This window comes from Dermochelys coriacea, chromosome 1 (assembly GCF_009764565.3).
Source record: "Dermochelys coriacea isolate rDerCor1 chromosome 1, rDerCor1.pri.v4, whole genome shotgun sequence".
NCBI classification, from domain to species: domain Eukaryota; kingdom Metazoa; phylum Chordata; order Testudines; family Dermochelyidae; genus Dermochelys; species Dermochelys coriacea.
Genome location: NC_050068.2, coordinates 75,045,120 through 75,117,208, shown reverse-complemented (window position 1 = coordinate 75,117,208; position 72,089 = coordinate 75,045,120).

Here is a 72,089-nt window from a genome sequence, read left to right as displayed (position 1 = left end):
ATTCGGTGGAGTTTAGCTCTCCAAGATTTTGATTTCAACATCCAACACATCTCAGGAGCTTCTAACAAAGTGGCTGATGCACTCTCCCATGAAAGTTTCCCAGAATCAACTGGTTAAAATCGTCCTTGAGATGTGGAAAATATTGTTAGTCTTTATATACTTGGTAGTATATTTAGAGGTGCATGTGTCGTCTTATTAACTCTGTTTTTTTCCCTAGAGCTCCAGGAATAAATCCCAGCCAGTGTTTCACCCTTTCTGTGATTTGGGGGGCATGTCATAAATATAAAAGGAAGGGTAAATGCCTTTAAAATCCCTCCTGGCCAAAGGAAATATCCTTTCACCTGTAAAGAGTTAAGAAGCTAGGATAACCTTGCTGGCATCTGACCACAATGACCAATGAGGAGACAAGATACTTTCAAAGCTGGAGGGAGGGAAAAACAAAGGGTCTGCCTGTGTGATGCTTTTGCCAGGGACAGAATGGGAATGGAGACTTAGAATTTAGTAAGTAATCTAGCTAGATATGCGTTAGATTTTGATTTATTTAAATGGCTGAGAAATTAGACTGTGCTGAATAGAATGACTATTCTTGTCTTTGTGTCTTTCTTGTAACTTAAGGTTTTGCCTAGAGGGATTCTTTTTTTTGAATCTAATTACCCTCTAACGTATTTACCATCCTGATTTTACAGAGGTGATTCTTTTTACCTTTTCGTATATTATAATTCTTCTTGTAAGAAATTGAATGCTTTTTTCATTGTTCTTAAGATCCAAGGGTTTGGGTCTGTGGTCACCTATGGAAATTGGTGAAGATTTTTATCAAATCTTGCCCAGGAAAGGGGATGTAAGATTTGGGATGATTTTGCGGGGGAAAGACGTTTCCAAACGGACTTGTTCCCAGTAACCTATGTTAGATGTTTGGTGGTGGCAGCGAAGTCCCAGGGCAAAAGGTAAAATAGTTTATACTCTGGGGAAGTTTTAACCTAAGCTGGTAAAAGTAAGCTTAGGAGGTTTTCATGCAGGTCCCCACATCTGTACCCTGGACTTCAGAGTGGGGAAGAAACCTTGACACCAAGTGTAGAGCCAATACTTATAACTTCAAATCAAAAAATGATACATGATGCAGATAGCATAATCATAACCAGAAAAGTATAACCTTTACATAGATCCCTCACTCTACAACCTTCGTACAATATGTAACAGTGGTTGCAACAATGATCTATGTGGCCATACTTTAATCAGATAATGTCACAGGGGCCTCCCAATGAGAGAGAAGCTCGTATCGGGTAGTATTTGACAGTATGGGGGAACAGCAAATAAATGCCAAGGCTTCAACTATATCAGTTTGGCAGGTATTTATTTACTTTTCATTGTTTAATATTTTCTTTGAAGAAATTGGTTTCCATATCTACCCCACACACCCTTAATATAGATGATCTCATATTGATACTTATAAAATAGCTTAACTTTATAATAGTTCTGCTTTATGCCAAAGTGTCTTTGAGTACCAGCATCATTTGGTGTTGTCAGCACCATGGTAGGAATGATGTGTGGGTGTTTACAGTTGCTACAGAATGGGCAGAAGTACAATGTGCACTTTATTTGTAGGTCCTTCACAAATAGTGGCCACTAACTTTTTTTTATTTAATTTTATTTTTAACACATTTATAGGATACAGAATGGCAGAGCTGCATTTTTAAATTGTAACATCATATCATCTATCTGTATTTTGGTATGTAAGGGCTGAGAGGAATGAAAACTCCACTCAAATGGCAAGGACTCTGTCAGAGTGGGGAAAGAGGAAGCTAAGCAGAATTGTTATCCCTTCTCTTCAACTTCCTGAGATCACCTATGTCGGCTTGGAGAAAGAATGACCGGGTGAGGAACAAGGGCAAAAAACCACACTCAACACGATCACCCTCTGATTGTCCCTCCAATTGGACCTGAAGGGCTTTTTTACACTAGAAACACAACAGCAATGCTGCAGCTTCACCACTGAAGGGCTTCAGGGTAGAAGTTACCTATGCCAGTGGGAGGGGTTCTCCAGTCAGCACAGGTCATCCACTTCCCCGAGAGGAGGTAGCTAGATTGACAGAATAACTTCAACCTAGCACTATCTTCACTGGGAGTTAAGTTGGCTTAACTACTGGGGATATTTCACATCCCTGAGGTATGTAGCCAATGTAAGTTCCCAGTGTAGATCAGCCATAAGTTAGCTCTGAGTATGGCCATATTAACCATGAGGAAAAACCTGTGCCCATCTGGTTCAGAATGCAGGTGGAAGCCTATTTTAGATTTGAGAGTATTTTACTCCCTGTTCATACTACGTAATTACACAAGGGATGTGATTTTCATCAACACTCAGCATTGTTCTAATTTTGCTCCCATCATACTTAACAGTAAAACTCCCATTTACTTATAGCAGCAGAGTTAGGTCAATGCTGAGCACTTCTGAAAAATCACTCAATATGCAGGGCATGGCAGAACTGTGTGCCCTTTGTTTCCACACTGCTTCAAACACCATCTGCATACAGAGAGCAATGACTGTATTTTCCTTGCAGTAGCTAGTAAGTGATGTGAATATTTTACGTTACCATTTGTCTGTCTCCAACTTTCACAAAATCAGAAGATGAATTCACATCAGAAGATATTTATATTTTCATATCAGAAGATGTGTCAGTATAACTGTAACTAATTGGAGGGGAGTTAAACTGTTTGGGATGTGCTTAGTGACTTATGCACCTTTTATAAATTATTCAAAATAATGTCGCTTTTTGAAAGGGGTTGTGGATTTTAAAGATAATTTAAGACATGTCATATATGAGTTGTTGAAGGGCTGATGAGAAGCAAGGATACATATTGTCCCCTGATTCCTTTCACCTGACACATTGAAATAGAACTCTTGACTCCTCTCAAGGCTGCATACAATCAACTAAGCTGAAGGAAACTTGAGTTGTTTATTGCATTATAGAACTCTCACATGGCTTCTTTCACTAGAGAAACCTTCATCTGTTTTTTTTTTTTTTTAGAATGAATGAATTTATCAGTTAGATGTCGCTCAGTACTGACAGGGAACATGAAAATAAATAGAGAATTACAAAAACAGGAAACTGTAGTAAGCAACTAGAAATTTACAGGACTCTATTTTTAAAAGACAACATTTTAAAGTTAAATATTTACTTCCAGTCTTTAAGCATGTGTATTTTTTCTGTACAGCTTTAAAATTCTCTCTGAAAAGCCAAGTTTAAAAACTATGCAAATAATTAAGTAGATTTTTAACGCTATCTCTTAATAGGAAATACTGTATATGAACATTTTTTTCCAGTTTAACATGGTTGCAAAGAGATCTCCTGATTGATATTTTTTTTTGTCAAGTGCTAAGTCAGTTGAACACAGATACCTGCCCTTTGCATTTTCTTCCTTGTTTAACTAAGATCTGTAGTTGAGGGTAATTTTCTGAACCAGAAGCACTGCTAGCCATATCTATGATGAAGCATGATCAGATTCCTTTGGCAATAGATGATGGGTGAAAAACTAATTAACAAAAAATAGTGTGGCAAGGAAGTAAATTCAGTGTTTGAATGTAGCTTTTTGTCACCATGTAGGGTAAATATAATCATAATAAACAGTGTCATAGCTGAGATTTATGGATGTATTTTGTTAACAGCTAGGAGATGCAGACAGTACTCTCAAAAGTCTGAAATACTGGCAGTGGTCCCTATACAAAAAGAAAATTGGAAGCTTTCCTTATCAATTCACTAACTAGTGGAATATTCTTGGCTTTTTTTAAAGCCAATCCACCCAGCTGCTAGTAGTAGCTGCTACTAATATTCCTTTTCAGATTTTTGCTTTAATTTAGGATAAAAATTCAAATCTATGATTCGTGTGCATGCCTTTTTTTCTCTCTACTTCCACTTTTTCTCTCCAACCTGCATATTAATCATTTTAAAAGGAAGATGGGTAGGGGACAAACCTAGTATGCTTGAAACATTTGGTTACACAAAATCATATATAAACAAAATTCTGTGCCTTTATCTTCTAGAATATTAATCCTTGTCCCCAACCCTGAAATTTCTGTGAATAAGGTGCATCAAAATTTCACTGAAGTTTTACCCCCCAAAAAGGGGGTTGTGAGGTTTGTCAAAATCAAGCTTTTTTGCCCCCCCCCCCAAAGCCTCTGTCAGCAAAGCCCTAAAAAGCCAAGGCCTCCAATGATGTGTTTGTTGGGTGGAAACACACTTTGTCATGGTGAAACAAAACCTTGCTGCTTCATAGTTGGAGCAGCTTAAATTTAGAAAGCCATGTACATAAATAACTGTATTCAAATGAGTCTTAAAGTGAATACTGGAGACTGGTGAATAGAAACTGATTGATACACAAGTCATGAAAAGGAAGGATAATCCAGTAGTTACTACACAAGTTTAGGGCTTGAAAGACATGAGTTCAAGGTCCTTCTCTACCACAGACTTCCTGAGTTAGACTGGATAAATCACTTAGCTTCTCTGTGCCCAGTTCCCCCTCTATAAAATGGGGATAAAAGTATTTTGTTGCCTCAAAGTGTTGAGAGGATAAATACATTAAAGGTTGTGAAGTGCTGAGATGCTATAGTAATGGGGGGACACTGTAAGAGCTAAATTTTATAATTGTACTATAAGAATTGATGTAAACTTTATTTCATTCTGCCAGCCACCCTTTTTGAATAACAGAAAGGAATGACCATCTGAGACTGGGATCTTGTTTCCTATATGCATTATAAACTTCCCTCGAGTCATTTCTTTGGTTTAAGGTTTAGTGAGTAAAAGACAGGATCTTGTATTGTCTATTTTAATTAGATTAAAGGAATGTTAAAGACCTGAGCCACAATGTAAACTGTTTTGACCACAAGATTTAGTGAAGTTTATTCATTCATGTATTCTGCTGAATATAAAATACTGCTGTCTTCTCTGTAAGAAATTGTTTGTGTGAATGAGGAATGCATGCATCAGGAAAAGATAAGATGTGAAAGCCATCACAAGTGTCCAGATGGTTAAGGAAAAGTGAGAGACTTGGAAACACCAGGAGACAATCAGAAAACATCCATTGTATCCAATGCTAAACATGTTAGCAGCACTGACGGCCTCAGAGGTGAGGCAACCACCCCGGAAGGCAAGACGACAAACAGGAGATAACGATGGGAAGCCCAACAATAACCATCAAATGATAACAGCTGAAAACCCCAAGATTAAGGACTAATGATTACAGGATGACATTTCAAAATGCATGGACTCAAATGGGAATTTACAAGTATAAAGCTGGGGTTTTTTGCCATGAAACTCTGGATTCACTCCTGCCAAAACCTCAGAGCATCGGATTGCAACCGACAAAGCCCAGCTCCTCACTCGTGTTCAATCTAACTGGACATTAGATTTACTCGAGGTACAACAGACTGGTAACTATAAAAACATCAACTGGCAGGAGTGTGAATGTGAGACTAAAAAGCATATGCTAACTGTTGTATTTTCAATAAATATGGCATATTTGCCTTCTCTCTTATAAAAGATCCTGTGTGCTTTGTATAGCATAACAATAACTTAAGGAGAAATTCTCTTCTGACACTAGATTTATATCTATGCATTCCATCTTTCACTGGAGTTACTCCTGATCTCATTTTTTAGTAAGGTAGGAGAATCAAATACACAACATGTGGGTCAAATTTTGCCATAGTTTGATCACCTACAAGGTGCAGAGCACTCTCAATTCCCACTTACTTCAATAGGCAATTAGGGTGCTTATTATCTTTCAGGAGTGGGCCTTGAAAGTAGAATAAAGCTAAAGAAACTCCATTGTATTCAATGGAGTTATCAGGGATTTGCACTGGTGTGAGAGTATAATTGCCCCCTATTGCATAGGTATATGGGGGGGATGGGGAAGAGGAAGCAAGATATCCTTATAAACATCTCCTGAATATTTACAATCATCTTGTCCAACAAAGTGAATATTTGAAAATAAGCATTTTAAATTTGTTACGCCAACCTAGAACTCCAGTCTCATTCCTGTAAACCTTATTTTGTATACAAATGTCCAGTCACTCTAAAACAGTAATGCTTGATGAAAAACTGCCACCAGGACTAGAACCCTCTTTGGCAGGAAATAAAAATCTGTTTTGCTACACACGTAGATGAAGGCCTACCAAATAGAACGAGTATTAAATAACTAAGCTTGTGGTACTCAGAACCCATGATGAAAAATAAGGACCCAGACTTGCTTCACAAAAAGACAGAATTAAGGAACATATGTGTTCGCTACAAAATGATGACCATATTACATGGGGCTAATTGTTCCTTTAAGGCACAGCCCCGCCAGTTGGGTGGTGTATAGACTCACAACCCAAGGAAAGTACGAGGAAGCCGTGAGCTTCTGAGATGCCCTCAGAGGCACAGTTCCTCCTTGGATCTCCTTTTTGTGCTGGCAGGGCGTCATTTCTGTCATCACTGTGTGTTTCAGCATGTCTACCCTGCTCCTCCTATGCCCCTACCATTTCTTGTCCCTCCATGTCCACTTGCTTCCTAGGGATTAAAGAGAAAAACACATTTTGTGAATCCCCTGCATTTGCTGTTTGGGGGTGGGGGTGCGGGGCAGGAAGGGAAGGGATGCTTTACCATTGGGCCTCATTATTCTTTTTATATTATTAACCTAGTAACCTCATTGCAGGACCTGGGCACCACTATGCTAGGCACTGTGCAGACAAGTGAAGAAGAACATCCTGATCCCAGAGAGTGCTCAGTTAGAGCTGGTGGGAAAAGCTTTACTTAAACAGTTTTTTTTCTGTAAAGAAATGCAGTCTGAAATTCTGAAGTCTCAAAATCCTCCACAAAATGGAATTTCTGTTCTCTACACAGCTTTATATACAATCTTGGTATTGGACTGGCTGAACTGATGTGGTATCGGGTAAGTTAGGAGGATGAGGTAATAAAATTAACACTTTGGCATGAAAGAAGAAACAAATTATTTTCCCCTGGTATGTGACTTCAGAATTGGACTGTTAGTCAGTATACTAATCTGAACTATTTTCATCAGCCTCCAGAAATTTCTCCACGAGGCCTGAATAAAGACTGGGAGTGGATGTGTCACTAGAAAAACTAGATTTTGTTGCGGTCAGTTAAACCTTTTCTATAGACTTTGATGGGTACGGGAGTGGGCCCTTAAATATGCAGCATTTCCCTTTTAAGTAATAGTTGCAGATGGATTATTCTCACATCCCTACTAATTTTCCACTGTCTTTGCACTACTGTTGCCATCTTGGTTACTCTATTGAATAGCCTATAAAACTTTGCAGTAAAATCAGTTATCTCATTGGCAGGTTGTATTTTGTGCTCTAAGCTCTCATTTCTTTTTTTTTCTTTAGTATACCCAAATGTGGTGGACTGTCTTCTTATTCTTCATTACTATCCCTTTGCTCATGTAACAAACTATTAATTTCAAAGAGAAAAACAATAAAAGGATAGATATTGCTACTCATAGTATTTACATCTGTCTGATGAATTCTAGTAAAATATTTATTTTAGCTATTATAATATTATCCAGGCCTCATTTTACACGAATAGTTTTTGATTGATGAGTTAGTTCAGATACTAATGTTCTACAGTTTAATGGATTTTTTGGCTATGCTTAACAAAATACACCATCTTCTACTTTGAGTATTAACTAAAACCAACATTGTTCCATCCTTTTTTAGTGTTAACTGAATAGGAGAATATAAATTAGTTTTCCCTTTGTCTAAATTGCTATGTGGATAAGTGCCCTTTTTTCAAGATATCTAAAATTTGTGGCCAAATAACTAGTTACATATATTATTTCCTTTAATAATTATCAGGGGATTTTAGTGTGCTGCTACAGTGAAACTTGCATATGATACATGTACAAAAACAAAATTTCAAGGCTCAAAGAAATCAGAAAATATAATTGTTTGTTCTTAGTCATCTGTACATATTTTGGAAATAAAGATTGCTCTGAGACAAACTGTGTGGGATTTGGACAGCTCTTGTCCAGGAGGATCTAAATTAACACCAGGCACATACTTAGCTTAATTCCTAGAGAAGATTTAAACTCAGATCTCTAGAACTGAAAAGATCAACACATTCATTCTCTCTGCTGCCTAATAATTTATTTCTTGGTTTCCGGCTCTCCTTGAGCTATTAAAACACAACTTCAATACATTCTTGTTCTGTCATAATCAATATTGACTTCTGTCTAGTTTTTCCAGCTGCTTCATTGTAGAACTCTATTGAAAGGTTTTTTCTTAGCTGATTTAAAGGGTATTTTTGATCTTTCAACTATCAAAGTCGGAAGTGAACATGACTAAAATAATGTAATATTACTTGCTTATTGTTACTTATGAGACATCTTGTAGATGTCTGGGATGGTTCAAGAATTATTCATTTAATTAGAAATTACACCTAATTAGGACTCCTTCAGTGATTGTGGGTTTAAAGGAAGAATGACTGACGTGACATTGCTTTTACGCCTGAAGTTTGTAGGTTCAATGGAATTATACCAATTAATATCTTCTGAGGCTCTAACCCCATGCAATCAAATTCAGCCTGGGGTAAGGTCAATTTAGTTAAGTGGAATTGCATCAGCACCATAATATAACATCTTAAAAGTAAATTATACTATAAAAATGGTTAACAAATCTTTTTTTAAAAAAATCAAATGAAACTGGTCGTTAATTGGTGTCCTATCCCCAGTTCAGAGCTTAAATGTTTGGATAGATCAACCAATATTTATCCATTTAAACAGCTTACTCTTTTAAAGCAAAAGTTAATCACAATAATTAGGGTTTTTTTGTACAGCACTGTTATAAATAGGGGGTTTTCTAAGTATTGTTGTTAGAATTTAGTTACTATTGTCATTATTTATATGGATATTAGATAGAAAGTGACACTTGGGTTTTCATGCCATCTGGAGGTCTGGACATGCACCTTTTTATTTTGTTTTAACCATGTGTAATGGCTTTCAATAAGATATATTTCCCTTTGTAATTTTATGATGGTGTGAAAATTCACTAAAAGATGCTAAATTTGGAACATTCAAATAGTACGGAATCTTTTTTAAAAGGTAACATTTTGAGAAAATCTCCAGTTTCATCACAGTATGCTCATAAAGCCAAAATGAGAACAGGAACCATATAGGCTATTTGTAACTAAAAGTGATGAACTGATGATTTTGTGATATGGTACAAAGATCTCCATGTTTAACACGCAAACACAGAAAAAGCAAGTGAAAAGTAGCTTATCTGATGAGCAGAACTACACAAGAAAAGACCATACACAACAAAGGGGCATGTCTTTATATCTTGGCATGATCTGAAGATCACTGAAGTGGTAGGTCAGTTCTAATAAAGAATTATTTTGGAGTCCTTTCATAAGACTTTTGGGAGCTTTCACATTTCTGGTTCAAACCCTGGATAATGTACTTAAAAGCAGTAGGTTGTACATGCCCTTGTTAATATAAGTGCATTTCAGGATAAGTTCATTGGCTTACAGGATGTGTCTTATGAAGTCTCTAAGGTGCCACAAGTACTCCTTTTCTTTTTGCGAATACAGACTAACACGGCTGCTACTCTGAAACATGAATAAAATCAGCACTGTATTCGTGGTATATAGTAGTATTCTGAAAACTTAAGGTGCACTTAGCACCTGATCCTTCAAAGTCTGATGCACATGCCTATCTTTATGTACTGTAAGTAATCCTACTGAAGTCAACAGGAGTAATCAGTGCATAAACTTAAGCACATGTGTAAGTGCTTGTACCAGCACAGTCTAAGTTTGTAATTATTTCTCCTTAAAATCTCTGCTGCTACGATGATAGTTCAGTAAAGAATTAAGACTGACTGAATTTTTACCCCCATGTTTTTGGACATTGTTTTTCTTTCTTTTAATAATAATAGTAAAGAACAAAGTCACTTGGGCATTTGGTATCACATAATTAATACTAGTATTGAACTACTTGCACTCTGGTGCTGTGCGTTAAATCAATCTGTTTGTGCCAGCATATGCAGTGCTCTCCTGACAATAGTACTACTGAAACTAGTGATAGGCCACCAACAATTTGGTGAATTTGCTGTGTGTATTTTTACAATATATTTTTCATTTTTTCTACCATTTATTTTGTGCACCCCTTTTCACTTTTTGTCTTAAATAGCTACCTATTTTAATTTTTTCCATTAAACAGCTGCAGTTTTCTACCCCAGAAATAGCTGCATTTTAATGGTAGATTAAGTGATTCTAGTGTGTGTATGTACACACACGGTACATGCAGTTTGTAAGGGGACTGGAGATCTCTGAGTATGAAAGGCAGTATATAAATGTGATTTTTTTAAATGCAATGAAAACTAGTGTCTATATATTCCTTATTCTGGCTTATTTCTTGAATTCAGAAGTATTTTTACACCCCTTCTACAAACACATAGTAAAAAGACATGAAATGGTCTTGTACAGAACAGAGTGCTCTTTGGATAAATTGTAGTTAGAAGTGTGAAACGAGGGAAAGGGTCAGAGCAATAAACTTCAGCATGATACACCCCAATCTCACTCCTTTTCTCCTCTTTCCACAACTGAATTATCAGACAAAGTGCTCCTTTGTATGTAGGACTCTTTATATAACTGACCCTGTGGTCCAATTCCGGAATTCCATCATGAGTTTCTGCTCAGATTTTTTTCCCTTTGTCTTTCAGTTCATTAGGAATCTGTATGCACTTTTTAAAAAAATAGATCTATGTATGCCAGTATTCAGTTTTCTTGTTTAAATGATATTGTTACTATTATAGTCCACACTGCCAAATTCTGTCCTCAATTACATCACTTAAACCCCAGCGAACTACAGATTTCCAATGAATTTGCATGCATGGATCTCAGGGCACAATGTGGCCATTGTATTATAATAGTTCATTAGTTTGTTGTTAAATCTCTAATACTTGTGTTCACCCCCACACAAAGCAGAGCAGATTAAATTAGGCTAATTAACCTGATAGCTCTTGCCCAGGTGCAGCCTAGGAATTGAAAGGTTAAAGATGGAGCCTAGCTGAGAAAATGCAGGGTGGGAAGGGGTGTTTGTAAAGCCAGGAAGTTGGCAGAAGAAAGGGAATGCTGTCAAAGTAGTCTGCAGTCACTCACTGGGAGATGGGAGATGTGACTGCGGCTATGGAGTTACTGTTACTCTCTGGATGGAGGGAGTTTGGGCTGGCAAACCCAGAGAGATGGTGAGCCAGAAGATTTAGGAAGAAGTCCTGTGAACTAGCAACAGGATCTTTTTTGTTGTCAGGAGACAAAAGTTCCCTGGACTGGAACCTGGAATAGAGGGCAGGCCCAGGTTCCCTTACCAGCCACTGGAGAAGTTGTACAGACTAGGCAGGGCTCTGCTCCACTGCCCAAGGACAGTTGTCTAATAGGTCTTTGCTACCTCAGAAATGGAGGACTATAGTGACATTGCCAGAGGCCCAAGCCCACAAAAAGAGACCACTGTGGGTCTCAAAGAGAAAAAGGCAGCAGGGCACATGAAAAAATCATAGAAGGGGGTGTCAGAAGTGGAAGGAGTTAATCCACGAAGCAGCCAGGAGGAAGATCTCTAGGAGTGAGTAGACTCTGTGACAACTTGATCTTGATGGATCATAGAATCATAGAATATCAGGGTTGGAAAGGACCTCAGGGGGTCAACTAGTCCAGCACCCTGCTCAAAGCAGGACCAATCCCCAACTAAATCATCCCAGCCAGGCCTTTGTCAAGCCGGGCCTTAAAAACTTCTAAGGAAGGAGATTCCACCACCTCCCTAGGTACCCATTCCAGTGCTTCACCACCCTCTTAGTGAAAAAGTTTTTCCTAATATCCAAACTAAACCTCCCCCACTGCAACTTGAGACCATTACTCCTTGTTCTGTCATCTGCTACCACTAAGAACAGTCTAGAACCATCCTGTTTGGAACCCCCTTTCAGGTAGTTGAAAGCAGCTATCAAATCCCCCCTCATTCTTTTCTTCTGCAGACTAAATGGATGGAGGGGTGTGTGTGTGTGTGTGTGTGTGTGTGTGTGTATAATTTTGTATCTAGCTTTGTAATGTTTTTATTTGTTTTTAACTCTCAGGAGCTGCAGAATCATGTGCTGGGAAGGTGAAATAAACAATTAATTGAAAATCCTAAATTCATTATCTGTCATAATTTTCAAGCTCATTAAAGTATTTTTGCTGAATATTGTTGTCTTTCCCATCATGAAAGAGTATATGAAGCTTTTTAACTACCTTGAACAGGCAGAATTATTTTCCTTCCTAGATTACAAGGCTGTCTCCTATTTTGTCTGTAAGAATTTCCTTTTCAAGAATAATTTTTTTTTTTTTACTTTTTAAATGATTTACTACTTAAGCAACAGGAACAACTTTATAATTAAATGTTTTAACAGGAAAAAATCTTATATGTTTTCCTGAAGAGAGTGGGTGTAGATCAGCCAGCTATTCAAAAAGCTTTATCATCCCAACTACAGGAATATGAATGCAAGGAAGATTAGAAATACTAAAATATTATAAAAAATACTAAAATATAATTTTAGCTTGATTAATCAAGACAATGTTTTTATATAGTTTTGAAACAGCAAAGGACAATAGAATTTAATATTTCATTACTAGTCACAAAGCTGAGCAGACTTCAAACAGATATCAGTGAACAATATCACATACTCAGTTGCCTGAAACAAAAAAGTTTAAAAGCCCATGTCATAAATATAAAGGGAAGGGTAAACACCTTTAAAATCTCTCCTGGCCAGAAGAAAAGCCCTTTCACCTGTAAAGGGTTAAGAAGCTAGGTTAACCTCGCTGGCACCTGACCACAATGACCAATGAGGAGACAAAATACTTTCAAAGCTGGAGGGGGGAGAAAAAAAGGGTCTGTGTCTGTCTGTGTGATGCTTCTGCTGGGGACAGAACAGGAATGGAGTCTTAGAATTTAGTAAGTAATCTTGCTAGATATGCGTTAGCTTATGATTTCTTTAAATAAGCTGTGCTGAATAGAATGGATATTCCTGTCTTTGTGTCTTTTGGTAACTTAAAGGTTTTGCCTAGAGGGATTCTCTGTTTTGAATCTAATTAGCCTGTAAGGTATTCACCATCCTGATTTTACAGAGGTGATTCTTTTTACCTTTTCTTCTATTAAAATTCTTCTTATAAGAAACTGAATGCTTTTTTTCATTGTTCGTAGGATCCAAGGGTTTGGGTCTGTGGTCACCTATGGAAATTGGTGAGGATTTTTATCAAACCTTCCCCAGGAAGGGAGGTGCAAGGTTTTGGTGGGGAAAAGACATTTCCAAAATACTCTTTCCCAATAATAAACCTGGTTACATGTTTGGTGGTGGCAGCGAAAGTCCAAGGGCAAAAGGTAAAATAGTTTGTACTTTGGGGAAATTTTAACCTAAGCTGGTAAAAGTAAGTTTAGGAGGTTTTCATGCAGGTCCCCACATCTGTACCCTGGAGTTCAGAGTGGGAAAGGGACCTTGACATGGTGACAGAGCAGTGGGATTAACTTGAAATCATTTTGAGATCAATTTGAGATTTTTTGAACAAGAAACAAGGATTTTAAAAGGGATTTTTTTTCCTTTGGGCCCCTGGAAAGCAGGTTTCCAACTGGAAGCAGTTGGAGTCTTTTTTCTGCTTTGGGGCCAGAGCAGAGACAAAAGGGAATTGTCTTTTGTGTGCTGGAGTTTTCTCTACCTAAAGGCAGGGTAAAAAGAAAAGGAGTACTTGTGGCACCTTAGAGACTAACAAATTTATTAGAGCATAAGCTTTCGTGAGCTACAGCTCACTTCATCGGATGCATTTGGTGGAAAAAACAGAGGAGAGATTTATATACACACACACAGAGAACATGAAACAATGGGTTTATCATACACACTGTAAGGAGAGTGATCACTTATGACAAGCCATCACCAACAGCAGGGGGGGGAAAGGAGGAAAACCTTCCATGGTGACAAGCAGGTAGGCTAATTCCAGCAGTTAACAAGAATATCAGAGGAACAGTGGGGGGTGGGGTGGGGGGGAGAAATACCATGGGGAAATAGTTTTACTTTGTGTAATGACTCATCCATTCCCAGTCTCTATTCAAGCCTAAGTTAATTGTATCCAGTTTGCAAATTAATTCCAATTCAGCAGTCTCTCGTTGGAGTCTGTTTTTGAAGCTTTTTTGTTGAAGTATAGCCACTCTTAGGTCTGTGATCGAGTGACCAGAGAGATTGAAGTGTTCTCCAACTGGTTTTTGAATGTTATAATTCTTGACGTCTGATTTGTGTCCATTCAATCTTTTACGTAGAGACTGTCCAGTTTGGCCAATGTACATGGCAGAGGGGCATTGCTGGCACATGATGGCATATATCACATTGGTAGATGCGCAGGTGAACGAGCCTCTGATAGTGTGGCTGATGTGATTAGGCCCTATGATGGTATCCCCTGAATAGATATGTGGACAGAGTTGGCAACGGGCTTTGTTGCAAGGATAGGTTCCTGGGTTAGTGGTTCTGTTGTGTGGTGTGTGGTTGCTGGTGAGTATTTGCTTCAGATTGGGGGGCTGTCTGTAAGCAAGGACTGGTCTGTCTCCCAAGATCTGAGAGAGCGATGGCTCGTCCTTCAGGATAGGTTGTAGATCCTTGATGATGCGTTGGAGAGGTTTTAGTTGGGGGCTGAAGGTGATGGCTAGTGGCGTTCTATCTGCTACCCAAGATCCATAAACCTGGAAATCCTGGATGCCCCATCATCTCAGGCATTGGCACCCTGACAGCAGGATTGTCTGGCTATGTAGACTCCCTCCTCAGGCCCTTCGTTACCAGCACTCCCAGCTATCTTCGAGACACCACCGATTTCCTGAGGAAACTACAGTCCATTGGTGATCTTCCTAAAAACACCATCCTAGCCACTATGGATGTAGAAGCCCTCTACACCAACATTCCACACAAAGATGGACTACAAGCCGTCAGGAACAGTATCCCCGATACTGTCATGGCTAACCTGGTGGCAGAACTTTGTGACTTTGTCCTGACCCATAACTATTTCACATTTGGTGACAATGTATACCTTCAAATCAGCGGCACTGCGATGGGTACCCGCATGGCCCCACAGTATGCCAACATTTTTATGGCTGACTTAGAACAACGCTTCCTCAGCTCTCGTCCCCTAATGCCCCTACTCTACTTGTGCTACATTGATGACATCTTCATCATCTGGACCCATGGAAAAAAAGCTCTTGAGGAATTCCACCATGATTTCAACAATTTCCATCCCACCATCAACCTCAGCCTGGACCAGTCCACACAAGAGATCCACTTCCTGGACACTACGGTGCTAATAAGCGATGGTCACATAAACACCACCCTATATCGGAAACCTACTGACCGCTATTCCCACCTACATGCCTCTAGCTTTCATCCAGATCATACCACTCGATCCATTGTCTACAGCCAAGCGCTACGATATAACCGCATTTGCTCCAACCCCTCAGATAGAGACAAACACCTACAAGATCTCTATCATGCATTCCTACAACTACAATACCCACCTGCTGAAGTGAAGAAACAGAGTGACAGAGCCAGAAGAGTATCCAGAAGTCACCTACTACAGGACAGGCCCAACAAAGAAAACAACAGAACGCCACTAGCCATCACCTTCAGCCCCCAACTAAAACCTCTCCAACGCATCATCAAGGATCTACAACCAATCCTGAAGGACGAGCCATCGCTCTCTCAGATCTTGGGAGATAGACCAGTCCTTGCTTACAGACAGCCCCCCAATCTGAAGCAAATACTCACCAGCAACCACACACCACACAACAGAACCACTAACCCAGGAACCTATCCTTGCAACAAAGCCCGTTGCCAACTCTGTCCACATATCTATTCAGGGGATACCATCATAGGGCCTAATCACATCAGCCACACTATCAGAGGCTCGTTCACCTGCGCATCTACCAATGTGATATATGCCATCATGTGCCAGCAATGCCCCTCTGCCATGTACATTGGCCAAACTGGACAGTCTCTACGTAAAAGATTGAATGGACACAAATCAGACGTCAAGAATTATAACATTCAAAAACCAGTTGGAGAACACTTCAATCTCTCTGGTCACTCGATCACAGACCTAAGAGTGGCTATACTTCAACAAAAAAGCTTCAAAAACAGACTCCAACGAGAGACTGCTGAATTGGAATTAATTTGCAAACTGGATACAATTAACTTAGGCTTGAATAGAGACTGGGAATGGATGAGTCATTACACAAAGTAAAACTATTTCCCCATGGTATTTCTCCCCCCCACCCCACCCCCCACTGTTCCTCTGATATTCTTGTTAACTGCTGGAATTAGCCTACCTGCTTGTCACCATGGAAGGTTTTCCTCCTTTCCCCCCCCTGCTGTTGGTGATGGCTTATCTTAAGTGATCACTCTCCTTACAGTGTGTATGATAAACCCATTGTTTCATGTTCTCTGTGTGTGTGTATATAAATCTCTCCTCTGTTTTTTCCACCAAATGCATCCGATGAAGTGAGCTGTAGCTCACGAAAGCTTATGCTCTAATAAATTTGTTAGTCTCTAAGGTGCCACAAGTACTCCTTTTCTTTTTGCGAATACAGACTAACACGGCTGCTACTCTAAAGGCAGGGTAGTTAACCTCCTGCAGGGAAATTCACAAGTCTTCACAGACCTGACATTTTTTACCTTTTTTTTTCTTCTCCCAAGAGCAATTAGAGGGGTTTTCTGCATATTTGCCTGGAGACAAAGAAGTTAGATTTTCTTTTTTAAGGATTTCTCTGTAGACTGACAATCACTATCAGAGAATATAGGTATCATATTTCAGCACAGCAAAATCTTACAAGCCAAGATTTTTGTTTTGTTTTGTTTTTTATAACTCTCGGGTGTAAAGTTAGTTAAAAACAGAGAAGTTAGGATGACAGATTCCTCGGTTCAACAGAAGCTGGAATTAGCCTGATTTGCAGCTGAGGAAAAACAAAAGGAATATGAAATACAGATAGAAATCATGCGGCTGGAGATGGATGCACATGCAGCCAGGGAAAAAGAAATGGAGGCTGCCCACAAGAGGGAAATGAAGGCAAGGGACAAAGAAATGGAGGAGAAAGAAAAAGAGAGGAAGCATGCACTGGAGATGGAGAAGGCAAAGGCTCAGCAGAATATACCAACAAACCCTAGCAATCCTTCTCCAGGTACCATTTCCCATCCCAGAAAGTTCCCCACCTACAAGGCAGGCGATTATACCAAGGCCTCCTTAGAAAACTTTGAAAGGGCCTGCTTTGGGTACAGCATCTCTACAGACCAATACATGGTAGAGCTGAGGCCGCAGCTCAGTGGACCCTTAGCTGAGGTGGCAGCTGAAATGCCTAAGGAACTCATGAATCAGTATGAATTGTTTAAAACCAAGGTGAGAATGGGGCTAACCCCCGATCATTCCCATCAGCGGTTCAGAGCCCTAAGGTGGAAACCAGATGTGTCATTTATCCGACATGCCTACCACACTGTGAAACATTGGGATGCCTGGATATCAGGAGCAAGTGCTAAATCTCCAGAAGATTTGCATTTCCTAATGCAAATGGAGCAATTCTTAGAGGGTGTTCCTGAGGAAATAGAAAGAGGCATCCTAGATGGGAAGCCCAAAACTGTAATCGAAGCGGGGGAGATTGGAGCCAAATGGGTGGAGATGGCAGAAAAGAAAAAAACTGGTTGCAGTTGGAGCAGATACCAGAAGGGACAACCTCAGACCACACTCTACTACCGGGGCGGCCCAAGGCCCCACCTACCCCCCTAAGGAACCCTCCAGCCACCTTATTGTCCCACCACACCATTCTCCAGCAACTCACCTCACCCTAGTGATGCGTCAGCTAGACGTTGTTTTAAATGTAATGAGCCGGGGCATGTGAAGGCAAACTGCCCCAAGAACCCCAACAGATTACAGTTCATTGCACTGGAATCACCCTAGAATTCCTCAGGCCCAGATACCTACCAGATACCCTAGGAGCAGAGGGAAACTGTGAGTGTGGGTGGGAAGAAAGTCACCGCGTGGAGGGACACCGGAGCACAAGTGTCGGCTATCCATGCTTCCTTAGTAGACCCCAAGTTAATCAACCCAGAGATACAAGTGACGATTCAACCCTTCAAGTCCAACTCTTTCAATTTGCCTACGGCCAAGTAGCTTGTCCAGTACAAGGGCTGGTCAGGAATGTGGACTTTTGCAGTCTATGATGATTATCCCATCCCCATGCTGTTGGGGGAAGACTTGGCCAATCATTTGAAGTCAGCCAAGAGGATGGGAATGGTCAACCGCAGGCAGACTAAACCAGGTGTCATGCCTAGCGCTGTTCTGGAAAATTCTACCAGGACCCAGTCAGAGGTGATGGACCCGGACCCCAGGCCAATGTCTGCAACAGCAGTAGTGGATCCAGTCCGAGAACCGGAACTGGTGGAACAACCAGCAGCAGATCCATTGCCAGCACTGAATCCAGTACTTGCAACCTCAACACCAGAGGGCCCCACCAAACCTGAACCAGCAGTTGCCGATAACCCTGCACAAGAGACTTGGCCGGAGCCTGAACCCCAACATAGTACACCAATAGAGAGCAGTTCACAGTCAATGGAAACATCCCTACATCACTTCCAGAGGGACCAAACCTAGGTCCACAATCCAATGAGGAACTGATGTCTCCAACATCAAAGGGAACTATTCGAGACCGAACAGGAAGCAGATGAAAGCCTCCAGAGAGCTTGGACGGCGGCACGGAGCAACCCACCACCTCTCAGGTCTTCTAATCGATCCAGGTTGGTTGTAGAAAGAGGACTCTTATAGAAGGAAACTCTTTCTGCTGTACACCAGGAAGACTGGCATCCTCAGAGACAGTTGGTAGTTCCAACTAAGTACCGGGTAAAGCTCTTGAGCTTAGCCCATGATCATCCTAGTGGCCATGCTGGGGTGAACAAGACCAAAGACCATTTTGGGGAGGTCATTCCACTGGGAGGGAATGGGCAAGTATGTTTCTACCTATGTCCGGTCTTGTGAGGAATGCCAAAGAGTGGGAAAACCCAAAGACCAGGTCAAAACCCCTCTCCAGCCACTCCCCATCATTGAAGTTCCAGTTCAGCGAGTAGCTGTGGATATTCTGAGTCCTTTTCCAAAAAAGACACCAAGAGGAAAACAGTACATACTGACTTCCATGGATTTTGCCACCCGCTGGCCAGAAGCAGTAACTCTAAGCAACACCAGGTCTAAAAGTATGTGCCAGGCACTAGCAGACATTTTTGTGGGGGTAGGTTGGCCCTCCAACATCCTCACAGATGCAGGAACTAATTTCCTGGCAGGAACTATGGAAAGCCTTTGGGAAGGTCATGGGGTAAATCACTTGGTTGCCACTCCTTACTACCATCAAATAAATGGCATGGTGGAGAAGTTTAATGGAACTTTGGGGTCCATGATATGTAAATTTGTAAATGAGCACTCCAATGATTGGGACGTAGTGTTGCAGCAAGAAGAAAAGGAGTACTTGTGGCACCTTAGAGACTAACAAATTTATTAGAGCATAAGCTTTCGTGAGCTACAGCTCACTTCATCGGATGCATTTGGTGGAAAAAACAGAGGAGAGATTTATATACACACACACAGAGAACATGAAACAATGGGTTTATCATACACACTGTAAGGAGAGTGATCACTTATGATAAGCCATCACCAACAGCAGGGGGGGGAAAGGAGGAAAACCTTCCATGGTGACAAGCAGGTAGGCTAATTCCAGCAGTTAACAAGAATATCAGAGGAACAGTGGGGGGTGGGGTGGGGGGGAGAAATACCATGGGGAAATAGTTTTACTTTGTGTAATGACTCATCCATTCCCAGTCTCTATTCAAGCCTAAGTTAATTGTATCCAGTTTGCAAATTAATTCCAATTCAGCAGTCTCTCGTTGGAGTCTGTTTTTGAAGCTTTTTTGTTGAAGGATAGCCACTCTTAGGTCTGTGATCGAGTGACCAGAGAGTGTTGCAGCAGTTGCTCTTTGCCTAAAGCTGTACCGCATTCCAGTTTAGGGTTTTCACCATTTGAACTTGTATATGGCCGTGAGGTTAAGGGGCCATTACAGCTGGTGAAGCAGCAATTGGAGGGACTTACACCTTCTCCAGGAACTAACATTCTGGACTTTGTAACCAACCTTCAAAATACCCTTCGAACCTCTCTATCCCTTGCTAAAGAAAACCTACAGGATACTCAAAAAGAACAAAAAGCCTGGCATGATAAACATTCCAGAGAGCGTTCCTTCAAAGTAGGGGACCAGGTCATGGTCTTAAAGGCACTCCAGGCCCATAAAATGAAAGCATCATGGGAAGGGCCATTCATGGTCCAGGAGCACCTGGGAGCAGTTAATTATCTCATAGCATTCCCCACCTCCAACCAAAAGCCTAAGGTGTACCATATTAATTCTCTAAAGCCCTTTTATTCCAGAGAATTAAAGGTTTGTCAGTTTACAGCCCAGGGAAGATATGACGCTGAGTGGCCTGAAGGTGTCTACTACGAAGGGAAAAGTGCTGGTGGCGTGGAAGAGATGAACCTCTCCATGACCCTTAGGCATATGCAGTGATAGCAGATCAAGGAGCTCTGCACTAGCTACATGCCGACGTTCTCAGCCACCCCAGGACTGACTGAATGGGCATACCACTCCAATGACACAGGTAATGCTTACCCAATTAAAGTCAAACCTTACTGGGTGTCATCTCAAGCTAAAACTGCTTTAGAATGGGAGATCCAGAGTATGTTACAGATGGGTGTAATCCACCGCTCTGGCAGTGCATGGGCATCTCCAGTGTTTCTTGTTCCCAAACTAGATGAGGAGATACGTTTTTGTGTGGACTACCGTAAGCTAAATGCTGTAACTTGCCCAGACAACTATCCAATGCCATGCACAGATGAACTATTAGAGAAACTGGGATGGGCCCAGTTCATCTCTACCTTGAACTTAACCAAAGGGTACTGGCAGGTACCGCTAGATGAATCCCCAAGGAAAGGTCAGCCTTCACCACACATGTCGGGCTGTCTGAATTTAATGTACTCCCTTTCGGGCTGCGGAATGCACCCGCCAACTTCCAAAGTCTTGTAGATGGTCTCCTAGAGGGATTACGAGAATATGCAGTCGCCTACCTTGACAATGTGGCCATATTTTCGGATTCCTGGGCAGAACACCTGGGACATCTACAAAAAGTCTTTGAGCGCATAAGGGAGGCAGGACTAACGGTTAAGGCTAAGAAGTGTCAAATAGGCCTAAACAGAGTGACTTACCTTGTACACCAGGTGGATCAAGGAACTATCAACCCCCAATAGACCTTGATGATGTGGCCATTTTTTCGGATTCCTGGGCAGAACACCTGGGACATCTACAAAAAGTGTGAGCGCATAAGGGAGGCAGGACTAACTGTTAAGGCTAAGAAGTGTCAAATAGGCCTAAACAGAGTGACTTACCGTGGACACCAGCTGGGTCAAGAAACTATCAGCTACCTACAGGCCAAAATGGATGCTATCCAAAAGTGTCCTGTCCCAAGGTCAAAGAAACAGGTTCAATCCTTCTTAGGCTTGGCCGGTTATTACAGACGATTTGTACCTCAATACAGCCAAATCGCCGCCCCACTGACAAACCTGACCAGAAAGAAACAGCCAAATGCCATTCAGTGGACCGAAGAGTGTCAGAAGGCCTTTAACCAGCTTAAAATGACACTCATGTCTGACCCTGTACTAAGGGCTCCAGACTTTGACAAACTGTTCATAGTAACCACCGATACATCCGAGCGTGGTGTGGGAGCAGTTTTAATGCAGGAAGGACCGATCAAGAATTCCACCCTGTAGTGTTTCTCAGCAAGAAGCTGTCTCAGAGGGAAAGCAACTGGTCAGTCAGTGAAAAAGAATGTTACGCCATTGTCTACGCTCTGGAAAAGCTATGCCCATATGTTTGGGGACGGTGTTTCCACCTGCAAACCGACCATGCTGCACTACAGTGGCTTTATACCGCCACAGGAAATAACAAAAAACTTATTCGGTGGAGTTTAGCTCTCCAAGATTTTGATTTCGACATCCAACACATCTCAGGAGCTTCTAACGAAGTGGCTGATGCACTCCCCGTTGAAAATTTCCCAGAATCAACTGGTTAAAATCATCCTTGAGATGTGGAAAATATTGTTAGTCTTTATATAGTTGCTAGTATATTTAGAGATGCATGCATCTTATTAACTGTTTTTTTTCTAGAGCTCCAGGAATAAATCCCAGCCAGTGTTTCACCCTATCTGTGATTTGGGGGTTGTGTCATAAATATAAAGGGAAGGGTAAACACCTTTAAAATCCCTCCTGGCCAGAAGAAAATGCCTTTCACCTATAAAGGGCTAAGAAGCTAGGTTAACCTCGCTGGCACTTGACCAAAATGACCAATGAGGAGACAAGATACTTTCAAAGCTGAAGTGGGGGAGAAAAAAAGGGTCTGGGACTGTCACTGTGTGATTCTTTTGTCGGGGACAGAATAGGAATGGAGTCTTAGAACTTGGTAAGTAATCTAGCTAGATATGTGTTAGATTATGATTTCTTTAAATGCCTGAGAAAATAATATTCTATGCTGAATAGAATGGATATTCCTGTCTTTGTGTCTTTTTGTAACTTAAGGTTTTCCTAGAGGGAATCCGTATGTTTTGAATCTAATTACCCTGTAAGGTATTTACCATCCTGATTTTACAGAGGTCATGCTTTTTACATTTTCTTTTATTAAAATTCTTCCTGTAAGAAATTGAATGCTTTTTTCATTGTTCTTAAGATCCAAGGGTTTGGGTCTTTGGTTACCTATGGAAATTGGTGAGGATATTTATCCCTAGGAAGGGGGGTGCAAGGTTTTGGTGAGGATTTTGGGGGGAAAAACATATCCAAAGTACTCTTTCCCAATAATAAACCTCGTTAGATGTTTGGTGGTGGCAGCGAAAGTCCAAGGGCAAAAGGTAAAATAGTTTGTACATTGGGGAAGTTTTAACCTAAACTGGTAAAAGTAAGCTTAGGAGGTTTTCATGCAGGTTCCCACATCTGTACCCTAGAGTTCAGAGTGGGGAAGGAACCTTGACAGCCCGTAATCGGCAGGGTCCTCAGCTGTAGACTGTTCCAATTTTGCTTTAACAGTTTTGCCTTTTACCCATTGATATTTATGATATTTTAACATTTTGGTTAAAATTCAGTAACCATGTAAATAGTTGGGCAGAACAAACACCTCTAGGTGGTGCTAATGCCTTCTGATAGCTGGCTAACTGGAATTTTAGCTCCAGACATCCTGAGTCTTATCAGAATTCTGAGGGCTTGCCTACAAGAGCATTGTGAAATAAGCTCTGATATGAATTTAAAGCACAATAGCTATTCTGTGCCATCTCTCCATGTAGATACTCTTCTTCTATACTCAAAGTGCCTTTTTGAGGTTTAGTTTAATCCACTGCGAAAGGCACTGGTAGTGAGGAATAAGAACATCCACATGAGGAGCTATTCTGTAATAGCTATTTTGCACTATTCATTTTCCCATGTAGACAATCCCTGAGTAAGGGAACCTCCCATTAGAGCTGAGTTATATTTTCCAACCAAAGCTTACTGCCATGCAAGTTCATATCCTTGGATCTGGCTGATTTATACCTATAATTGTCGAGGTAGCTGTGTGGGCCAGTTTGGCAACCAGCATGCTACAATTCTGGCTGTTATGACCTACATTGGCAGGAGTGCCATTGTAAGATAGCCATAGATTGCCACAGTATAAGGTGCCACAGACACCCTTCCCAATGTAGCTCCTACATGCGAGACCTGGAAGAAGATGCCCTGGCAGTCTACTGTTAGCTTTTGCCCTTCTCTGTTATCACTAAGGCATCCAGGTATGTGAAGATGCCTCTTTGAAGGCAAAGTGAAGAAAATAGGCTTTCCCACTTGTGGTGCAAGTGGTGGAGCACTTAATGATGGGCTTGGGAAAGGCTGCAGATCCGTTGTGGTCACAGGCAATGGTGTAGTTGTAGAACCACTACCACAGCATTGGCCAGCTTTGATAGAATTCTGATGAGTGGGTGCTATGCCAGGCTGAGGCTACACATTATGATGGCTGACTGCACCTGACTGACTCAGGCTAAAGGTAGTCTTGTGTTCTTGCAGCCTCCCTCAGGGAATCATCAGAGCTAGTCAGGATCAAGAGTGGGTGGGGTGGGGAGAAAGAATTCATTCTATCTCATTTCTTACCCACTCAAATATGGGTTCAGTAGTTCAACCTTTGAATGGGTTTATGGTTTTTGTGTAGGACAGATGGGCTGGGGAGGGGAAGGAAGTACAGAGGAAAAAATGGAAAAAAATAGTGTGGAAAGTAGAACACAGAGCAGGAAGGTGGGGAAAAATCAAATACTGGGGAAAAGAATCAGGAGGGGGAAGGAGAGAAATTTTAATAAAAAGGATAGACCCTACTCAATAGATAAGACCCTATAAATCCCTACTAGATTTATACCAGTCCAGTGTGTGGGAGGGTTCTTCTATCCTTAACATATAGCCCGGGCTTCCTTCTAGCTATGCTTTTTCTTATTATTTAAATAAACAAAAATGAATTTTTACTGCAGAGTTAAAAGTGATTCACTTCTGATGTATAAGTACTTTAATGGGAAGAAAATATTGGGTACTAAAGAGCTCTTGAATCTAGTGGAGAAAAGCATAAAAAGAACCCATGTTTGGATGGTAAAACCAGTCGAACTCAAACTGGAAATAAATCACAGATATTTTTAGTGAGGGTGATCAACAATTGGAACAAACTACCAAAGGAAATGATGAATTATCCATGAATCAAACCCTGGATGCCTTTCTGGAAGGTAAGCTTTAGTCATATACAAGTTGCTGGGTTCAATATGGAGTAATTGGGTGAAATTCTATGGCCTGGGTAATAAAGGAGGACAGGCTACATAGGCTAATGGTCCCTTCTGGCCTTAAAAAAATCTATGAATCTGTGTAAAGCATTGCAAATTTAAACTAGTTTTTTAAACCCAAAATATAGTTTGCAGGACTCATGAAACAGCAAACAATTAAATTTGCAGATTCTTAATGCAAAATAATATAGGACTTCATAGTCTGATATCTTGAATTGCTTCAGAAAACAAAATGATACAGTATTCAGCAGAGTGAAGTTGTCATGTGTTCTGCATGAGACATATCATCAACTGAACAGACGGTGACTTCTGCATTACCTGACGTTTCAAAGAGGTTTTCAGGGAAGCCTCATTGCAAGAAAATTGTAATAATCAAACCTGGAAAGGTAAAGTCATTGATAACTGTGGAGAAATATTGATCTACAGCCCCAATCCAGTAAAGCTCTTAAACACATGAGTAATCCTATTGGCTACAATGCTCATTTGTGAAATATTTGGGATTCCTAACTGGCAATCATTTGAATACTCCCAAACAATAAATATTATGCCCCCTATAAAGGACTATACACAGATTCCTTATGGTTGTGCTGGGCGAAGAGGATCCGCATCATAAATTTCTTTCCAGGTTACCTATATGTTTACCTGTATAATGGGGAAAAGAGGGGCAGTCTCATGGATAGGAAGGGGGGGGGAAGAGGTGCTCTTGAGTAAACAGGATAGTCTATTAGATTTTCAAACTGCGGGTTGGGACCCCAAACTGCGCTGAGACCTCATTTTCATTTTAATGGGATCGCCAGAACTGGCTTAGACTTCCTGAGGTGTAGGGCCGAAGCCGCAGCCCCACTGCCCGGGGCCAAAACCAGAGGACGTTAGCCCTGTGTTGTGGGGCTCAGGTTATAGGACCCTTGCATAAGAATGAAGCCCTTGGGCTTCAGCTTTGCCCCTCCTGGACGGTGGAGTTTGGGTGAGTTCAGGTTTCAGTCCCCCATCCTGGTGTCACGTAGTAATTTTGTTGTCAGAAGGGGGTCACCGTGCAATTAAGTTTGAGAACCCCTGATCTAAACAAGAAAGCACACGCTGCTACTCTTGGCTGTAAGGCTATAGTTTCATGAGTAGGCTAACTCCCTTCTCCACTCAGTGGTAAGAAATAAAGATTGCTCTTTGTACCTCCTTTGTACATGGAGGAGAGTGGAGCAGGATGGGAAATATGTTTGTGTTGTATGATATTAGTATTCCTATTGTCTGGCAAAATATGTTGGGAAATAATAATACCCCTATAAAAAGCATCTTTGCTACAGATAAGGCGAGATTGGGAAAGACATAAGCTATCTGATTGGTTTCCCATATAAAACAGGGGCAGGTAAACTTAGTTTCCTTATTTTATTCTGTAATGATTGCAGCAAACTCATCCACATATTTTAGGGAACATCCTATAGAACTGTGTGTAACCTGTAATCCCTTATGAGGCAGCTGAAAATAAAGTGACCCAGCTAAGGGGAGTTGTCCATTAATGTATTCCAAGAATTTGCTATTTTGTTGAGTAGCTCGCAACAGACCCCATAAATAAGAAGTGAATCATCAAAATATTCACAAATTAATGTTGCGTTATTGAATTTTCTTTCCTATTCACTGCAGATCCAACACCCCCATGTTCAATGATCTGCCTTTCTGTAAATGGACAAAAGTTGAATGTACAGCCCCTCAACTCTCCCACCCAACAAAAATTCTGATCTGTCATAAAGACTGGAATGGGATAGGCAGCCTCCCTTGGAGATTTGTGCTGGATATGAGGAGGTCAGGTCATTGTGCTGTTCTTAAAGAACCCAATATCCCAAGAAAAGAAAGATCTCAGTGACCAGATTATAAAACTTGAGGTTGTGTTAAGGAGTTTCAGGGAAGGCAAAAGTTTGTTACTAAAGAAAATTGTAGATAAAGCCAAGCAACTACAAAGTGCTTGTAGGGAGGAAAATGGGAGAACGTATTGTAAAAGAGTGGAGGCAGCCTCAAAAAACTGATATACTTGATTATCCAGAAAAAAACTCTGAATCATTAGAAACTTGCCCGTCACTTGAGAGTAGGTGGAGTTTGGAATAGATACCTTTGCATGGAGAATGAGACCACAGTAGTGGTGGTTCATGCCTTTCTCTTGTTAGCAGTATTTAATATTTATATTATGGTAACACTCAGAGGCCCCAGTTGAAAGTCAGGCCCCGCTGTGCTAGGCATTGCACAAAAACATATATAGACACAGTCCCTGCCCCAAAACTTAAAATGTGGTATATGTTAAATTCTTCTTTGAAACCTTGCTTTATATATTCCCATTGTTATAGGACAAATGTGAACTTGCACAGGAGAAATGTACAGCATGATTTTAATTGTGTCCTTGATTAGATTTTGAATTGCTTTAACACCTCAAGTCATGGGCATATTTTTGTTATGGTGCAGCCCTTGGCACACCATAGCCAACTTTAAGACCTTAAGAGTCTTAGGCTTGTTCTACACTACAGAGTTAGGTCAATATAAGGCAATTTCGGCCAAACTCTGTAAGCATCTACACTACAATATTGCTCCCACTGACATAACTCATCCACTAAGTCAACCTAATAACTCCATCTCCATGATAGGTGTACTGCTTAGGTCAATATAGTTAGGTCAATGCAGTGGCAGTGTAGAAGCTGTGTAACTTGCATTGACTTTGGCCTCCAGGAGGTGTCCCACAATGACCCATCATGACTGATCTGGTTTCCATTTTGAATTCTGCTGCCTGGTAGCCATGCACACAAGAACAAGCCCCTCCCCTTTTAAAGCCCAGCAAATTTTAAATTCCATTTGCTGTTTGCTCAGTGTGGAGAGCTCACCTGACAGTACAGCTGACCATGCTGGCTCCTGCAGACATGCTCCCGCCTGGCGTACAGAGGTGGTTGTCTATCTCCTGGGTCTGTGGGGAGAAGAAGCTGTAGGCACAGCTTCGATCCAGCTGAAGAAATGATGGCATATATGAGCAAATTGCTCAGGGCATGGGGGAGAAGGGCTACAAGAGGGACATGCAGCAATGCCACATGAAAATCGAGGAGCTGCATATCATTTTTGGTGATGACCCCTTCCACCAAGGGCCCCATGGAGACGGGCCACTGTAGTGAACCCTGAAGACAAGGTGTTAGATGAAGAGGAGGAGGAGGAGAATGGTGAACAGGTGGCCATGTGATCCAATGGCACTGCAAGCCAGAAATTCTTTTTGACTCCTGAGCAATCAAGCCATTCCCAGAAGTCTATCATGGACAAGTCTGATGCAGGGGAAGAAACATTTGGTAAGTATGCAGTTTACTTTGATATTGCAGGGAGACATCTGTTCATTTACTCTTTTTTAAATCATGCTGCAAGAGGTAGTGAAATAACCAATAGAGGTAGAGTTGCTATCTGCTGCTCAACAATTAGGCAGAGGGGACCCTGGAGAATAGTTTGCTTATATTCACTACGGTGGCCTATGAATCCACGATAGAGATCTTAAGGAACCTTTCCTGGAGGTAAGCTGCAATCCTTTGCCAAAAGTTTCTGGGGTGCCTTATTTCTGTTACAATGGTAGGGTGCTTTCCCACCCCATGCAGCAATTACTTCAGCAGGCATCATTGCAGAACACAAGATAGCAGCATACAGACACAGTCTGCAGCTAGATGCATGTAGGAGCTGTTTCCTTTCATCCTCCCTTACCCTCAGGAGTAAGATATCAGCTAAAGTCACCACTGCCTGTGGAAAATGGTGCCAATAGTGAGCTCAATTGTCCTATCAGCATATACTCTTGCCCGTGAGCTCTCCTTCCCCGGGACATACTCACCATGGTTGGGAGTGCCACTGTGCTCAATGAATCCCAAGTAGAAGTGAGAATGTAGTGCTTGTTACTTGTGGTAGATCAAAGAGAGTGAATGCACTCACAATAGTACCTCTATCCATTGCTTCTTTAGCAGCTGCAAAATTTGACCTTGTGGGTCTCTCTATCCACACCAGCGGAGCGGCTCACCCAGATAAGAAAGTAAAAGAAGAGGAGAAAGGAAGACATGTTCCAGGAGATCCTGCCAGCCTCGTGTGCTTCAGATACTGAGAAGAGGACTTGGAGGATGATACTTGAGGACAGGATAAATGGGCAGCAAGAGATGATAGCACTTCTCAGGGAGTAAACAGACATGCTGCCATCTCTGACCTTCAGATTCAACAGATCTGTGCTCGCCTCCCCCTGAAGCCTATAGAGAACAGGAGGTGGAACCATGGCTCTGTCTCCCTCCGCACTATCCAGTTGTGTAGGAGCAAGGGATGTTAATTGCACCACCTGCAATAGGCATGCATTATCTGTACCCCTGGATCTCCAAGAGGTATTCTGAGACACAGTGCCTTCCTTGGCACGGTGTGGGTTTTGCACTATCACTTACTATGATCCATGCCTTCAGTCCCTGAAGACATATATCTCTGAGTTTATTCCAACCCAAATGCAATTATGTCTAGAACATACCAGGAAAGTGTATTTTAGAATGAATTATATTTTGCCCCCTGGCTTGTCATTTAATAAAACCCATAAACATTATATACAAATCTTCATTTTATTCTGCATAGATTTGAAATAATTTGTTTACATATTTTAAAAATCACTTATTACTAGGAAACTGACTGTTTAATTTGAAATTCAGAATTTACTATATTTTTTTCTTTTTTTTAATGTTACTTGGAAACATTCAGAGTCAAAACACAATGGTTTAAAATTACATTCAACCTACGTCTCCACTTCTGGCAAATGCCCCACAGTTGTGAATGCAGCAATTGGCTGAAGGTGATTTAATGGTATATATTTCAGTAAGAATCCCAGAAGACCTCACAGTGTATGAAGCAATAAACATCTCCTATAATTCTGATGAACAAGACATCTTTCTGAATACAACACAAACTGCTCTGAGATTCCTGCCACTAGTACTGAAACTATCAGTTAAAGCTTTAAAAATAAAATTATTCCTTGGCTCAGGAAATGTTTTTTACTGAGCCGTGCTTATAAAGACAATAAAATCTTGTTGTTTGAGTCTGAGAAAAGTTGTCAGCAGCAATATATCAAAAACTAAAATCTGGCAAGAGTTTCAGCTACTGTCCTATGTAGATTTATGTATGATAGAGGTTTATAAGTTGAGGTCTATATTATGGTTTGAAAACTGGACGATTTGTATGACTTTTTAAACCAATTAGTTGAGTAGTTATCCATCCTCTTCTTCCAGTGATGAGAACATAATTAAAAAGTAGACTGTCAGCCGTAATAATGACTGCATTTCTGAAAATTTGCACCTAGAAGACAGTTTACTGCCTTTTCATTTCTTAAACTATGAATTACTTCTTGAAATCTAATTCATATGTTCATCATTCATATTCCCAATTTGCCTTTTCCCTTCTGAAAAAAAAAGTCATAACACTCACATTAATACAAGACTCTTTCTGTGCCTCAGGCAGAACAGTTGTATCATTTTTAGTCAATTTAGATTATTAAGGTCAGTGTCCTTATTACATGTTATCTCCACACATACTTTTGGTTAAATTAATACAATTGGGAATACAACATGTTTTATATTTGATTAGTAGTTTAAAAATAGAACCTAGAATCCCATCTACCAGAGTGATAATATCAAGTTAAATTCTAATTCCACAAAAAAAAAAAACAGAGGAAAAACACTATTAATATGGAGCTTACCTTGTGAATAACTACAATTTACTTAAGAAAAAAACCTCTGAAGTAAATGATAGCTCTTTGTGAAGAACTTAAACATTACTCTGGAAATTAATTTCTTTAAACACACACACACACAAATGCCAACCAACAACAAAACAAATATATTAGGAAATTCTAATATATTTGAAACTTGAGACTTGAAATTTTGCATGGATCCCAGTGAAGATATCTGTTCCCAAGTTTTCCCCACATCCCAATATGTCTGGTACTTCCCTTCCAGCCACCAGTCTGTATCTTTGCCTTCATGTGTTTCCTTGCCTGCTGCTCCCCTCGCACTGGAAATCTGCCCTGGGGACATGTGAAAAGTATAAGTTTTTGTGGTCTCATTAAAGCTGTAAAGTATACTGTTTAACCTTGACTTTGTAAGCATGGCACTGCTGCAGCAATGTGGACTTTAAAGTGCTCCTCAGGCCTGGTAAATTCATACATGTGCAGGAGCTGCTTTTAATAGTTGAGAACGAGATTCTGCCACCCTGACTCCTGTTGGGCACTCTAATGAATTCAGTGGAGCTACTCACAGAATAAGATGGGCCAGATTCACCCCTCTCATCCATTCTGTTTGCACAGGAGGTACAAAGGGTCTAGATAAAAGCCATGTCTGAAAGAGAGAACACATGCTAGTAATGTTTCTCACTGCACTTCTGGAAGGTGCTCAGATTTAAATTTTTTATTAAACTTAATGTTTAAAATTAAATATACATAAGTTAAGAGGGCAGGTACTGTACATCTGGGATCATGCTTGCATTATGAGGGATTACAGGTATTGATTACAAGGTTTACGAGATACATTACTACAATGAAGAATGTGACACAAAAACCTGAATATGATAAAATAGCTGAGCATTCCTCCAGCAGGAGGAGCTCTCAGTTGGCATAAAGTCAGAGAAGTAGACACCTACTCTACATTTTCCTAGTCCCTGTGTTGGCAAAAAAAAAAAAAAAGTCTCAGAAGTAAAACATGTGGCTGTATTTAGCCTATAATATCTGCCAATGCCTTTCTTAAATTTCCCAAAACTTTTCAGAAAAATTCTTCTTTGAGCTAAAAGTATATATGTGAAACTGCAGCTACAGTCATTCATTTATTGGTTACAAAGCCCTGGCTGGGATGATTTAGTTGGGGTTGGTCCTGCTTTGAGCATGGGGTTGGACTAGATGACTGCCTGAGGTCTCTTCCAACCCTAATCTTCTATGATTCTATGAAAGCCGGGGCAGTGATTGAAATTGAGGTTGTAATAATAGTAACTTCAACCTCAGACCATAGCTTAAGTATGGCTCATGGCTGTGGTTCTCCATTGTGTGAACCTTGTTTGAATACTTGTTTGAATCTGTGCAAAGTGGGTGTGAAACCCTACCAATTAGGAACAGTGGTACTTACACTCATTTTGCACTGGAGAATTTGGACCTAATGTCTCCACACACTTTGTTGCTTTCCCTGACTACTAAAATCATCTGGCTGCATAAGATCACAATGCTATATTAATAAAATAATTGTACTAAAGCAGCATATCAATTATACAAAAATCTAATTTATTAGGGAAAAAATCAGGTACTTATTTCATGTTCCAAAAAAGCCTGAGGGCAGATACACCACCTACATCCGATTTTGTTCAATATTGGGTTCTTTTCCTGGTCACACCGAAGAACATTTCAGTCTCTTAATGTATTATTAATCACTTTCATCTAGAATCATCAGCAATTCGTTCCACCCCATCCAGAGCCTCAAAGATGCAGGATATGATGCTTTAGTGAAGATATAAACATGAAGGTAAGTCACTTAAACACATGGCTACCAAGTGGGGAGCTAGCTGTGCAGAGTCTTCCACTCTGTATGAATCAGACCAGCTGAACCCATTGGCTTGCATTGCATCTAGATGTGTTTGAAAAGCATTGTATTTGAAAGGCCAGAGGGAATTAGAGACAATGTAGTTCTCTGTGATTTGTTTGTTAGGTACACAAATAAAAGATCAGACTCTGTTTGCCATCTGACCCTTAATAGTCATGTGCACTATTCCATCAAGGACTCTAAAAAGGAAAATAACTGTTTAACTTTGACCCTGCCCATGCAATAATTTGAAACAAAGAAGAGTGAAAGAGCTAAAGTCTTTATTGTTTAGTATTTTGGGGAAACAGAATGTTAAGTTTATTTAACATTAAGTTGTCTGGCTAACAGGCAAATAATATCTGCACAGAATATTTTGGAAGGACACTGATTTGGTGACAGCAACTTATTTTTCGGTTAATTAACTTAGAAGAAGTTGTTAAGAATTGTGGACACTTTTTTTTCTGAATTGGTTTAATAAGGTCCAGGGTAACAATTTACTGATTTGTAAATTGTTAAATTTCTACCATAGCTTAAGTTAAATCTTGTGTGTCAAATGCTATACAAAATAATCTCTATTTATTTAATAGAACAAGAACATTTGCATACAGTTGTTTTGCATGGTTTAGTTAGACTATTGAAAATGAAGACACTGGTAAAATATAAAAGGATGTTTTATGCTAAGAACTATTATAAGCTGTTCTATTTTTGTTAGAATAGTTTTTTTAAAAAAAGCTCATTTCCTGAAGTGCTCAGCTGTTAAAGTTGTATTTGCATGAGTCGGTCCCACACAGTTACATTCTTTTTTTGTTTTCTAATTAATGACAATTTGATATAAATCATTAAGTCTTATTTAGTGACTTTAATTGGATCACTTTTTATTGTTCAGTGTGTAATCTGATTCCTCAGAAGAGTTATCTTTAAACCATAAAATAGGGATAATGAGAAGTTCAGAATAGAGTCTGGGGAAAGGGTCAGCTACTCTGGAGGCTAATGATAATCCAGATTTCATAAATCTTCGGCTAATTAGTGCGAATGTCTTTCAAGCTAGATTGTATCTTCAATGGGAAGGCTTGCCTCTTCCTTTCCTCCACATGAGGATCATGAAAATGCACCATTATGAAGGATGATGAAGTATAAAGCACCCTTACCTTTACTGAGTTGCTTTGTTGCTGTTTCCACCACCTTCCTGTTGCGCAGAAAGCCCTTGAATTCCCAGCTGCAGTTGGGCCCTCTGCTTCTGTCCTCCTCCACCAATCCTCCTCATAAGAGTCCCTAAGTGTCCCAAGAGCCACTAGCTGACGAGAGAAAATGGGGGAGGAATGAGAGTAGAATAGTTTTGAAGTGGGTGAAATATTTTGGCGAATAGTTTATTTACTATGAGATATTCTTGGGGGGAGGAGGGATTGTCTCAGCACACAGGAGCAGGGGAGTGCCTTATCCATCAGTCTATAGATTAATTCTCTCTCTTTTTATCACGGGGGTTGCAGAAATCATGGAATCCATGACTTCCAGGGACCTCCTTCAGCCCATGGAACTGCAATCGCACAGCTGCCAGAAGCCACAGGGAGCCCCACTGCCTGAGGGAGCAGGGCCCCTCCTGGAGCTCCAAGTCACCGCGGGTGACTGGGACCCCCAGGAGCTCCAAGTCACTGTGGGCAGTGGTGGTACTGTGCAGCTTCTGGTCACCTGGAACCCCCAGGAATTCTGAGGCAGGTGGTGTGAGGTTCCCACAGCTGAGCTCCCCATTTTGTCATGGATATTTTTAGTAAAAGTCACCAACAGGTCGTGAATGTTTCTTTATTGCCCGTGACCTGTCTGTGACTTTTACTAAAAATATCCATGATAAAATCTTAGCTGATTTGCCAAAGAATTTCAGAATTTTCAGTTTGGGTTCAGGTTCCTCCCCCTCTCACCCCAACCAGACTGACAACAAACCATAAAAATCTGTTACTTTCCCAGCTCTAGAACAGCTACGCATTCACAAGATGGGAGGGAAAAGGAATTATCCATGTGCTGCTGCTCCTTTCCCCCTTCCCAACTTGGGAAAAAAGCAGCAACTTAGACACTGCCCTGATCCCAGCTTGCTTTCTGTGGAAACCGTACTGGCTCTACGCATCCATTCCTCCCTCTTTACTCCTTCTCTCTTTCAAAATAGGAAGGATCTATAGATTTTTAAGGCCAGAAGGAAGAATTCTGATCATCTAGTTTGTCTGACACCTGGATAACACAACCCATGGGATTTATGTTTGGGCATTAAGCCCATAACTTCCGGTTAAGCTGGAGCATAGCTATGTGAAGGACACCCAGTTTTCATTTAAAGCATTCAAGTGACAAATAATCCATCACATCCCTAGATAAATTGTTGAAATGGTTAATTACTCTCACTTTTAAAAAAATGCATTTGATCTCGAATCTGGTTTTTGTATAGCTTCACCTCTCAGCCCTTGGATCCCATCGTGCTTTTTGTCTTTTCCTAGGACACTTGGCTCCCTCCCTTTGAGACCTCTGCTTGCTCTTTAAAAAGGGAAGGGAGTCCTGTTACAAAATGTAGTTTCTATTGCTCAATGTCTGAGTCAGAGAAACAGTGGACTAGGCACCACACAATACAAAGTGCTTGACAGGCCTGCACTACTGCTAACCCCAAATGTTAAACAATCATGAGTCAGGATCCCCAAAATCATGAGTTTGTGTTTTTAAAAAATGTTTTTATTTGCCTTTGACTTTCTGAGCCTTTGGGGTGCTGTTGGGTCACAATTACATGGTTTCTTCTACATCTGTCAGAGCTAGAGACCTACTTTTTAAAAATTAAACCTGAGATTTCAATATGCTCACTTGACTCCAGAAGCAGGGGCTTTAAGAAAAATACCAATTATCACAAGACCCTAGAGAACTGGCAAGACTTGGCAACACTATGTTTGTGGAGGTTATTTGTGAATGCAGTGTGCTCTGCGGGTGTTACAGTTTCTAGCTGTTGCCTCTATTTGCACTGACATTTTGTTATTGAAAAAGTCCACTTGTTCTGTATGTTTTTCCTTTGTTACCATTTAACATTGTTGAAGCTTCTTTCCCCTAAAACCAGTTTTTGCTGAATTGTATGTCCTAAGGCTTTCAATAAACTCAGATGGTGAAGGCAGTAATAAGTGCCATTAACCTTTAACATAGAATAAAACTCATCCTAATAAAATGAAATAAAATATACACAGGCGGTCTAATTTGCTATTATGTACGAGTTCATGAAAGTCTATGCTGTATTCTAATTAATAATAGCGTATCTTTGTGTTATGCTATGATTGCTTTTATATAATCATACCATAGTGTTAATGAGTCTTAATTTATTATTTTTTGTATTATACTTTAGTTCTAATAGTTTGCAAGACCTTGAACTCATCTTACTCTAGAAATATTGCAGCTGACAATCCGTGCTGAATTTGTCACTGGCTTGATCCAATGGATTTTAGCTTTACTTTAAATTGGTATTCGAGAGCTTTTCAAGATTTGTGTCAAATAATGAGACCAATGGTTAGAACAAAAGTTGGTTGAACAAGAATTATTTTGAAAAGGTCGTCAAAGTCTGATTAACTTTTAATTTTTATTTGAAAAGTTATAACAGTTTCAGACTGCATGTTAACTCTCCGAGTGCCAAAGACTGTCCAATCAAGCACTGAGCTACTTCAGTGATGCACCACTGATTTAATAAATGTTATTTTCTCTGTTATATAGCCATTTATGATCAGCAATTTTCAGATGCAATACTGTGGCTGCCCATCATTCAATGAGTAGGTCAACTAGGTTTATATTGCTTACTGTCTCCTTTAGATTTTTAAATTATTTTGCTTTCTGCCGTTGTTGTGGTAAGAGATGGTCAGAACTGATCTCTTCAATAATGTGTCAATATTTAAATAAATTGCAAAAAATGTCAATTGAAGAGAGCTTACTTAATAGAATTTACTATAGGGCAAATTCTGCCTCCTACCTCTGTGTGTGCAGAAATGCTTTAGTGTAGCAGGAGCACTATGGTTGAAAACAGGAGATATGAGTAGCATATAGTTGAGGAAGGAGTTAGTAATGCTTAGAGATGGCATATCAGAAGATAAGGATATTAATAAAAATCTACTTGCAGGTGAATTAGGAATGTGAGAAGAGTGAACCTGTCATGATTTGAGTGGAGAATTAATTAAAGTCTATTTCTTTTTCTGTCCCTCAGTCAGGAAATATTTTGAAATTATGGAGTTCACATATAACAAGTAGCTAAAAAAAATATGCTTTTTCTTGTGCACAGCAGTAGTGAATGAAATTGTCCTGATTGACACTTACTTAGGTTTTGCTTATTTCCTGGCAGCTCTCCTCTCCTGCTGAGAATCAAAGTCCCTAGCGAGCTATTTTATGGAATGCTTCTTGTTTTTAACAGGTCATTCAAACCGGACCAGGAAAAAAACAATGTGATTTCACTGACTAATTTTGGATCCTGAACACTATAGGCTGATCTATAAGCTAATAATTTTTAATTTATCCACCTGAATACATTCACATAATTTATTGAACTTGGACTAGTTCGCAAGGATCTGTGAAGCAAACAAACAAAAATAAAGGGCAAAATTTATTGGATTTTGAACATGATGAATACCATTGAACCAGCTCTGTTAAAGCCGTAACTTATTAACTTGTTACTTTTTCAAAAGTGGAGGCAAGGGATGAAAGGGGCTTTCTATTAATTAGGGTCACTCTGGGACAAGGGAGTTGTTCCATAAATGAGGAAAGCCATGAAAAATATGAGGTGGCTGGCAATCCTACTCTGATTCACTATCCAGATTGGGTTTGAGACTCAGTGGCTGCTCAATGATGTGGAAATACCAGCCCATTGCCCTTCCCTTCCCAGGTGGAAGGGTAGGTGCACAGCAGCAGTAAATAAGATGCTGGCACTAAGCTACTTCACAATTCCTCTTTATAAGTATGATTGTTACTTATAAAATCCATACGGATGTTTGCACTTGATCTGCAAGAATGACTTTGGCATAAGTGCTTGAGTCAAGGTATTGTCGTATCTCCGTATTGGAATCTACTGTATACCAACAGGATGAACAATCGTTTTAGGTCTGCTCGCTGACCTATATCTATATATATGTAGGCACAATACTCAGAGCACTTCAATTTTGGTGTTTTAGAAGAATCTTAAAAATTAGCTGGGTAACCAAAATTATGAAGGAAGGGTTGATGAGAGGGATGAATTTAAAAAGAGCACAATTACTTGGGACCCAAGGTAAATGCATGATACTTTTTTTATGGACACAGCTCACTCATTACAGAGCACTTTGCTTCCAGCACTCCTACTAGCAGGCAGGGTCACAGCAAACCAGGAAGAGGAAAACAGAGGGCCAGTTATGTCAGAAATGCTGTCAAAATGGACCAGTATGCAAAGGAAGGCGGAAGTTTTACAAATCTGTCTCAAAAGATAGAATGAGGTGGTTGACAAATTCTGTATCAGAGATGTCACTTGAAGATGATGGAAAACACTATTTAAATAAAAAGTGATGCTTCTCCTTGATAAATTGTTTAATTGATTTTTTTTTATTTTCAAAACACTTTATTTCTTTTATGTGTGGATATAACTCCATCCATTCTGGTAGTTAAAGCATATACATGCTTTGTGTTTGCAATAACTGTTTCATTAAGCTTGTATTGCCTTCAGTACAGGGATATGTTTTATTTCCAAAAAGTGATTATTTCCATGGCTGTTTGCATATTTTTCTATCCTCTGAACAGTATGGAAGGGGGGAATTTATTGATAACTGTTTGCTCCAGAAAATACTGTTTAGTGCTTACAGTATGGAGCCCACTGTTTGCTTAGGAAAAATGAACATTTGTAGGAAGTGTGAGAGGTAACAGGAAGTTTTCAAGATTAACAGCAAGGTGAGTATTGTGCTGGGGCAGAGCATGTGCCTGTCTCTTAGCCTCTTTATCTCCATGTCAGCTGCTTAGCCATTATGGGGACTGCCAATAGGGTAGAGAAAGGATGTGTGTTACATATGTGGATGAATGGGACATTTACAATATGAATGCAAGACTAGAAGTAATGCCTAGAAGCAGCACAAAATGCTCTGGACTAGTCTCAAAGGATAGAGACTCACCCAAAGCAGAACAAAGATGAGGCAATTTACATAAGTAGTAATATTCCAACTGCTTGTTTTATGGCTCAATGTGAATCAAAGATCTGCTTTTACTTAATGGATACTGGGGCTGCTATTTCTATTTGGTGATAACTTTATTGCAACTGTTTTTATGGCTTTTCCTCCTCAATTTGGGGTCAAGAGTTGTCAAAGGTATGACAGGACTGACAGTTTATACTGGAATATCAACATGACAAACACATCTGATATAACTTATTGTTTTGTCATGAGTCTTGAGGGCACATTTACATCTTATAAGCAGATGCCAATCGATGTGAGGAATTGATTACTGATGTGATGTGACTGATTGATTGAACATCTATGGTATGGCTATGGTAGATCTGAATATTCTTTTGTCTTGTTCCAAAGAGATCCCAGTAACAGAAGGTACTACAAAGCTGGAATTAATTTTTAATGGAACACTGCATTGTTTTAGACCCAGAGTGATACATGTCCTATCCAACAGTGATTGTCCGACATTCCTATACGCTTGAATCAGAGGAGGTGCAGGCTCTGGCTATTTTTGGTTGGGCAGAACACACTGCTTTGTAGAAGCAATGACTATCAGATTTTCTCTGAGGAGTTGCTTGGGGCTGTCTGTTAAAGTATTGCCACCTTTCTCCTGAAGATGAAGGGTTGTATCCCACCAAGGCCACACAAAGGCTTTGAGATTTGACATGTGACAAGATAATCACTAGGAATAACTCTGCCATGTACATTGGCCAAACTGCACAGTCTCTACATAAAAGAATAAATGGACACAAATCAGATGTCAAGAATTATAACATTCAAAAACCAGTTGGAGAACACTTCAATCTCTCTGGTCACTTGATTACAGACTTAAAAGTGGCAATTCTTCAACCAAAAAACTTCAAAAACAGACTCCAAGGAGAGACTGCTGAATTGGAATTAATTTGAAAACTGGATACAATTAACGTAGGCTTGAATAAAGACTGGGAATGGATGTGTCATTACACAAAGTAAAACTATTTCCCCATGTTTATCCCCCGCCCCCCTCCATTCCTCACATGTTCTTGTCAACTGCTGGAAAGGCCCACCTTGATTATCACTACAAAAGGTTTCCCCACCCCCCTGCTCTCCTGCTGGTAATAGCTCACCTTACCTGATCACTCTTGTTACAGTGTGTATGATAACACCCATTGTTTCATGATCTCTGTGTATATAAATCTCCCTACTTTATTTTCCACTGAATGAATCCGATGAAGTGAGCTGTAGCTCATGAAAGCTTATGCTCCAATACGTTTGTTAGTCTCTAAGGTGCCACAAGTACTCCTTTTCTTTTTTCATGAGAATTTGGTGACTCAGGAACAAGACATTTTCCTATAATGGACTGTAAACTTTCTGTGAGTAAATCACCCACAGAAAGAGAGACCATTTGCATTTTTTTTGTCTTTTACTCATGGGGGTATGTCTACACTATGAAATTAGGTCGAATTTATAGAAGTCGGTTTTGTAGAAAGCATTTTTATACAGTCGAGTGTGTGTCCCCCCACACAAATGATCTAAGTAAATATAGTCGGCGGACTGTGTCCACAGTACAGAGGCAACAGTCGACTTCCGGAGCTTTGCACTATGGGTAACTATCCCACAGTTCCTGCAGTCTCCACTGCCCATTTGAATTCTGGGTACAAATCCCAGTGCCTGATGGGGCTAAAACATTGTCACGGGTGGTTCTGGGTACATATCGTCAGGCCCCCATTCCCTCCCTCCCTCCGTAAAAGCAAGGGTAGACAATCGTTTTGTGCCTTTTTTCTTGAGTTACCTATGCAGACGCCATACCGCAGCAAGCATGGAGCCCACTCAGCTAACCATCACCGTATGTCTCCTGGGTGCTAGCGGACATGGTACTGCATTGCTACACAGCAGCAGTTTATTGCCTTTTGGCAGCAGACAGTGCAGTATGACTGGTAGCCGTCGTCGACGTAGTCCTGGGTGCTCTTTTAACTGGGTGCCTGGGCAAACATGGGAGTAACTCAGCCAGGTCATTTCCCTTATTTCGTCTCATGGCGATTGAGTCCTACTGGCAGTGCACTGTCTTTTAATCTGCAGCTAGCAGAAGATGATGGCCAGTAGTCATACTGCACCGTCTTCAGCCGAGCACCCAGGAGGTGACGATAGCTAGCAGTCATACTGCACAGTCTGCTGCCAGCATGATATATAAAGATAGATGAAGTGGCTCAAAAGAAGAAATATACCAGCTTTGTTTTGTATTCATTTTCTTCTTTCTCCCTCCCTCCCTCCCTCTGTGAAATCAACGGCCTGCTAAACCCAGTTTTGAGTTCTATCCTTGAGGTTTTGAGTTCTATCCTTGAGGCAGCCATTCAGTTTCTCACAAAGCCACCCCCTTTGTTGATTTTAATTCCCTGTAAGCCAACCCTGTAAACCATGTCATCAGTCGCCCCTCCCTCCGTCAGGGCAACAGCAGACAATTGTTCCGTGCCTTTTTTTCTGTGCAGACGCCATACCACGGAAAGCATGGAGCCCGCTCAGATCACTTTGGCAATTAGGAGCACATTAAATACCACACGCATTATCCAGCAGTATATGCAGCACCAGAACCTGGCAAAGTGAAACCGGGCGAGTAGGCGACGTCAGCGCGGTAACGAGAGTGATGAGACATGGACACAGACTTCTCTAAAAGCACGGGCCCTGCCAATGTGGGCATCTTGGTGCTAATGGGACAGGGTCATGCGGTGGAACGCCGATTCTGGGCTTGGGAAACAAGCACAGACTGGTGGGACCGCATAGTGTTGCAGGTCTGGGACGATTCCCAGTGGCTGTGAAACTTTTGCATGCGTAAGGGCACTTTCATGGAACTTTGTGACTTGCTTTCCCCTGCCCTGAGGCGCAAGAATACCAAGATGAAAGCAGCCCTCACAACTGAGAAGCGAGTGACAATAGCCCTGTGGAAGCTTGCAGTGCCAGATAGCTACCGGTCCGTCGGGAATCAATTTGGAGTGGGCAAATCTACTGTGGAGGCAGCTGTGATGCAAGTAGCCAACGCAATCAAAGATCTTCTGATATCAAGGGTAGTGACCCTGGAAAATGTGCAGGTCATATTGGATGGCTTTGCTGCAATGGGATTCCCTAACTGTGGTGGGGCCATAGACGGAACCCATATCCCTATCTTGGCACCAGAGCACCAACCCAGCGAGTACATAAACCACAAAGGGTACTTTTCAATCATGCTGCAAGCACTGGTGGATCACAAGGGACGTTTCACCAACATCAATGTGGGATGGCCGAGAAAGGTACATGACGCTCGCATCTTCAGGAACTCTGGTCTGTTTCAAAAGCTGCAGGAAAGGACTTTCTTCCCAGACCAGAAAATAACCATTGGGGACGTTGAAATGCCTATAGTTATCCTTGGGGACCCAGCCTACCCCTCAATGCCATAGCTAATGAAGCCATACATAGGCAGCCAGGAGAGTAGTCAGGAGCTGTTCAACTACATGCTGAGCAAGTGCAGAATGGTGGTAGAATGTGCATTTGGACATTTAAAAGCACGCTGGCACAGTTTACTGACTCGTTTAGACCTCAGCGAAACCAATATCCACTGTTATTACCGCTTGCTGTGCGCTCCACAATATCTGTGAGAGTAAGAGGGAGACATTTATGGAGGGGTGGGAGGTTGAGGCAAATCGCCTGGCTGCTGGTTACGCACAGCCAGACACCATGGCGGTTAGAAGAGCACAGGAGGATGCGGTGCGCATCAGAGAAGCTTTGAAAACCAGTTTCATGACTGGCCAGGCTACGGTGTGAAAGTTCTGTCTGTTTCTCCTTGATGAAATCCACCGCCCCTTGGTTCACTCTACTTCCCTGTAAGCTAACCACACTCCCCACCTCCCTTTGATCACCATTATGACCAGTCATTGTTGCTTCACATTCATGCATTCTTTATTAATTCATCACACAAATAGGGAGATAATTACCAAGGTAGCCCAGGAGCGGTGGTGGAGGAGGGAAGGACAAGGCCACACAGCACTTTAGAAGTTTAAAAGTTATTGAATGCCAGACTTCTGTTACTTGGGCAATTCTCTGGGGTGGAGTGGCTGGGTGGCCGGAGGCTATGGAACTTGGGGAGGAGGGCGGTTGGTTACACAGGGGCTGTAGCGGCGATCTGTGCTCCTGCTGCCTTTCCTGCAGCTCAACCATATCCTGGAGCATATTAGTTAGATCCTCCAGCAGCCTCAGCATTGAATCCTGCCTCCTCTCATCATGCTGATGCCACCTTTCAGCTTCAGCCCTTCCTTCAGCCTGCCACTTACTCTTTTCAGCCCGCCACCTCTCCTCCCGGTCATTTTGTGCTTTCCTGCACTCTGACATTGTCTGCCTCCATGCGCATCTGTGCTCTGTCAGTGTGGGAGGACAGCATAAGCTAAGAGAACATTTCATCGCGAGTGCGTTTTTTTTGCCTTCTAATCTTTGCTAGCCTCTGGGAAGGAGAAGATCCTGTGATCCTTGAAACACATGCAGCTGGTGGAGAAAAAAAAAGGGACAGTGATATTTGAAAAGACACATTTTATAGAACAATGGGTACACTCTTTCACAGTAAACCTTGCTGTTAAGATTACACACATAGCGCATGTGCTTTCATTACAAGGTTGCAGTTTGCCTCCTCCCACCGCATGGCTAACAGCGGGGAACATTTCTCGTTCAACCATAGGCAAACAGCCCGGCAGAAATGGGCACCTCTGAATGTCCCTTTAAGAAAAGCACCCTATTTCAACCAGGTGACCATGAATGATATCATTCTCCTGAGGATAATACAGAGAGATAAAGAACGGATGTTGTTTGAACTCCAACAAACATACACTGCAATGCTTTGTTCTACAATGATTCCCGAGTATGTGCTACTGGCCTGGAGTGGTAAAGTGTCCTACCATGGTGGATGGAATAAGGCTGCCCTCCCCAGAAACCTTTTGCAAAGGCTTTGAGAGTATATCCAGGAGAGCCATGAATGCCAGGGCAAATTAATCATTAAACATGCTGGCTTTTAAACCTTGTATAGTATTTGAAAAGGTACACTCACCAGAGGTCCCTTCTCCGCCTGGTGGGTTCAGGAGGCAGCCTTGGGTGGGTTCGGGGGGTACTGGCTCCAGGTCCAGGGTGAGAAACAATTCCTGGCTGTCAGGAAAACCGGTTTCTCCGCTTGTTTGCTGTGACCTATCTACAGCCTCATCATCATCGTCTTCCTCATCCCCAAAACCTGCTTCCATGTTGCCTCCATCTCCATTGAAGGAGTCAAACTACATGGCTGGGGTAGTGGTGGCTGAACCCCCTAAAATGGCATGCAGCTCATCATAGAAGCGGCATGTTTGGGGCTCTGACCCAGAGCAGCCGTTTGCTTCTCTGGTTTTCTGGTAGGCTTGCCTCAGCTCCTTAAGTTTCTCATGGCATTGCTTCGGGTCCCTGTTACGGCCTCCGTCCTTCATGCCCTGGAAGATTTTCACAAATGTTTTGGCATTTCGAAAACTGGAACATAGTTCTGATAGCACAGATTCCTCTCCCCATACAGCGATCAGATCCCGTACCTCCCATTCTGTCCATTCTGGAGCTCTTTTGCGATTCTGGGACTCCATCATGGTCACCTGTGCTGATGAGCTCTGCATAGCCACCTCTGCTGATGAGCTCTGCATGGTCATCTGCAGCTTGCCATACTGGCCAAACAGGAAATTGAAATTCAAAAGTTCGCGGGTCTCTTCCTGTCTACCTGGTCAGTGCATCTGAGTTGAGAGTGCGGTCACAATGGAGCACTCTGGTATAGCTCCCGGAGGCCAATACCATCTAATTGCGTCCACAATACCCCAAATTCGACCCAGCAAAACCAATTTCAGCACTAATCCCCTTGTTGGGGGTGGAGTAAGGAAATCGATTTTAAGAGCCCTTTAAGTCAAAAAAAAGGGCTTTGTCATGTGGATGAGTGCAGGGTTACATCGATTTAACATTGCTAAATTCAACCTCAACACCTAGAGTAGACCAGGGCTCAGAGTATATACCTGGGGAGGAGTGTATGATGATAAAGTTTTTAAGGTAGAATAGTCTGGAGTTAACAAGAAGCTCGGAGGGGATAGGAACCTGCCATGGCTTTTGCTGGGTCAAAGTGTGTGTGCACATGAAAGGGGCATATTTTGTTCAAAGTAAAGTTAGAATTATGTGTGACTGAAATATGTGAATCTGTCTCTCTGTGACAGATCCTACCTATTGCATCATCCTGCCATGCAAGATTTCTTTTGCTGACATCTGATCATAATAACAGACATCTCACTGAGCAGATTTAGTAGTGTAACCATTCTTTTCATGACTCTTGGTCAAGGACATATGAAACCCCAAATTGTATTTGGGCCAGGAGTTAGAAATAAAAAAAACAGAACCTCATAAAAGGCAAAAAGAACTGCAGCCAGTGCTGCTGTTTAAATATTACAAAGCACGCAGTGTGTGACGAGAACAACATGTCATTGTGATCAGATGTTTTGATAAGATAATGTGGAATTGATAAAAGGTTTTGTGAATGCATCTGATGAAGTGAGCTATAGCTCACGGAAGCTTATGCTCAAATAAATTTGTTAGTCTCTAAGGTGCCACAAATCCTTCTTTTCTTTTTGTGGATACAGGCTAACATGGCTGCTACTCTGAAACTTGATAAAAGGTGTGTCACTTTCCACCTCCACCTGCCAATCACACTGCCTGCTGTTAGAGTTCTCTTCTTTTATTGAATTGCTATTTCAATGTTACCTTACTGCATTTTCCTTAATAATCAGTGTATCTGTCCCTGAAGGGTGCTAAACATTTTTGGAAAGCTTGGCCTAAGTTGGTGTCCTCTGCAGTTCACCCTTTTAACTCATAAACTCATGTGTTCAACTCAGCTTATAGCAGCATTCTTGCAATAACAGTAGTCACTAATCTGAATTTCTAGATGGATGAAAGTTATTTTTTCTTGACTTTTATTTTCTGGTCCTTAATATTAACTTTAAAAATTAAATTTTACTCACGAGATTGTTGAGCAACCCTTTCAATATGCCTGGCAACACTAAAATTATTTCTAGTTTTACTTTCATGACATTTAATCTTTACCCTCATTATTTTCTATCCCGCAGGATAGCTTCTAACTCTACCAAACAGAGCAATGAAATGTGCTACAATTACTGCACTAAGCATTAATTAAAATGAAATGTCTCTGCTACAGCACAAGGATTCTTTTCTTCTTCAAACTGAGCATAAGGAGTTAATCTATGCTGATGGGGGAACCTGTCAGGAATATGGTCCTAATCAGTCACTAGTTTTCATTTCCAAAATATCTGTTTACTGTTTACAAACCAATGGGTTATTTATGACATTTTAGGATGTGTTATCTGAACTTGTTCCAGGAATACTGTTGGACTCTATTATTTTCTTTGGGGATTTCCATGTGCCTGCAGACACAAGCTTGAATGGGCAGTCGTCTGACTTCCTGAGAACAATGAAATCTGAGCTATACCCCATGGGTTTCACAAAAGTGCTGACTTTAGGCTTAACATTGACTCTGGAGAGTGGCTGAATATTTCTTGTGGTGGGGTCACTCCCAGTAGGTAGTTTGACCATCACATTACATGGTTCAGAAAAGGGGTTATTCCTCTACCATATTAGTGCCAATTCTGATTTATTTCTCTCTGGTTCCAGAGACTGAAGGGTCTTGTCAATACTACCATTTCTGTAGTCTACTGAAAAGTGATGAATTTTATTTGGGCTCCATTTCTAGACAGGATTTCACCCATCACACAAACTGCAGTTTAAAATGACTCTGATTCCTTGGCTTCTCGCTGTATATTGGTTCTTTCCATTGCCAATTGCCCAGAGCTAGCTCGCTGTGGTTGATTGAAGATTTTCAGGAGTTGGACTAGATAGATTGTAAATTAGAAATTATAGGTGATGTCACATATAATTTAATCTCCTTCTGTACAAGCATTATGTGTGATCAAATAGAAAAGACATGTCTTCAGTCTTAGACATTACGAAGAGTTGTCAATCTGTACTCTTAACTATAATGCTTAGTCTGATTAATCCAGACTGCCTTTCCATGTTATTATTTCCTTCAGTGTGTTGCTCTGATAAATTTGTTGAATTCAACACCAATAAGATTGATAGACTCTGGGCTGGTCTCTCTGGGCTTTGAATTATCAGAACTTCAGGGTCTCAATGGACTGTTTGCCTTTGGTTAGGTTTTCTGTGGTTTCTGACATGAATGTCTGGTTTTCTGGATTCCCTTGGTACCACTGACTGCAATTCTGAATCTTGTCACCTGGCTGTTTAAAGTAAGTAGTGTGGGAGTGGTGTTTTATTGGGGAACTATCTACTAGATCTGAGTGGGAGGAATGTCAAAATTTTGAAAAAAAATTGCATCCCAAATCAGTATGAAATTTTAAAATCTCCAAAATGTTCATGAACCAACAATCCAAGTAATAAATTTGGTTTGGATCAATACATATGTTTCATTTTGATTTTTAACCTTTTTGAATGGTATTGGTCCATTACTACATGAAAATGATAAAATTATCAACAGTAATGCAGCAAAGGCAGAAGTGTTCAATAAATATTTCTGTTCTGTATTTGGGGGGAAAACAGATTATGTAGTCGTATCGTATAACAACGCTCTTTACAGTCCACTAGTATTTCAGGAGGATGTTAAACTGCAGCAACTAAACTTAGAGATTTTTAGATCAGCAGGTCTGGATAATTTGCACGTAAGAGTTCTAAAAGAGCTGGATAAGGAGTTCACTGGACTGTTGATGTTGATTTTCAATACATCTTGGAACACTCTGGAAGTTCCAGAAGACTTGAAGAAAGCTAATGTTGTATAATATTTTTAAAAAATAAACAGGATGTCCAGGGTAATTGTAATCTTGCCAGTTTTACTCTGACCCAGGAGGGATAATGGAGCACTGATATGGAACTTGGTTAATAAAGAATTAAAGGTAATTATATATAATGAATGCCAGTAAACATGGGTTTATGGAAAATAGATTCTGTCAAATGAACTTGATATTTTTTCATGAGATTACAAATTTGGTTGATAATGGTAATAGTGTTGATTTAGTATATTTAGCATTCTGTAAGGCATTTGATTTGGCACTACATGACATCTTGATTAAAAACCTAGAAAGATATCAAATGAACATGGCACATTGGATTAAAAGCTGGCTAACTGATTGGTCTCAAAATGTAATTGTAAATGGGGAATTCTCATTTAATGGGTGTATTTTTAGTGGGGTTAGAGATTGATTCTTGGCCCTGCTATTTAACATTTGTATTGATAATCTGATCCTTACTGATAACGTTTGCAAATGAAATAAAACTCGGAGGGGGTAAACAATGAAGATGACAAGTCACTGATAGAGAGAGATCTAGATTACTTGTAAACAGGATACAAGCAAACAATATGCATTTTAATATGGTTAAATGTAAAAGTACATATCTAGGAACAAAGAATGTAGATCATACTTACCGGATCAGGAACTCTGTCCTGGAAGCCGACTCTGAAAAATATTTGTGGGGTCATGTTGGAAAATCAGCTGAACATGAGCTTCCAGTGTGACATTGTGGCCAAAAGGACTACTATGATCATTGGATGCATGAAAAGAAGAAACTCAAGGAGGAGAGAGGCTATTTTACTTCTGTATTTGGCACTAGTGTGACCACTGCTGAAATACTGTGTCTGGTTCTCGTGCCCACAATTCAAAAATGATGCTGAAAAATTTGAGAGGGTGCAGAGAAGAGCCACAAGAATGATTAAAGGCTTAGAAAACATGCTTTATAGATTTAAGAAGCTTAATCTATTGAGTTTTTCAAAAGGGAATCTTAAAGGGTGATTAGATTACAGTCTGTAAGTATTTACAAAAGGAACAAATATATAACTGGCTCTTCAATCTAGCAAAGAGAGAGATAATTAGCTTGAATTTTGAAATAACAAATAGCTTCAAAAGGGAAAAAAATAATTATTTTATTTTGAGAGTATCAAACCACAATTTGAGGACTTCAATAGCTCAAACATAGGTGAGGTTTTTCGTAGGAGTGGGTGGGTGAGATTCTGTGGCCTGCATTTTGCAGGAGGTCGGACTAGATGATCAGAATGGTCCCTTCTGACCTTAGTATCTATGAATCTAAAATGGGACATTTTGACAATTTTGGAACCTTTATTTCCAAAAAATTTTGAAACAAGAAATTCATCAAAACTGACCCTTTCCCACAGCAGGTTTCAATGAAACAGCATTTTGATCAAAAATGTGGTTTGTCAAAAAATTCCAACCAGCTCTATTAACCATGAGAGGGGAAATTACTGAGTGTTTTCAAACATGGGCATCTGCCTCTTCTTTAAGAAATCATATTTTGACACTGGAATCTTTGCCAACTACTCCCCTGTTTAAGACCTTCCCCTTTTTAGGAAGGTGATTAAGAAAGTGGAAAGGTATTGAATTTCAGGTTCATTTGGATGTCACTTACAACCCAGGTGAGTATCACCCTGGGCTAAAGCCTTCTAGTTAGAGACACATGAGAGATCTCACATAGTGGTTTTTGTTTGTTGTCAGTTTGTGGCAATTTTGGTTATACAACACTGAAACCGTCTGCTGCTTTTGATACAGTTGACCATCACTAATTGTTTTGGATTCTAGCTGGTGTATCTGGTTCAAGTCACATCCAGAAAACGGGAACCAGTTTGTGCTAGGAACAATTGTGTATAACTACCACTGGGTTTTAAATATAGCATCCCTCACAGTTCTGTCCTCTTTCCAGAGTCATTCATATATATAGTAACCCTTTCAGTGATATCTTTTTTCTAAAAATGGGGTAAAGCAGCATCTTTATACCGGTTATACAAAACTGTATATCTTGTCCTGTGGTCATTGTAGTCTCTGGCCTCTTGCTTCCATGTCCTAGAAGCCTACAATGTTCTGGATAATGTACATTTAAACTGGTTTATAGGGGACATCATTACAAAGAGGTTTTTTCTTCCTCTATGCCACTGCTTATTGAATATTCAGAAGTACTGAGCTTCATTTAACTTTGGACTGCTTTAGAGGTTATTCAGAATTTTTCAAAAATCATTACTGCTATGTAAGTCATTCTTTTATACTATACAATAATCTGTCCAATACATGGAGTTTAATGATCCCAAAGTAAGCCATAGAAGAAACACACTTTGCTGCATATAGTCAAATCTACTACTGATTATTGATTTTAAAATATTGTTTTAAAAATTGCAAAGTTTGTAATAATTAACACAGAATATAATAGATGAAGGTTAGAGAGGTTTGATCACAAATAGAATGGGTTCTGACAATTTTAGAAGGCTTTTTAAATAATGTTATAGAAATAAAGTCAGAAAAGGAAGAAAACATTGATCACTTGATGCTGAAAAGGCTTTTGACCAGGTACATTGATGGGAGTTTTAAATGTTGGTGTAGGACCAATTGATTTCACAATAGAATGTATAAAATAATTTAAAACCATCTATAACAATTCTGAAGCTCAAATTAGTGTTAATGGGTATAACTCAAAACATAAATATGGCATAAATATGAGGAGCACACTTACGTTTGCGCTCTGCTTACCATTTCAAGATAATCACAAGCTTCCATTACCAAATATCAAGGGGGAGGCAGGGGGAACATGGGCATGTGAATGAATTGTATTGTAGAAGTTTGTCTAGCACCCCAAGTGCTTTGATTGGGAGAAGTCACTATGGACTAGAGATTGTGTCACTATGGCTGTTCAGGGGAATAAGTGCCTCTTCATTTTCTGCTCAGTCCTGCTTTGAGCCTCTAGTCATATTGAGACTCTGGCCACAGGGTGGGGAACAAAGACTGCTTGTCCAGTACTGCCCCTGTAGGTGGAAGAGGGCAGGAGTAGCCTGCCAGGGGCACAGCAGGGGTGGTGGGGGAGGGTAACCTGATCTACTAAAGGGGAGAAGTAATTCATCCTTACCTCTTCTCTCCCACCTGTACAGAAAAGGTGAAATTGTGACTCTCTGGTCTGCTACTGAGGCAATGCCAATTTTAACATTCCAGTCTATCTCTTGCCCTTCATTAAGCACCGGCCCTCCTTGGAGAGGCAGTAGTTAACCTCAGGAACGGACACTGATCTCAGCAATAAGTATCTTGACCCAAGTAGAGGCAAGCCCTTAGTCAGTATCAGGGGTGGGAGACCCCAATGGGAGTTACACAAATGCTTCCCTAAGCACTAGTACAATGTTCCCCACCCCTGCCCATCCCCAATGTCTGAATATACATATTAATGTTCTCTAACCCAGTTAGGAGTTCGTACTTCCTAATCCCCAGTGCCTCAGTTCTGGTCAAAGCTGTTTTCCAGCTCCTTTGTTGCAGTCTCTGATTCTGAGGTGTGATGTGAGCTCAGAGTGATGAATCCTTTTTCCTGCTGAATAAGCTGGCTCTGATCCTTTTGTTGCTGGGTTGATCTCGGGTTCCTGGCTGCATCCCACTTCTTCATGGGCTGGTACTTCAGTTGTAGCTCCCAGTTATGCAGCTTTTTACCCTTTTGGGTCAACACCTCCATTGCTGCTCCTAACTGCGCTGTTCTCTGCTCCTTCTCTTGCAGCACAGCTGCAGTAGCTTGGATTAATAGATAAGGCCAGAAGGGACCACTGTGACATCTAATCAAACCTCCTGCACAACAGAGGACTTCCCTGAATTAATTTCTGTTTGAATTAGAGCAGAGGTTCCCAAACTTTGCTTATTGCTAACACACTTCAAGATCTACCTGCCTGCCCTTCCCCTTCTCATCATGACTGATACTTTGTGTGTTTTTCTTAACACTACCTGTCTTTAGCCATCTGTCCGTACTTCACTATTACATACAGATATAGTTATAGTGCAACACAGACAACTTAAAAAATTAACCTTAAGTTCTGAGCTCAGTAAGGCTGGACAATTGCTGGCCAACTGAATACGCACTGTACAATGATTGGATTGAGGGCTCTATATGTCAGTGTCTCTGTGTTCTCATTGGTACATCTTGAAGTAAATTAATTACTGTATTTTATATAACAAATTCCCACTGAGTTTTAAAGCTTTGTCTGAGAAGCCTATTATGAAAATGCAATAAATTAATTAATTAATTAATTAAATCCACCATTACACAATTTCTTCCTCATATCCCCAAGGGATGGTCTTGCATACTCCCATGGGTAAGCGTATCACAGTTTGGGAACCCTTGAACTAGAGCATATCCTTTAGAAAAGCACTCAGTCTTGACTTAAAAATCACTAGTGAGGTAGACTCCATCGGTAGGTTGTTCCAATGATTAGTTACCCTTACTGCTAAACATTTACTCCTTATTCCAGTCTGAATTTGTCTAGCTTCACCTTCTTGACATTGGATCTTGTTATACCTAGGGCTTCTCTCTAGCTCCCACCTCTGTCAGGAGATTCTCCCAGAGCCAGTGGTCTGCAGCCAATTTCGAATTTTTGTTTTGGAGTGACACCATTCCCTTCTAAAGGAAATCAGGTCGCTGGTCACTTGTCTCTTACCTTTGTTCTGAAGTAACATTCTTGCCTGCAATGGGGAGTGGATAGTCAGTAACCAATCAGGTCCAAACAATGATGTGTATTTGACTGTATGCAAGTAAGTAGTCAAATAACTTCAAGAGCTAAGGGAGGGAGGGAGGTGCTAGGTAATCTGTTAAGATGATGCCCTACCCACCTTTAGCTAAAATGAGATTTTGAGGGAGGTTCTATTCAGCACCACAATATATTAAAAAGTTATTCCGATGAAGTGAGCTGTAGTTCACGAAAGCTTATGCTCTAATAAATTTGTTAGTCTCTAAGGTGCCACAAGTACTCCTTTTCTTTCTACACCTACAGCACTCTGTTAATACTTTAACAAAAATAAATGGACTAAGCTTTATTGAAAGTACTGAAAGTATTGAAAAGATGACTTTTTAAATGACTGTCTATCAAAAGATGCTGCATATTAATGTTTCATCTTTTGGAGAAGATTTACAGACTTCTTTCAGAGACAATAATCTAACTGATCATTGCCAAGGCTTTTATGTCTTTAATGATGATGGTTGTTGTAATACAAAAACAAAATCAATTATTTAAAGGTTTCAAGCCCGTTCTGAAGCAGCATGAATGTAGATATTGAGAGAGACTGAAGTTCATTTTGTTTTGTTCATTCTTAAACATTAAGGCTAGGCTACAAAGATAGATAAAAGTAGATTAAGTGGACAAGCAGTTAAATGTTTTTTGAACTACTGGCTTCTTCTGGTATCATAGTCACCAGGAATACTTATGCTCAGGAAAATGGTATAATTCCATGGGCTGGCATTTTCTAATTAAAATATGGATAAGTGATCTGTTTCATGGAAAACAAATAGAGCCTCCTCTCTTCCTTTTCCCTAAATTGCCTATGTATCACCACAACCAAACTAACACTTAGCCTTATTTTAATTACCAAACTGTCTGCTGCCTCCTGCTCCCATCATTCCTATATGTTCACTGTTTCCAAATTGTTCAGTAACATGCACCAGGTATGCATGTCTTTAAGATAAATGTTAAAGGACAGGAAAATAACCAAGCAGCAATGTATTACTAAGGAAAGATTCCTGGTAGGTATTCTTTATATTCTCTCAACTAAGTCATGCTAACACCAGTGCTGGTCAATGGTCCCCCTGTGTGTAACTCTACAGTTAAATACCCAAAAGCACTAGAAGACGGTATGGAAATCTAATATGTATTTGACTGTATGCAAGTAAGCAATCAAATAACTTCAGGAGCAAAATTTTCAAAATCAAGATCAAATTGCCCGCACAAAATGGGCCACTGTGCACACAACTTTCAGTTTTGTTTTAATCTGCAATGTGCTTGCAGTTTTTGCTTTCCAAACACAACTTTGGAGTATATTTTTGAAAATTTAATTCACAGTGTGTCATCTTGAGAAAGAAGTAAAGTCTTAACATACTGTAAAAGTGAAGAAAGCATGAGTGCTGACATCTCTCTCTCTCTCTCTCTCTCTCTCTCTCTTTCTCTTTCCCACCCTCTGATATCAACTATCTATGCTGCTTAATAACAGGTACTTCCTCAAAGCCTTCCAGCACCTGAGGATTTCTTCCTGCACCACTGGGACTTCTCTGTGATCTTCGATATCCTGTGGATCACAGTAAGGATAAGGGATCTTGAAATTGAATGAATTAATAAACAAACAAACTTTAAAGAATTCAGTCCATAGTCTGACACAAAGTAATTGCTCTAAAATTGCCCCGTGACATGAATAACTTTTTTTTGTTATATTCCTTTGAGATAAGCCATGGATCTACAAAAACTTAAAGCTTTATGCTGATAAATTACTGCATTCAGTTCTTACAAGAAAACATATCTGTCTTCAAAACTTCATAATACCCCATGAAATTTGCAGAGGCTTTATATTTCTATTCTGCAGAGCCCATGGGGGGTTGGCTGTTATCACTAACTATATTCCCCTTTTACTTTTAATATTTCTCAAATAAAAGTACACACGTTTGGCACTTCTACTGTAGAGTTTATATCTAGCCTGTAAAATTGTCATTTAGTGTTGTCTAGAAGTCAATGCCAATGAAGTGTCCAATACTCATGAAACCACAATTCCTATAAAATGACTTGGTAATAGATGGCTTGAGGATTTGTAGCTCTCTTGTGACTGTCATTTGAGGGCCTTTTCTAATAACCACTTTTACATAATCAGATGGACTTTATGGAACCTCATCCAGTAAATGGACCGTGTGACTGTTTCTCTATTATTTCCTCCATTGCTCATACACTATACAATAGTTGCTAGTCATTCTGTGCTGAAACAAATTACCATTCTAACAATAGAAATCACTGTGGCCTTGGAATAAGTCATTTCAACATATAGTAAAGACTGGATCTAAAGGACTGCTTCTGGATCACAGAATTTACCTGTTAAACTGGCTGCTGACTCAATTGGTCATTGGGCTCATTGGTTTGAGTAACGAAAGAGGGGAAATTAGTCTGATAAAATACTCTGTTAAATTTCTGCTTTTAAAGTAAAGCTTTTCCTATTCTACTTTCACAACTGCCTCCAAAAAGAATATATTCAATTGGTATCACAATGCCAGCTGAAAAATATTTTGTAGCAGTTTATAGAGGACAAATATCTAGTGCAGCTTTGCAGTAGTTTGGGGAATTAAATATTATGACCTACATGTCAGGTAGGTTACAGAAAAATATGACTGTAAACCTATGCTCCAGACTTTAAAATATGTTTTGTTTTAATTATACATGTTGCAATGTAATGCTAAAAGCAAGGATGATGCTTAAGCTGAGACACTTCTGACAATGGTATGTCTGTGTTGTCTAATGGTTGTGAATTCAAGCAGATACATAAGTCATATAAAGAAAGGAGTACGTGTGACACCTTAGAGACTAACAAATTTATTCGAGCACAAGCTTTCGTGAGCTACAGCTCACTTCATCGGATGCATGGAATGGAAAATACAGTGGGGAGATTTTATATACACAGAGAACATGAAACAATGGGTGTTACCATACACACTGTAATGAGAGTGATCAGGTAAGGTGAGCTATTACCAGCAGGAGAGAAAATAAACCTTTCATAGTGATAATTAAGCTGGGCCATTTCCAGCAGTTGGCAAGAACACGTGAGACTGCTGAATTAGAATTAATTTGCAAACTGGACACCATTAAATTAGATTTGAATAAACACTGGGAGTGGATATGTCATTACACAAAGTAAAACTTTTTCCCCATGTTTATTCCCCTCCCCCCCATACTGTTCCTCACACATTCTTGTCAACTACTGGAAATGCCCCACCTTGAGTATCGCTACAAAAGGTTTTTTTTTTTCTCTCCTGCTGGTAATAGCTTACCTTACCTGATCACTCTCATTACAGTGTGTATGGTAACACCCATTGTTTCATGTTCTCTGTGTATATAAAATCTCCCCACTGTATTTTCCATTCCATGCATCCGATGAAGTGAGCTGTAGCTCACGAAAGCTTATGCTCAGATAAATTTGTTAGTCTCTAAGGTGCCACAAGTACTCCTTTTCTCTTTGCGGATACAGAATAACACAGCTGCTACTCTGAAATAACTCATATACTAATTGTATGTTTTAACATGCTAGAATCAATATAGTTTTGTATGAAGCCAAAACAAAATTTATTAAATTTATCATGAAATTTATAATCTTCACTACTGTTAAACAGAAAAGAGTTGAGGGTAGGCTTTCTGGTTCCCAATTTTCTTTAATTTTATGAATAACAGTGTGACTGGTGCTGCTGATTCTGCATTCAAAAGCAATAGGTTAGTTTTGCTGTTTTGCTGCTTTGCCTGCACTCTTTTACTACATGTAACCAGTTTTGCCTGATCTTTAATTGTTTGCTATACATGCAATTCTTCTCTTTATACTTAGCTGAGTTTAGAGTGGTAATTTATTTGATATGGTGAGCAAAAAACTTATTCTACATAGTGGTTTCAAATCAGTAACATTAGGTGGAAGCTAGACATGAATTACTGTTCAGGTATTAAACTATATATTCAGCTACTGTGAGGCCAAGCAAGGCTTTTTATCTGTTCTTTCTGCCCAACAAAATATTGCAGTTGCAGTACTAAATATTTCCTAAGTTTGCATAGAAGGGCAGCATGGGACCAAAGACAGATAGCTTATATTAAATTTTTGAAAGTTTAGTCATTGAAGTTTTGTTCTAATATGAATATTTCAGAATTTTGTCAGTAGCCAGCTTATTAAATTTATGTATAGATAATTATATATATATATATATTGACATGCATTTACATTGACAATTACATTAAATGAATCTTCCCAGGTCACTGTCTATTAGAGGGGGGAAAAATGTTGATGATTTATGATGTTTGCATTTCACAGATTAAATTTCTGCCTGTCTCTAGCTATTTATATTATGTCAAATTATATAAACTCACATAAATTATGTCACTTAAACCTGCCAGATATGTAAAAAAGCTCACAGCAAGGTCCAGATTTCAGCTCCTAATTTATTCTTAACCCTGAACTCATCATAATTACTAAAAAAATGAAGAACTCAGATAGGTGTAGAATCAATGTAACATATATTCACTTATGGTTTGCTTCAAAGCCACTTAAGTCAAGGGGAGTCGCTCCATTGACCTTATCTCTTGCTCTTAGTTTTTACCCATTTATTGCTCGTTGGTTCTGATCCAACATGGCACAAGAATTTTCCCATGAAAGTAGATAGGACCACTCACTTCCTTACTGTAAAGCATGTAATTAAGTGATCTGATGAATAAGGGTCTTTTAAGAACATAACTCATAGTCAGATCCAGGGAAGTTCCATCACTATTAGAGGGGAAATAATTGTCCTCCTGTCCCTTGAGAATTCCATTCAACTAAATCTTTTAGGCAAATAATGTTGCCGGGCATCTTCTATGGTATACACCATTGAGACTGAGTATCAAGAAAAGTATGGGGTTGGGAGGGTTATGGTAATAATTTTGGCTATACATTTAAATATGGAAAAGAGAAAAGCATCTGCTTATTTTATCATCATCCATTGTAAATAACTGCAAAGCAACTTGTTTGCTGGGGAAAGTAGATAGCAGCATTAGAATTAAGAGAATCTTCAGAGTGTTGAGTGGAGTAATTGTTCACATGGCAAATGAATGAGAAAAATACTGTTCTCAAGCCATGTATCCTGCAAACACAGACTTGATTCAAAAATAGTCTTCTGATGTACACATATGTTGGATGAGAATATCCATTTTAGCTCAATAAATTTTTAGATTTTAGTCAAGTAATAATGAATCAAATAACCAGATGAATCAAATAAGATAAAAATTGTTCATACTTGAAAGGGTGTAACAATGTATAGACACAATTTCCACTCATTTCAAATTATTTTTTTCTGATAATTTGATCTTATTCAAGCTTCTTCAGTCAACTCTTGAGTTACTTTGTAGTATCAACAATAATTAAAAATAAATCACAGAAAAATAATGCCCCAGCACCGGGGGACAGATGAACTTCGCTAAATGATCAGGGAAGGGTCCAACACTAATATAACTAAAAACTGACTAACTACAAACAACTGATTAACTATTTACACTAGAAAGATAGTGAAAAACCACTGGGAAGTTTGCTGAAGCAACCAGAGGAGTCCCAGCACTGTCATGGATGGTAAGAACGAACTGGGCAGGGGTGCAAGGTCAGCTGGACTCCTTAAAATGGCGCTATGAGTGCGCAGCACCAGGAGGCACCAGAGCTGACCTGATGGACATCACTAGGGGAAAAAATTCCAGTGACTGTGCCATAAATGGCCATAAAACCAAGTATAGTAGGTGGAGAAAAGAAAATTAAAATATCTTGCTAGGAAGAAGCAAAATATTTATTCTAAAATTTTGTTCATATATATAATTCTATAAATATCACATTTTGAAACAAACAGTAAGCCTTGAACATTGTAAACATATACAACTAAAATTGACTTTAATTGGAAAGTGAATTAAACAAATACTTAGCTTTCATGTTTAGTGGAAACTAGATACATAAAAATTGAGCAATGAAGTTGAAATTTTAAACCCATGAACAGTCAAGAAATTTAAATTAACCTTACTGTAAACATTACATACATGCCTTTTGATGCCAGGTCCAAGGAGTAGGCAAAACAAGATAGGCTAATACTTTAGACATTCAAAGATCAAAATTAATGTCAAAGATCAATTAATATGATGATCTGTAAAGAGGGAAACTTGTCATTGCATGTGAGTAGATCTGGCAGATGATAATTAGACTTGGAAGGATTAAATCTTTATTGGAAACTATGAGTAAATGTTGACTTCCCTTAGCCCGCGCCGCTTCCTTCAGCCACCATTGGCCTGCAGCGGCGAACCACGGCAAGTGGATGCCGCGATCATTGAACCCGCAGATGTGGTAGGTAAACAAACCGGCCTGGCCCGCCAGGGGCTTTCCCTGAACAAGCGGTGTCCCAAGTTTGGGAAACACTGACTTAGATTATGAGGTCTGGCCAAACTATGTTGAATGCAAGATTGGCGTAGGGAAACAAAAGTGATTTTTTGGCTCCCTAAACCTGGAACTGGCTAGGGATTAATCTGGCCCTTGGCATCATTTAGGACAGTCTCTGGGCTGTTTGAATCTATTCCCAGTGTTGGTGGCCTCAAGAGAACATAATGGAATCCCAGAATTGAAGAGAACATGGATGCCCCTGCCATGCATTCTTCAACCTAGAAGAGAGATCCTCTATGCCAAAGGCATGGAGGACATGGCACAAGAAACACTAGGGCAGCTGTGCTCCCTGGGAAGATTTCTTCAATGCAGCAGGATTCCTCAGGGTACTGGGTTCTTCTTGCTTTGTGTTTTCTTTGCACTGAAGTGGTTCAAAGCAAGAGAGTTGGGGCTAGGATCCAGCCTCTTCTAGGTTGAAATAGAGAAGCCTTAACATAATGTAACCATGAGCAGATATATTCCTGAAAATATTCTATATCAAGATGTAGATATTTAAAGTGATTTTCTCACTCAGGGTCCAATCTTATTCTTAATGTATAATAAATAGAAAAAGTACCAATAATCTTATCTATGTAAAATTGTTTTCTTGGTGCAAAATTGTATTACACATTTCTCTGCTGCTCTGCTACTGCTTTTTAGGCTTCTCAGCTAAGTCATATGAAGAAAAAATGGTACTAAAACAGTTACAGTATTTGTAAATAACCCACATCTGTGGGGAGAGGAAGGAGTGGGTCTGTGTCAGGCTGATTTAAAGAAAGAAATGACAGGTGTGTGAATCTGCTCAAGGGACTATGAATATTAGAAGTAGTTTTGCCTCAGATGGATTCATGGACACGGTGTAAGTGAGGCAGTCAACATTGCATGATAAATACAATTCATAGTATGGCCATCACCACCCCTTCTGTCGTATATGTATATGCAAACCACTATATGAATCTAATTTTCTCCAAATGAAATTAAATGAGAGTTTTCCCATTTACTTCAAAGGGAGCAAAATCAGGCCCTGTATCTAAAATATTTTCATGTAGGTAGGGTAGCACATACATGGTCATTCTTTCTTGTTATGGTCACTGATATCAATAAAGGATCCAATAAGATTGATACTCCATCCTCACTTTTTAAATAATGATAATTTGGCATATACCCCCCCACACACACACACAGTTACCAGCTGTGAAATCCTTCCAACCCCCAAACATGTATAGTGGGAATCCTTAAAAATGCATACTATTTGGAAAAACGTCACAATTATCAACGAAAAGTTCCCCATTTACCTAGATAAGGAACGTAGCTGAAATGGTCATCTCTTTCAGTATGGTAGGAATTTTTATGTATAGTCTATAGATTTAGCCTGGGGTCAAACTCATCTTACTTCACACACAGACTCACCATGCTTAGGATCAGCCCTGCATTTTGAAGTGTATATTCAGTTCTGAAGGAGTACCATTTGCAAAAGGTCTTTGGCAAATTCTCTTGCCACAGCGGGATATGATAAATAATTAATAACTGATACTGTGATTTAAAATTTTGAACTGAATGTAACAACACTTTTAAAAGATACAAAGGAACATTACTTTGATATTTCAACTGTAGTCAGTATATAGACAATGTCAACAGATTGTCAAAATGAAAGGAGCATATGTCTACACTACGAAATTAGGTCAAATTTATAGAAGTCATTTTTTTAGAAATTGTTTTTATATAGTCGATTGTGTGTGTCCCCACACCAAATGCTCTAAGTCCATTAAGTGCATTAACTCAGTGGAGTGCTTCCACAGTACCGAGTCTAGTATCGACTTCCAGAGCATTGCACTGTGAGTAGCTATCCCATAGTTCCCACAGTCTCCGCCGCCCATTGGAATTCTGGGTTGAGATCCCAATGCCTAATGGGGCAAAAACATTGTCATGGGTGGTTCTAGGTACATATCGTCAGGCCCTCCCTCCCTTCGTGAAAGCAACGGCCAATAATCATTTCACGCCTTTTTTCCTGGGTTACCTGTGCAGACGCCATACCATGGCAAGCATGGAGCCCGCTCAGCTCACTGTCACCATACTTCTCCTGGGTGCTGGCAGACGCAGTACTGCATTGCTACACAGCAGCAGCTCATTGCCTGGTGGCAGCAGATGGTGCAATAGGCCTGATAACCATCATCATCATGTCCTAGGTGCTCTTGGCCGTCTTGGTAAGGTCAGTCAGGTGCGCCTGGGCAGACTTGCGCGCAGGTACTGAAATAGGAGTGACTCAACCAGGTCATTCTCTTTAGTCCTGCCAGCAATCGTATTGCACCATCTTCTGGCAAGCAGCCAGGAGATGAGCATGGCTAACAGTCCTACTGCACTGTCTCCTGCCAGCCAAAGATGTAAAAGGTAGATGGAGTGGATCAAAACAAGAAATAGACCAGTTTGTTTTGTTTTCATTTGCTCCCTACTTCTTCCCTCCCTTCTTCCATGAAATCAACGGCCGACAATCATTTCAGTGAGGTCTGTCAGGGGCACCTTGAAAAGTTCAATGGAGATTTAAGCCCGCCTGGAATGCTGGGGGAGGGATAGCTCAGTGGGTTGAGTATTGGCCTGCTAAACCCAGGGTTTTGAGTTCAATCCTTGAGGGGACCATTCTGTGTGACAGTTGTTTTTGTTTCTCCTTGATGTAAAGCCACTCCTTTGTTCATTTTAATTCCCTGTAAGCCAACCCTGTAATCCATGTTGTCAATCGCCCCTCCCTCCGTCAGAGCAAGGGAAAACAATCGTTCCGCGCCTTTTTTTCATGCAGCCGCCATATCATGGCAAGCATGGAGCCCACTCAGATCACTTTGGCAATTAGGAGCATATTAAACACCACACACATTATCCAGTAGTATATGCAGCACCAGAACCTGCCAAAGTGAAACCCAGTGAGTGGACGATGTCAACGCGGTGACGAGAGTGATGAGGACAGGGAAACAGACTTCTCTCAAATCAGGGGCCCTGGCAATGTGGTCGTCATGGTGCTAATGGGGCAGGTTCATGCCATGGAAAGCCAATCCTGGGTTCGGGAAACAAGCACAGACTTGTGGGACCGCACAGTTTTGCAGGTCGGGGACGATTCCCAGTGGCTGTGAAACTTTCACATGTGCAAGGGCACTTTCATGGAACTTTGTGACTTGCTTTCTCCTGCCCTGAAGTGCTAGAATACCAAGATGAAAGCAGCCCTCACAGTTGAGAAGCGAGTGGCAATAGCCCTGTAGAAGCTTGCAACGCCAGACAGCTACCGGTCAGTCAGGAATCAATTTGGAGTGGGCAAATCTACAGTGGGGGCTGCTGTGATGCAAGTAGCCAACGCAATCAAAGATCTGCTGATATCAAGGGTAGTGACCCAGGGAAATGTGCAGGTCATAGTGGATGGCTTTGCTGCACTGGGATTCCCTAACTGTGGTGGGGCCATAGACGGAACCCATATCCCTATCTTGGCACCGGAGCACCAACCCAGCGAGTACATAAACCACATGAGGTACTTTTCAATAGTTCTGCAAGCACTGGTAGATCACAAGGGACATTTCACCAACATCAACATGGGATGGCCAGGAAAGGTACATGACGCTCGCATCTTTAGGAACTCTGGTCTGTTTCAAAAGCTGCAGGAAGGGACTTTCTTCCCAGACCAGAAAATACCATTGGGGATGTTGAAATGCCTATAGTTATCCTTCAGGACCCTGCACCTACCCCTTAATGTCATGGCTAATGAAGCCATACACAGGCAGCCTGGACAGTAGTCAGGAGGTGTTCAACTATAGGCTGAGCAAGTGCAGAATAATGGTAGAATGTGCATTTGGACATTTAAAAGCATGCTGGCGCAGTTTACTGACTCGGTTAGACCTCAGCGAAACCAATATTCCCATTTTATTACTGCTTTCTGTGCGCTCCACAATATCTGTGAGAGTAAGGGGAAGACGTTTATGGTGGGGTGGGAGGTTGAGGCAAATCTCCTGGCATCTGGTTATGCCAGGGCGGTTAGAAGAGCACAAGAGGGCACGGTGCGCATCAGAGAAGCTTTGAAAACCAGTTTCATGATTGGCCAGGCTATGGTGTGAAAGTTCTGTTTGTTTCTCCTTGATGAAACCCCCGCCCCTTGGTTCACTCTACTTCCCTTTAAGCTAACCACTGTCCTGTCCCCACTTCGAACACCGCTTGCAGAGGCAATAAAGTCATTGTTGCTTCACATTCATGCATTCTTCATTAATTCATCACACAAATACCATCACACAAGGTAGCCCGGGAGAGGTGGTGGAGGAGGAAAGCACTGAGTGGGATGGTGGAGGAGGGAAAGACAAGGCCACACAGAACTTTAAAACTTTAAACCTTATTGAATGCCAGTCTTCTGTTGCTTCAGCAACTCTCTGGGGTGGAGTGACTGGGTGGCCAGAGGCCCCCCCACTGTGTTCTTGGGTGTCTGGGTGAGGAGGCTATGGAACTTAGGGAGAAGGGTGATTGCTTACACAGGGGCTGTAGTGGCAGTCTGTGCTCCAGCTGCCTTTTCTGCAGCTCAACCATGCACTGGAGCATATTAGTTTGACCCTCCAGCAGCCACAGCATTGAATCCTGCCTCCTCTCATCATCTTCTGCCACCTATCCTCTTCAGCCCACCACTTACTCTCTTTAGCCCGCCACCTCTCCTCGCGTTCATTTTGTGCTTTCCTGCACTCTGACATTGTCTGCCTCCACACATTCGTCTGTGCTATGTCAGCATGAGAGGACAGCATGAGGTCAGAGAACATTTCATTGCGAGTGTGTTTTCTTCGCCTTCTAATCTTCGCTATCCTCTGGGAAGGAGAAGATCCTGTGATCCTTGAAACACATGCAGCTGGTGGAGAAAAAAAAAGGGACAGTGGTATTTAAAAAGACACATTTTATAGAACAATGGGTACACTCTTTCATGGTAAACCTTGTTGTTAACATTACATACATAGCACATGTGCTTTCATTACAAGGTCACATTTTGCCTCCCCCCACCGCATGGCTAACTCCTCCCCCTTGCCCCCACCGCGTGGCTAACAGTGGGGAACATTTCTGTTCAGTCACAGGCAAACAGCCCAGCAAGAATGGGCACCTCTGAATGTTCCCTTAAGAAAAGCACCCTATTTCAACCAGGTGACCATGAATGATATCACTCTCCTTAGGAAAACACAGACAGATAAAGAACGGATGTTGTTTGCATGCCAGCAAGCATATGCTGAAATGCTTTGTTCTGCAATGATTCCCGACTACGTGCTACTGGCCTGGCATGGTAAAGTGTCCTACCATGGTGGATGGAATAAGGCTGCCCTCCCCAGAAACCTTTTGCAAAGGTTTTGGAAGTACATCCAGGAGAGCTTTATGGAGATGTCCCTGGAGGATTTCTGCTCCATCCCCAGACACGTTAACAGACTTTCCCAGTAGCTGTACTGGCTGCGAATACCAGGGCAAATTAATAATTAAACACGCTTGCTTTTAAACCATGTATACTATTTTAAAAGGTTCACTTACCAGAGGTCCCTTCTCCATCTGACGGGTCCGAGAGGCAGCCTTGGGTGGGTTCGGAGGCTACCAGCTCCAGATCCAGGGTGAGAAACTGTTCCTGGGTGTCGGGAAAACCGGTTTCTCCACTTGCTTGCTGTGAGCTATCTACAACCTCATCATCATCATCTTCCTCGTCCCCAAAATCTGCTTCCATGTTGCCTCCCTCTCCATTGACGGAGTCAAAGCACATGGTTCTGGTAGTGGTGGCTGAACCCCCTAAAATGGCATGCAGCTCATCATAGAAGTAGCATGTTTGGAGCTCTGACCCGGAGCAGTCGTTTGCCTCTCCGGTTTTCTGGTAGGCTTGCCTCAGCTCCTTAAGTTTCACACGGCACTGCTTCGGGTCCCTCTTATGGCCTCTGTCCTTCATGCCCTGGGAGATTTTGACAAATGTTTTGGCATTTCGAAAACTGGAACAGAGTTCTGATAGTACCGATTTGTCTCCCCATACAGGGATCAGATTCTGTACCTCCCGTTTTGGTCTGTACCTCTGCTGATGAGCTCTGCGCTCACCTGCAGCTTGCCACGCTGGCCAAACAGGAAATGAGTTTCAAAAGTTTGCGGGCCTTTTCCTGTCTACCCAGCCAGTGCATCTGAGTTGAGAGTGCTGTCCAGAGCGGTCACAATGGAGTAAACTGGGATAGCTCCCGGAGGCCAAAATGTCGAATTGTGTCTACACTACACCAAATTTGACCCGGCAAAGCCGATTTCAGCACTAATCTCCTTGTCGGGGGTTGAGTAAATAAATCGATTTTAAGAGCCCTTTAAGTTGGAAAAAAGGGCTTCCTCATGTGGATAGGTGCAGGGTTAAATCAATTTAATGCTGCTAAATTCAACCTCAACTCCTAGTGTAGACCAGGGCTTATGGAGTAATGTTCTTAAGCTTTTCATTCAAAGGAAGTGGATGAGATCCTGTCCAAAATCGGAAGAGCTAACTCAAAAAAAGTACCTTCTCAGGATTTAGGCAACATAGCTCTAGATTTTCCATGAAGGGACCAGAGAGATTGTACATTGTATTAAAATATATATTTATAAATTTGCTTCATGTGGTGTAAGCTGCCAAGACGGGAAGGAGAAGGAGAAGCTAATTATCAGGGGAAAAAATCAGACCCTGGCTGGGGGGAAAAACACATTTAAAATGTAACAGACTTCTTATTTAATGTCTAGACATACCCTCACCTACACCCTACTTGTCTTCCTTCTGCAAAATAAGAGCGAAACATGACTGATATGGTGAGGTTATTAATCTGATGCATTTATTTCCATTTTAACCAGTGTCACTCCTATGCTTGGGGCACATTACAAATGTTATAAAATTGAAAACAAAGATATATACTTCTGTTTTTAATGCCAAGATTCCAAGTTATACACTCTTTGATAAATGCTAGTTAAAAAAGGCTCAATATTTTTTTCTAAACATAGCTGTCTCTAATAGTGTTGATTTTTGTGGACTTTTCTAGTGGGATTTGCTATACTTTACTTTCTTACATGTGATTTATTATCTGAGTCATGAAATATGTCTTTTGAGAGAATGTGCACATGTAATTATGTTAAAGTCTCAATAAAAATAAATGGAAAAAAATCATCAACAACAAATCAGGTCAAGGTCCAAGAAAAATAAATTCTCATACATAGCACCAATTCTTTGCCCTGTGTCACCCCCCTCCCCTCGCTTTCAGACACACAATCCCTAAGGATAGTGCCTGACTCTCTCTAACTCACATTCTTCCATTCACTTATTACCTCTCTCACATAGTTATCCATTTATGGTATCATTCTCTTTCCATCGGTCCCCCCACATTCTCTCACCCACTGATTTATTCAGTTATTCACTATCTTCACTCGCAGACCCTTATCCAGCCATTCACTCAAACTCTGACACACACTCCCCAACCCCACAAATACATAAACATAAATTCACTCCCCTCCCACCAGCACTCATTGTCCCCAGGCCTGTGAAGAAATCTGGATATTCGTGGAATCTAAGCTTGAAGCCACAGGAGATGCAGGAGCTTGAGGGAGAAATCAGAGAAGTCACCAGATGGGAGAGGGCAAGAGGAGGAAAGCTACTTCAGTTTGGAAGTGGGAGGTTATAGGAAGGGGATTTGTGGGGGCAGAATGGAATTACTTGTTTGAGAGGGGAAGGGCTGAATGGATGAGAACTGCTGGTGATCTCTGTATGGGATTGCAGGAGAGGGTGTCTTGGAAGGGGGAACAACTAGGGACATGGGGGAATTGCAGCCACAGCAGGGAGCCACTGTGAAGAGATTAGATGGAAGGGATGGTGAGCTGATAATGTGGGGATTTTGGAGTGGAAAGAATGAGAACTATTAGGGAAAGGAGGTCAGGGTGTGGTGGTGGTGGGAGGCCAGATAGGGAGAAGGCCTGAAGTGGAAGAAGACCCTACAAAGCTACTAAAGAGGTAGGGGAACAATATCACAGCATGCCATTCCTAACTCAGCCCAGAAGCAATAGCAGCAGTATGTACACAGAGAATAACCAGAGTAACAGTATGTCCCTCATGTCAGAAAAATAGATTTTTTGGTTTTTTTTAAGTAAGCCAGTCTGGGACAGTGGAACAGCCCCCCAAACTGGGATAGTCTTAGTTAATTAAGCCACATGGTTACCATGGTGACATTTCTTTGGCCAGATCCTTGTTCACATTAACTGCCTTATTTTGTAGTAAGGTAGTTCAGCTGAAGTAAATGGTAGGGCATAGAGCAGAGAGCCTCAATAATAGCATATGTATTTAGTTTTCAATAAAAACACATGTTTATATAGGTCAGCACAACTACTTTAGGACTTAAGCATTATAAATTGGCAGTTTTTGGTAGAAAAGAGTGTCAAGGAAGATGTGAAGAAGGATAAAGTATTGGGTTTTTGGACTATTTCTGAGATGATGTTCCAGGCATAAGGGATGGAAGAAAGAGTGGAGATGGGAGAAGTACACAAAGGGTAAATGGAGGATGACAAAATGCTATTATCAAAAAGCCTTTGCTGCTACAAAATTCTCTGTGAGCCACTTATTTTTTCTCTCTCGTTTCAGACTCTTGCAATAGTTGTGGCATAGTTTTTCAACACTTTAATTGCATTTATTTTGATGCTGAATATACTGTTGAGCATAAATCCTATAAGACTCATGCTGATTCAAGTACCCAGTAACGTACTGTTTTCTTAGGAGAGAAACAAAGAAAGACTGGCACCAGTTAAGTGATTATTTGTCAGTCTGCCAAAGTGGCAATGTATTACCTACTTTGTGGCATAACAGTGATGGATTTCAAAAAGTTAGATAAATGTGTTTTAATTCAAAAGGATTTACCATTTTTTCATCTCCATTATGCTTATTCACCTCATGATTTATCAGAAAAGCATTCTGTACCTTTATCACAGTGTTTCCCAAACTCGGGACGCTGCTTGTTCAGGGAAAGCCCCTGGAGGGCCGGGCCGGTGTGTTTACCAGCCACATCTGCAGGTTTGGCCGATCACGGCCCCCCTAGTTGCAGTTTGCTGCTGCAGGCCAATGAGGCTTCCCGCAGCTTCTGTGGACAGGGCAGATAAACACACTGGCCCAGCCCACCAGGGGCTTTCCCGAACAAGCGGCGTCCTAAGTTTGGGAAACACTGCTTTAGCAGTTACATTTTCTAAAAATGCTGTAACTTTTTACAGAGTTGTTTAATGAAACTCATTTTATACTGAATTATTTTTACTTGTATGCTTGCTAAAAATGTTCAATGTTCTCATTTTTGTGTCCCTGTAAGGTTTAACTTTTCTCTTTGGACCTAACCCTGCAAACTGCTGAGCACTTCTGAAAGTTGCTAAGCACCTTCAACACCCTTTAAGGACCAGATTCTGCCACACTTACCCCCGATGAGCAGTTCTATACTCCTGTAGTAGTCTCATTGTATTAAATGAACCGGTTTGGAGAGCATCTTACTCCACAATGTGAAAAACAGTGTCAGAATTTAGGTCAAACTCAGGGCCCTTAGCAACTCTGGAATGCATGCGGTACCTGTAGGGCTGGATCCTCCTATCTGTTTAAGTGGCACCCATCTATGGTAATATCTAAGCACTTCAAGATACTTAGGTATTTATCCTCATAACGTCTCTTTGAGGCAAGGAAAGGCTATTATCCCTTTTTTTACAGATTGAGGAACTGAGACACAGAGTAAGCAATTTAGCTAAAGACATACAAAAAGTCTCTGGTGGAGCAGCGAATTGAACACAGCTCTCCCCCGACTAACACCCTAACAACTGGTCAAGCCTTCTACTGAGTGTTCTTTGCAGGGGGAAGTGAAAAGGGAAGTAGAAAGCCTTACTTTCAAAGACCTAAAACGGGGTTCTCAACTTGATTCACGGCTTGTTCAAGGTAAGCCCCAGATGGGCTGCGAGACGCTTTGTTTACCTATTCATCTGCAGGTATGGCCACTCGCAGCTCCCAGTGGCCTTGGTTCACTGTTCCCGGCCAATGGGAGCTGCAGGAAGTGATGGCTCAGCCCGTGCCGCTTCCTGCAGCTCTCAATGGCCAGGGACAGTGAACTGCAGCCACTGGGAGCTGTGAGTGGCCATACCTGTGGATGCTCAGGTAAATAAAGCATCTCGCGGCCCACCAAGGGCTTACCCTGAACAAGCCGCAAACCAAGTTTGGGAACCCCTGATCTAAAAGAATATAAAAATCTACAAGGTAATATTCAAGCCATATCTGTAGATAGGTAGCTAATTCTAATTATTAAAGAGAGTTTCATTTCAACAAACTTTCCTTCCTCAAATATTATCTACTGCCTCTCTCAGCAAAGAGATCACAGTCCTTTAGATGTGACATAGCAACCATTCCTACATCAGGCTGTGATACCTCAAATATTGCATAGCCAAGTGGAGGAGTTTGTGTAGACTGAACAAAAGCTATCTGTAATAGTTAGTGACAGGAACATGACTGAAAATTAAGGGCTACATTCTACATCCTCTCTCCTCCCCCCCACCCCGTTACTTACATTGAATAGTATCTTATTGTGCAACTAGTTCCATGGATTTCAGTAGAGTGCTGTCGTAGAATCATAGAAGATTATGGTTAGAAGAGACCTCAGGAAGTCATCTAGTCCAACTCCCTGCTCAAAGTAGGATCAACCCCAACTAAATCATCCCAGCTAGGGCTTTGTCAATCCAGCCTTAAAAGTCTCTAAGGATAGAGATTCCACCACCTCTCTAGGTAAACCATTCCAGTGGTTCACCACCCTGTCCTGAATAAGCTGCTAAATGTCACCTGACATTCAAAAGTAAAGTTCTAAAGTTTCATTATAAACACGGCAAGAGAAATGCAAGAACATGATGAGAAATCATTGTCAGTCAAAATGTAAATTAAGCCAGTCTATAGAACTCTAAGAATAAATATCCTGTTTCTTGTCTGTATCCATGCTGAACATATCTCTTATAAACCTACTGTATGAGATCCATTGATTTATTCTTGGGACAACTTTCTTTTTAAAGTGACTCAAATGTTTTGCAGTTAGCATAGTTTTAACTAAGTGTTGTTAACAGTTCTTGCTCCCTCTAGGAGATACAGGAGGACACTAGTGCCTTTCCTGCACCCAGAAATCTAATATTTAATATTATAGACATTTTATTCAAATCACTGTACATCAAAAGAAAATGCTGCTTAGAGAAACCAGTGAGCTGCTAATCAACTTAATAAAAGGCAAACCTTCAATATTTTCCACTTTCCTCTGTACATAGTTTCTGTCTTTACCCTTTAGAGAAACGGTAGATTTATATTTATGTCATGTACAATGACAAGCATAGAGGGCTAGATTGTATCCACAGTTTACAGTCACATAGCATGGTAAAGGGAATAAGAAGCTCACCTGTGACCACATTGAGCAGGCCAGGTAGGAACTGCAAATCTAAGCAGCTCTGTAGTCAGAACAGAATAGGAGTTGCTAGTAACTTGCTATCCTGCTGGAGGAATTTAATGAAAAAAGGGGTGGAAGGGACAGGGAATAGGCAGGGCCATGGCTTTTGCCCCTTCCCCCCTGCAGTCTCTTCAGATGCACAGGCCAGTTTTGCTGGCCATTGCATGGTGTGCCCCCAAAAGGAAGTGGCAAGGTATTCTCTCCCCTAGTACCGTTGGATATCTCTGGGTGGCATTCTGAATGTCTCCCAAATACTCCATTTGGGGCATTGCAATTCACACTGTCCTCAGCACAGGGTTGTGGCTAAATGAAACAGTTTACCCAAAGTGAATTCCTCTCAGAGGCAATTACTCAAATGGGACCTAGTTTTGCCACCCGTACTCATGTTGGATAGCACCTTAATCTGTGAGTAATTCCACTGAATTCAGTGGGACTATCTGCAGAGAAGGCACTGCATGACAGGAGCAAGAGTTGCCAAATCTGACTCATAAATAAGGTCAAATTTAGCCCTTGTATGCATGTGCTGAATTTGGCCCATTAATATTTAGCTTCTTTGTGAGAACAGAAAATCAACATTTCAGCCGCTCTGTCCTTTCTCAAGGTTAGTTGGAGCTGTTGATTTTCCATTGTAATGGGTTCCCTCAAGCAATTAAAACTCTCTTTTTATGAAGATCAAGATTTAAAAGAAAATTATTTGAATAATTACTTTTCTGATGAGTGCAGTCTCGGCTTTTTTCATTGTTAGGAATGAACTGAGTTGATAAGGTCATGAGTTGATTAGGGCATGCAGGACACCTGATATGCTGGTAGTACCCAGATTTACTTTAAAACACTGAAACTTTCAGAAAATATATTACCTGTCATATAATCCTGGCCTTAAGGACTATTAATACTAGCATACTAGCTAAAATATTTCATTTTATTATATGATATAGGGCTAAACCGTATTTAATCTAATGCAGCTGTGCAGAGGAAAAAGTCCTCCCTCTTTACAGCTATTCAGACTATCCAGATCTTGGATCTGGACCCTTTGTGGAGCACAGGGACATGCCCTTGATGCTCCACACAGAAAGCAAGTGGGTTGTGAAGGGTAGGGAGTGGGGTGGGGCCATTGACCCATGTCCCTCTGTTTATATGGCTGGGGAGAAGTAAATTGCAGTATATTTCTCCTTGTGCATCCATCATGCAGCAAATTATTTTCCCATTCAGCTTTTCCAAGCAAGACTGGGGCAGGGGAAGAATTGTGGTTTTATGAGTCAAAATCCCTCCCACAGCTGTTCCTGTAGTGGTGTAGTTTACACCTACTACTCAGAATTGTGCCTGAGGGCACAATGTAACAGCAGATGCTCAATAGTAGCAAAGAGTTACAGGCAATGCTAAGGGAAAGTGCAGAGATGCAGATAGGAACTCCAGAAATATTATGCTTCAATCAGGCTCAATAGCATCAGATGCCCCAGGGAAAGTGGTTGTAATGCTATCCTGGAAGAGATGGCTTGCCCATGTGTCATAACCATAACCAAAATTCCTCCTTACTTGTAAGGGGTTAAGAAGCTCAAATAACGTGGTTGGCACCTGACTAAAGGAACCAATGGGGACAAAAGATACTAATCGGGGGGAGGAGGGGGAAGAGGGATTGTTTTGGGTTCTTCATTTCTGTGGCCATTCTCTCTTGGGACTGAGAGGGGCCAGAAAGAAATCTGTCTTCTCTAACCCATCCTAATCCAAGTCTCCAATATTGTAACCAGTATAGGTAAGCCAGGCAAGGTGGATTAGTTTATTTTTTTCTTTTGCTTGTGAATTTTCCCTGTGCTAAGAGAGGGGGTTATTCCTGTTTTCTGTAACTTTAAGGTTTGCCCAGAGGGGAATCCTCTGTGTTTTGAATCTGAATACCCTGTAAAGTATTTTTCATCCTGATTTTACAGAGATG